At 43.9% G+C, this 72,089-nt stretch overlaps 1 protein-coding gene across 1 annotated transcript; it reads left to right on the forward strand.

Moving 5' to 3' along the window:
* Positions 1–1,938: 1,938 nt before the first annotated feature.
* On the forward strand, positions 1,939–58,163 carry HTR1D (5-hydroxytryptamine receptor 1D). The gene is made up of 3 exons (XM_083173474.1): positions 1,939–2,220; positions 39,034–39,121; positions 56,142–58,163. The coding sequence occupies exon 3, from the start codon at positions 56,829–56,831 to the stop codon at positions 57,951–57,953; it is 1,125 nt and encodes a 374-aa protein (XP_083029600.1). The 5' UTR covers positions 1,939–2,220; positions 39,034–39,121; positions 56,142–56,828; the 3' UTR covers positions 57,954–58,163.
* The last annotated feature ends 13,926 nt before the right edge of the window (positions 58,164–72,089 follow it).

The following is a 72,089-nucleotide window of genomic DNA, read 5'->3' on the forward strand; positions in this document are numbered from 1 at the left end:
ATATATTTCCATTTCAACTTCCCTAATTATATTAGGTTTAGATTTCACACTGAGCCAAATTCAGATGCGGTTACACAGCTGCTATTGCATGCCTCCCAACATTGGTGGCACATGCCGAAAATTTGGGGGGTATTGCCACCAGGTCAGGGGGTTTGGTCTATTCCTGTGGCTTTCCCGTGAGGCCAACCCCCCATTTTTGCAGCTGTTGGGGGCATGGCCAGCGCTGTGAGAGCTGCTGGTCATGCTCCCATCCCCTTTATGGGCATGCGCACAGTGTCTATTCCCCGGTTCTCTGTTGGGTCTTTCCTACAAAAATCTGGACAGTTGGGAGGTATTTTTTGTATGCAAATCATCTGAAAGGAAGGCAGAGTTTGGGGGTGGTAAAGAAGAGTAGTCATATCAATGCAAGCAAGTCATGGCCATTCATTCAGATAGCATTTTATCGGCATGCATAAAATAGTTTTGTAAGAAAAATCAGGAGACAATGTGTGCTTCTCTGATAAATGCTAAATAACACAATATTTAATAGGAATACATACAGATGAATCCTGACAGGGGTCCGGTAAGAATACTTACCTTCCCCTTTACTCCCCCTAACCCTCCATTCCTAAAGCCTAAACCCCCCTCACCTGCATTCTACCCTTGCCCCCTGCAGCCTTACCCAAACACTCCCTGCTAGTGCCTAACCTTAACCCCCTACCCTGCCGTCTAAACCTAACTCTCCCCACCCTTCAGCCAAACCCTAATCATCCCCCTGCGGCAGCCTACACTAACTCAAAGTCCCCCGCTAGTGTCAAACTTTAACCCTCCAACCAGCCTAACGCTAAACCGCCCTGCATACATAAGTTCGGGATGCTGGCACCGGCCTTCTGGCTGCTAGTCAGCATTAATATTATGACTGATGGTATTTCGTCTGCTGGGATCGTCACTGCATCTCTATCCAAGGTGATAGTACGCATTTTTTGCATCTAAAAGCTCTGAAACAATTCAGGGCATTGGGATCACCTTCAATAAGGTGCTACTTTCACCCATTGTAGCTCAATATAATATCATGTTCACAAACCTAAATTTAATTTTAAAAATTCTGTTTTTTAACAAGAGCATGCTAACTAATGATCCTTTCCACCTGTATAAAGTCATCAGAGCAATTATCTAATGATTTATTAAGAACCTCAAAGTACAAAGTACCCCCTTTCCTGAGCCCCATGGTATTGCACACCCTGCACTCATTATAGATACGCCCCTGGTTCTTAATCCTATGCATACAGGTAGCTGTACCTATAGTATGTGGCCAGCCACAAGCTATACCAGTGATGGCTAACCTTGACACGCCAGCTGTTGTTGAACTACACATCCCAGCATTCCCTGCTACAGTTTTGCTATTTGGCCATGCTGAAATTGATGCAGGGCATGCTGGGATGTGTAGTTCAACAACAGCTGGAGGGTCAAGGTTAGCCATCACTGAGCTATACCCTACTCAGCATAGATCTACCATAGAAAAAACAGAGTCCTGTATATTTTACCATGATAATCTGTGAACTGCTGAGTAATAATGGGCAACCACTCAATGGCATTTGCTTGAGTTCAGGATTATGACATCTTTTAAATGATTACATCTGTGTGTTGCAGGCGTTGTGATGTGTGGCTGGTAATAACAAGGGGTTCTGCAGAACTGACTTAAATGTTTCCAATAACTCTATTTTTGGCGTGCTGTTATAGTAAATTGCATTTTATCAGGAATAATAGTTTGTCTCTGACTCCAGCAGCAATTTAACAGAAGCAAACAGTTTATATAGGTAAAAAGCAATGTATTTACACTTTTGCCTGCTCATATTTTGCATGTCTTCATTCACAAGTCGGTGAAGCAGTTAATCTACTCTGTATGTGCTGATGTGAACAATATAACTCCTCCCTTAGCTTACACTGTGAGTCCTACAGTACATCAATACGTGCTAGAGACAGCTGTAAGCTTCCGAAGCAAACACTGCTCTTTTACACTTTACAACAACCTTTCCTGGACGGACTTCAATGCAGCGTTCATCATTTTCTGGGGTACTCAAATCCAGAAAAGAGACACAATTGTCAGGATTAAAAAAGCATAACAATGGGGATGGAAAAGCCAATTTGCACATGCAAACAGCCTGAATGTGGAATACAATTTTTGACATAAATTAGAAGATTTGCCTTTGGATTTATTGCCTAGAGATCCCAATTAATATGGTTAGAGCATTTTTAATTCTCTCTTCTTAATAATGTAATGTGAATCATATGTTTCTGGCACATGCATTTATACAGCAATTATTTCATGTAAGAAATTTCACTTTTTGCTTGAATGAAGCATGAATTCTTACTTTTGAATTTACAGTTTTTTACCTTTTGATGCTGGTAAGTCAAATTTTCATGAACAAATTTCGTGTAAGCTTTGAATTTGTATTTTGTACTTATTTTGGATTACTGTATATTCATAATACCAAACAATTAACAAATATGTAGTATGGAATAGTTGATTTATTTATAGTTGATTAATTTATTTAATACTTATTTAGCATTTGGTCTTTTTTTCCCCAAAATCTGTAATTGGTAAATTCATGGTCTATGGAATGATTGTCTGGACTTTTAAATTAGATTGTGTATAGAAAGATTGTTAATGGAACTTCATAACTGCATTTTATAAGACAATGTATGTGGTTTAGCTAGAGACATTATTAATAAAAAGTTTAAATTTTTTTAACTAAAAACTTTAGGTTGTACTTTTTGCATACATTGTAATTCATTATTTCAAATCACTCCAATTGCATTTCGAAATCATAAATGACTAAACTATCGCTGCAGCGAGTATTACTATAAATTCTGGATACAGATTTATAATATCCTAAATTGTAATCATGATAAAATGCAACTAGGATTTGTTTGCTGAAAACATGCCTATGTTATTTCATGTTCTCATGTACAATGCAAGAAAAAATAATCATCCTGGATAGGTTCACTTTCTTTATGGGTTATGTCCTTTGGATGTAATCAGCCTAGGAAAAGAAAAGTGATATTGGAGATATAGGTAGCAATAATATTCAATGCACAAGTGTGTTGTTTGGAGGATCACGGATGTAATATTATCAAACCAATGTCTGATTTCTGGATATTTTTTAAGACACAAAGATATTTCCCATTTGCTTCTTTTTCCAGTAATCATAAACAAACCACAACAAACAAAAAGATTGGTAAATTGTTGTGACTAATAGAATGGAAGTTAACAAAATCGGAATATGATCGTGTATGTATAACACCTGGTCACTTAATCATTGGAGGCTACATGGTTTTTGAAAAGTTTAGTTGCGTTTCTTTTATTAATGTTTTATATGTAGTACTACAGACTACCAGTGGTGGCGAATGATTGTGCTAAGGGTTTTGCATGTTGTCTATTTGAATTGGTGTCTTTGGAATTAGTTTTTTTCTCTTCATTTTGGATAAAATTAGTTTGGCAGAACAATATTATATTTATTTTAGTTATATGCAAAACTACAGTATCAAATATACTTGCATAATAATAACCATCCTGTTCTGGGGGAGTGATGTTTTTCAGTGCTGTTCTAGAGAGCGGATGGCTGATCATCATTGGCCACTGATTATCAGGACAGTGATATGTTGGGGCCGGTTGGTCGGGGGGGGGATCGGAAGATCAACCCCACTTGTGTATTGGCCACTTATCCCACACTGTGTGTGCCGCACTGTAACCTGCTTAATATTTAACTGTGTGTCCCAAAATATTCTGCACTGTACCTCACAAGTACAGAATGCTGTTTTTATGGTTGGGGATATTTTGGGGCGCTGCTCAACAAAAATTGTGATTGATTGGGACATTACATTGACACAGAGTACCAGTCACCAGTGGCCCAGTGCCCCTAGGAGTGGGGAAGGTACAGATTGGGTACTCAGAATAGGCATGTGTTGGGGGCATGTGCACTTGCTATTTTACACATGGTTTAGTGTATTTTTTTTATTTTCTGTTTGTTAACTACTACTATTACTACTACTACTTTTGAATAATGATATTCCACAAATGATTCTAAGTAAGTTTCTGTGTTGGATCGTTACCTATTAAGTACTTTGCGAGTTGGTTTAATTGGTTATTGTTAATACATACCTCATTTGTAAACAAAAATAACTTCCATAGGTGATATGATGCTGCCACATTTAACAAGTTTTGTAATGCAAAGCAATGCAGATTGATCCCTGAAGTTGACCAGCATCTGACAATGGTGTTAGCTCATTGTAGCCTGTGGGCTACACTTCATATGAATCACAGGAATAGGGTCTCCCAAGAGGCATCTGCGACAATGGCCGCCATACGTGAATGGTTAGCAGACCGCGCATGTTCAGGAGTCCTGGCAATGAAGTGATCGAAGCCCCTGTCATTGCTGATTCATGCATCTGGATGATGAATCCGCACCCTGTAATTTAATCTAACTTCATTCCCAGATTGCACTGCAACATACTTACCTACTCTCCTGGAGTGGCAGGAGACGTAGGATTTTTTTTGAGGAGCCCCTCATAACCTTGAAAGAGTGGGATCTTCTCCTGCTTTCTACCCACTTCCTAGTGAAGATGGAGAATTTTGAGACAATTGCTGGTATTATGGGCTAAGAAGAGGGGACAGGGTTAAAAGATGCACATTTGCCTCATTTAGCCACACCCCTTCACCACTGACTCGAGAATCTCTGCATTTTATCACAAAAGGGCTGAGGCTTAATAAGGACACAGGGTGGACCAGAATGTAACGATTAATAAATGGGCGCATGTGTTACCACGCTCTCAGACAGAGTATATCTAAAAAATAATTAAAATGTGTTCTGCAATATCTGGCAACATACTGTAGATCATTAGTCTGCTACCGTGCAACACTGGGTATGGAAGAGATGGCTGCTATGAACTGCAGAGGTGGAACTAACTTTTACATATCTTCATATTGTTTTCTTTGTTGACCGATTTCTTTAGGCTTAATGATGAATGCACAGTAGGAGTACTCAATTTGGGAATTTTTGTATTGTGAGATCTCTTGTCATGTATTTATTAATATTTAGGTACTTGTTTCCTAGCACGGCGCCAGCGATAAAAATTGTGTCCATCGGAACCCCCGAAATCGCGTCGATCGCATCGCATGCAACTAAATCGCATGCGATGCGATCGACACGATTTTTACATTGGAATCAATGTAAAATGGTCCCTGAGACACGATTTTACATTGGCCCCAATGTTAAATGGCCCCCAGACCACAATTTTTATTATTTCCCAACCCTGATGGGTTAAATGCCCCCCCAGTGTTAACGCCACCCCACGATAAACGCCAACCCGAAGCGTGGCGAGCGCAGCGAGCCCGCGTGGGGTGGCGGTACTCGCCCTCCGACCTTTTCCTACCCCCACTATCCACGTCAGCGTAGAGTTGATGTTATATAGTGTGGCGAGCGCAGCGAGCCACCGAGCCCAAAGCGTGGCGAGCGGACGCCCATTACTTCACAGGTATTACGCATCCCCTCGCGGGGCTCGCTGCGCTCGCCACACTTCGGGCTCAGTGGCTCGCTGCGCTCGCCACACTATATAAAATCAACTCCAGGCCGACGTGGATAGTGGGGGTATGAAAAGGTAGGAGGGTGCGTACCGCCGCCCCTCGCGGGCTCGGGTAAAAGGCTAAAAATAGCCCTGAAATTGCGTCGGTCGCGTCCATCGCATACCTTAACTTAAGGTATGCGATCACCTATGACAGGCGCCATGCTAGGAAACAAGTACCTATATTTATTTGTTAACAGTTTCTTATATAGCGCACACATATTCCGCGATGCTTTTGCAGAGAATATTTCAACATTCACATCAGTCCCTGCCCCAGTGGAGCTTACAATCTATATTCCCTAGCACATGTACAAAGATACACAGACAATCTAGGGTTAATATTGTTGCGAGCCAATTAGCCTACCCATATATTTGGATATTTTGGGAGGAAACCGGAGTACCCGGAGTAAACCCGCGCAAGTACACAGAGAATATACAAGCTTAGTAGCTGCAATATCATCACTAAGCTATTGGTCTCAGCTTAATTTGCAAATCTTTTTGGAATTACAATTCTTCGATGACTGAATCCACCGCTTTTGTCCTGTGTTAGTAATTTAAGTTCCACACTTCTGTTCCCTGTCCATCACTTTGCAGGTTGTTCTTGACTCATAGGAATCTATTCACTTCTTGATGGAGATTTATATATATATTTGCCTTCAATCATAGAGGTATTAGTAAGATAATATTTTGTGTTTAGTGATTCTATGGTGCAATACTTTTATCTGTGGTCAGACTTCATATCACCTGGACCCAAGATTATCTATAGTACAATGGGATATATTTATGCTTCCTTATTGCCATTGCACAGGCTTAAAAAGTTTCTACATAGGCTGGATTTACAGTATACAACAGCATATTCACAGTTTTGTTTATTTTTTTTATTTTATAAAGAGCTTTTATTTACTGAGTATAAAGTGTAAGCAGTTTGTCCAGATTATAGGTGACCCTGCAAAATGCCATATTGCATAGCACAAAAACATTGCAGTAAAGCCCCATACACGCTAGGCAATATTGCTCATTTTGGCACTACTGAGCGATATCATTTGTTATATAGCCCAGTGTGTATGCTCTGCCTGACGGACAATGTGTGCTCCCGTGAGTCTTTACTGACTCCCTCCATTGTCTGTGCATGCACAGATGAGGGACCGGATTATTATCCTCCTACCAGCCATGGCAAATGTTTATGCACTTGCCAATGCCGGCACCCTGGCTCCAATATCAGTGCCACACAGATCAGCCAGAGTGTGCTAGAGATGTGCACCACCGACTTTTCAAGTTTTGTGTTTTGATTTACGATCTATATATCCCTTCATAATTGGATCTAGATTGATTTTGCCAAAACAACCCTTTCAGGTTTTGGTTTTGGTTTTGGATCTGTACTTTTTAAAAATAAAAAATAAAAACAGCTAAAATCACATAATTTTTTTTTTTTTTTTTGGGGGGGGGTTGTTCCTCTTGTTCCTCTTATATTATTAACCTCGATAACATAGCCAGTTTGTGCAATGGCCTCCAAATTGCCTCTTTTTCCTGTTTACATTATACATGCAGACTGTCCAACATGGCTACTTGGATGCTGGCACCAATATAATCCTCCACCATTCTTTGATTGATGACCACATCATATGCAGTGACAGTACACATGTCAGTAATTGTTGGCAGATCCTTCAGTCCAGACCAGATGTCAAAAGTTGCTCCTGACTGCCCTGCATCACTGCCAGAGGGTTTTCAAGAAATTTGAAGGAGGAGCTATTGCCGTGTCATGATCAGCTTCAGCTGACAATTTTCTCATCAGCAGGTCTTTGCACCTCTGTAGACTTGTGTCCATCAGAAAAAGAGATAGTGTAAGCTTTAAACCTAGGGGCGAGCACAGTGGCCAATATGTAGTTTTCTGATTTCAACAGAATGATCACTCATGAATCCAGCTGCTTCTACAAAAGCCTGAGGAGGGTAATGACCTTACTCAAGCTAACAGTGTCTGAACTGACTTGCAGGGCAGTTTAGGAGTGTTTGCTGGTGCTCCAGGCTTCGGCACACAGTGGCTGAATTTTTAAAGTGGTTGAAAACATCTCCTGCATACTCGTCATTTTTCAAAAAATCTTGCACCACCAAATATATTGTGTGCAAAACATGGGATGTGCTTGAATTTGCCCAGATGTAATGCTCGCACAATATTAGTGTTGTCAGATATAACAAATCCCCAGGAGAGTCTAAGTGGGGTAAGCCATTGTGTGATGATATCCTGCAGTTTCTGTTAGAGGTTCTCAGCAGTGGGCCTCTTACGGAAACTGGTGACACACAGCTTAGCCTGCCTAGGAACAAGTTGGCATTTGTGAGACACCACTGCTGGCGCTGCGGCTATTGTTGCTGCAGAAGCCAATACATTGACCCAGTGGACTGTTACAGTCATGTAGTCCTTGGATTGCCCTGGTCCTCTTGTCCACATGTCCTGGTTAATTGGACAGTTGGTACAATGGCACTAAGGACACTTTTCTTAATGTACAGTCTAGGAATCGCTTGCCTAGTGAAGTAGAATCTTGTGAAGTACCTTCATCAACTGCCTAAATCCACAGCACTAATGGTGGATACGGCAATACATCTAACACCAGCAAAGCTTTTATGTTCTCTGTAATTGGCATTGCAACAGGGTGACTGCTGTCATAGTTCATCTTCCTCACAAATGACTGTTGGACAGTCAATTGCTTAGTTAATGTGGCCTTCTGACTCCCCATCTGGTATGATGATTAACAACAGCAGCAACAGTAGGCTTAGCGCTCAACGATCCTCTGGAGGAATCCAGAATGGGAGGGGAGTCAGTCATGCCTATGACATGACCTGCTTAATGACTCCTTGATTTAAGAGGAAAATTACAATGCGAGAGTTAGTAATGTGGATTGCAGGAGCTTGTATGCAAAAGAAAAAAGGATTTAGGTGTCACTAGACTGCTTACATTCTTAGCCAAAGTTTCTGAACTTAACAATGACTAATGCTGGCCATACATCAGACCAACTTTCCTCCAACCATCCAACTAGTTGCTTGGATTGAATAAAAATCTGATACTGGATGGGAGCAAAGGACAATCTGAAATGTGCTCACAAACCCAGGAAAATGGACAAAAACATTCAGTCAAATTGTTTAAATCCAACAGGTTCAACTACATTACTGTGTCTGAGGGACAGTTTTTGTACTATTCCAGATTTTGGGAGCAAATTTCTGATGTAAATATTACATTTGCTCCCATCCAGTACCATATTTTTATTCCATCCAAGCAACTAGTTGGATGGTTGGAGGAAAGTTGGTCTGATGTATGGCCAGCATTAGGATGAATGTGCTGCACGTTACATATAAGGGAGGATGTTCCTAGGTTGTTAGCATCCTTACCCCTACTTATTAAGCTTTTACAAAGACTACAGTTGTTGTCTGGATTTGGGTAGAAATAGTTCCTGACCCAAGAGGTGGATTTTTTGGTTTTCTACTCAGGCATGACAATGGGCTTTTTCATCCCATGGCCAACAACTGTCTCCACTTGTGCCTTATTTAAACAAACCACATCACTATCAGAATCCACCTTCTCAACTTCCTCCTCAATGCCAGCTACACCAATATCCTCATCCTGGTGTACTCCTGCTGATGATACCCTAATCTATCTCTCCTCCCCCGACTTATCCCCATCACTCCTGTCCAAGGTCTCCGAATGCCTCACGGTCATCTCAGCCTGGATGACCCAACGCTTCCTGAAACTAAACATGGCTAAAACTGAACTTCTAATCTTCCATCCCCCGAACATCCCCTCTTCTCCCACTATCTCCATCAGCATTGGTGAAACCGAGATCACGTCCACCGACCAAACGCGCTGCCTCGGTGTCATCATTGACTCCTCCCTCTCTTTCACCCCCCCCCCATAATTCGTGCTCGCTCACAGTCTTGCCGCTTTCACCTACGCAACATCTCACGCATCAGACCATTCCTCTCCACTGACGCGACCAAAATTCTCATTCACTCTCTTGTCATCTCCCGCCTTGACTACTGCAACATCCTTCTCTCTGGGCTACCTCTCACCCGCCTCGCACCTCTCCAATCCATTCTTAACGCTGCTGCTAGGCTCATCTTCCTCTCCCGCCGCTCTACCTCCGCCTCCCCCCTCTGTCTATCTCTTCACTGGCTCCCCATTCCTTTCCGAGTTCTCTTTAAACTCCTCACCACCACCTACAAGGCTCTCTCCTCCTCCACAGCTCCCTACCTCTCTTCACTGATCTCTATCCACACTCCCTCCCGTCCTCTTCGCTCCATCGCTGACCGCCGACTGACCTCTCACCTAATCACCTCCTCCCACTCCCGTGTCCAAGATTTCTCTCGCGCTGCCCCCCTGCACTGGAACAACCTCCCGCCACCCATCAGGCTATCTGATTCCCTTACCTCCTTCAAGCGCTCCCTCAAAACCCACTTTTTTCGACTAGCCTATCCCTCCTCCTAACCTCTTTTGATCCTCCTATCCTGCCTCCGTTCCCCTCCGTTCCTACTTATCCTATTGTATTTCGTTCGTCCACCCACCTATTTTTAGTATGTTAACTCTTATGAGCAGGGCCCTCCTTCCTCACGTACTCACCCTACCTCATTACCTCACCTGTGCTCCTGTCCTGTTCTTCCTTTCCTCTACTTCATCTTCAGTCTCCTTGACAATTTTGACACCTACTTCTGAACTGATGCTGATTTTAGTTCTACCAGCTATACCCCTATTTATACTGTATCTTTCAACACACCCTGTACGTTACCTTGTAATTTATTTTTATTTTTTTTGCTATGTACGGCGCTGCGGACACTTTGCGGCGCCTTATAAATAAACGTACTACTACTACTACTACTCCTAGAGTGACATTCTCAATGTCAGCAACTGGACTGGCAGTGCTCCTCCCAGCACTTGCAGACAATGGTGGAAGGAGCCTCCTCTTTCTGTTCAGTGTTGGGAAGGTCAGACCTTGACATTGCAACCACCGACACACTTGGACTCTCCTTGGGGATTTGTCTATCTCTGTAGAATGCACAGTTGTTTCCTGTGTTTTTGCCACCTTAATCTTCTTAATTTTTTGAGAGAGAGGAGGGCTACCATCTGCATGAGAAGCTGAACCACTAATCATGAACATAACCCTTTCCTTGCCATGTTTTGAATGGTAAATTGCCAATTTTCTGTTTCTCATCAGATAGTTAAAATTTTGGGGGGTTATTCATTTTAGCTGCTTGCATTTTACATGCCCTCTATGACATTGGGCATCGGTCTTAGCAGAAGACGGGGGAAATTTACTAAGATCGAATTGGTACAATGTCAAATTTGGCGGGTAAATTAGCATCAGCTAATTTACTAACAGCCAAATTCGGCTGAATTGCCATATTTATATACAGCAAGCTCAGCTGAGTTCTGGTCTATGAATGAATACACCATCGATAGAACACACCCGTATATGGCCATGATTTCTATGGTGGTTTGCTCATTTACTATCATTCATATTACTGAATTCATCCTGTAATTCAGCAGAAAATATGCTTGGAAAATTCTCATTTTCTTGGTGTCTTTGGCTGAAGCCTGCACTGATCAATCAGATCCATGCAGGCTTCTCTGTGTAAAAAAGTGCACTCAATGGGGTCACCTTATGGTCAGGCTGAGTTGAGATCCCACCATAGAAGCCCATAGTCCTGTTTTCCGAAATATGGGAGACTCCAACTTCTTTTATCTCTTATATTTCCTGGCTCAATGAGACCGTACAGTGCGGACTGAGAAGACTGCTGCTAACTCCACCACCAATGCATGAGGAGTAACAGATGCAGAGGCACAGGGGAGGGATGGGATGGAGAGCTGCTGCAGATGTGCTGGGGAGGGGGGATTTAGCAGAGAAGAGGCTGCTGCACAGGCACAATGGGGTGAAGTGAGGGTTGAAACTGTTGCAGAGGCACAGGGTGAAGAAAGTCTGCTTCCTTAGCAGGAATGCTAAGGAACCCATGCTGCTTCTTCATAGAGGAGTGGAATGAGGAGGCACACAAAAAGCACAGCAAGGAAGAAAAGCTGAGGGCCCCAGTCTAAAATACAAAGGGTCTCCTGAAGGAGAGAAGCTGCGCTGTCCTGGGCTCTGTACCATTATTATTTCTTAAAGCTAAATGTATTATGCAGTTCTGGAATGCTGTGCCTCATCACCGTTTGCATTCAATACAGCATAAATTCTTCTAAGTTTACTTACACAAATGTTTTGAGGGAACTTGGCACAAAAGTTGTTCTAAACAGGATGTTGTTCTAAACAGGATAGCCACAATACTAACATGCTGTTAGCCACAATACCAACACCGGAATCCCGTTGCCAGAATTCCAACAGCGATGAGAATGCCAGCACCCGAATTCTGACTACCTGCATCCTAAATGTAAGCAGGGAGCCATGGTGTAGGAGAGTTAGGTATGTACAAGGGGAGGTTAAGGTTAGGAGGGTGCAGGGGGAAGGGATATACTCATATAATACCCCTGTCAAGATTAATACCTTCAGGAGATGGGAGAGGGAAAGAGGAGGAATAATGGTATAAAGAGGAGGAGAAACATGAGGCGGAAGTTGGAAAGAATAGTAGTAGCATAAGAATGGAGATGGCAAAGGAAGGCGTTGTGTTAGATGGGAAAGAGGAGGAATAGTCTGAGATGGGAGAGATGAGGAATAGCTGAAAATGGCAGAGACAGAGGGAGAGAGCTGTAACTTATCCACAATATACCCAGCTTAAGCAGGAGAAAGCAGTATGGTATTTACCTGGTTGTAGTATATTACTGGGTGCTGCTGCTGCTGCCATGTTTTCCTGTGGCAACTAGGCCAAAGTCATGGATGATGATAAGGCTGACACTTTAAGGGTTCTGGTTCCCATGTACACTGTGAACACTGCAGAGGGGGTATGATGTTGCTGAGAGTATCTGGTACTTAAGTTTGGCTGCCTCTGTGATCCCCAAACTCCTATTGCAGATTGGGGGATGGCGAGGAGCAAAGATGGGGTATGTACCACTGGGTAGACTAAAATATGCGGTTCTGCAGCTCCACTGCTCCAGGTCACTGGGGTCTCAGAGTGTAGAACAGACATTCCGTCTCCCAGTGCTTTCCCATGTGGTCAATGTTGCCTTGGTTGCTGAGCCAGGGGCAGACCAGGAGTTGTAGTCTTTCTGTAGGTATGGGAGTAGGAGCCACGGATAATTAGAGAAGAGGGAAGGAGAGTGGAGGACCTTTTTCAAACCTCCCAACTTGACCCTCTCCAGGAGGGGCACAATGTTTCAGGACTTCCCTCTTAATGTATGATTGCCATCACATGTTTTAAACAGGTTAATAGATAAAAAGGTGATGGTAATTATAAATTAAGGGGGAAGTCCAGAAACAGCATTTTGTCGCTCCTGTAGAGGGTCATGTTGGGAGTTATGCCTTTGTTGTGGCTTCACATAGTGGAGGATGCTCTTGTTATCTACATAGTTGCGTTAAGTGTTGTCTTCATGCTGGCTGTGCTCATAACCAGCAGGGATAGCTTCTGGAAGAAGCTTCCTCGAAATACACTGTGCTGACAGGCAGTTCCGGAATGCCTTTCCTGACTATTTCATTTTTCAAAAGACCTTTAGGAATGGCGTTTCAGTGGGTTCCACCTCAAAAATAGCCCTGCCCATAGAACAAATATTTTCATTTACTTCTGAGTTAGCCTTTTCAGACTGAATTTTTCTAATTTTAACACTTAGATCCAGATGTATCAAGCTTCAAAAATTGATAAAATGGAGACTGAGAAACAATTAGCCAATCAGCTCTGACCTGTCATTTTTAAAACCCAGCCTGTAACATGACAGGTAGGGGCTGACTGGCTGGTTGTTTATCACTCTCCACTTAATCACTTTTGAAGCTTGATACATCTGGCCCTTAGTATAAAAGTTGGAAAAGCACCCTGGACACAAAGGCTCACTGCATCATGGCACGTGTCAGCATGTGTTGCATCTATAACCTTTTGCCAGCGATTTCCCACCATAAACCTAATTCCACGGGGTGTCTATGACATGGCCATGTGCTTCAGGGGCAGTGGCAGCAGCAGCAAAGAATATAAAAGGCTTTGTAAGGAAGGAGTTGCAACAACATGCCACATTACCATTAATAGTGGCAGCATAGGTGTGCGTACATTGAGTCTTATGGGTGCACAGGCACCCCCTAATGCTGTGCCCACCCTTATGAACATCTCCCTACCAGCAATACATTTTATCAAATACTTTTGCTTTTTAGAACTGTATTCCATTGAAAGAAGCGCCCATTAATCAATTATGTGTATTTTGCATTGTTACTTGTACCAGACCATTGTCATATCACTAAATATCATCCATATATGTTTTTTTACTATATTTGCATGTATTATTATACTGAAAGCCATTTTATATTGTAGCAAGTACCAATAGATGATGGTAGACACGTCTGATTGGCCCTGTTAGACACACCCAATGGGCGGTGTTATACATGCCCAAAATGTGGTGCTAGGTGCATCCCCCAATAAAATGTGCTGTGCACGCCTATGAGTGGCAGCATGACATTTGTCTCAGATCTGAGAGCTAGCATTGCTGTGTACCTGTATAAAGTCCTAAACCACAGCATAGACTTTCTTTCTGGTCTTCCTCTGACATTGATCAATAGAGTCAGTTTTATAAATGCTTTAAAATCCAACTGATTATTGACATTGAATACAGCCCTGCATTTACACATATAGAGAAATAGGGGTTTGTGCTGAGCTCTGTCCTAGTGTCTAAATGGTTAATGAATAAATCATGTGTGACACAGTAGTATAATGTAACAATACTTTACTGAGTAAATAAAATTGACAAGATACAGTAGTTACACAAATGGTTACAGTCTGCAATGGTAACCTGCCTGAATGGTGTTTGACAAGTGTGGACCCCTCTCTCCCCAGAGAAATTGCGCACCAGGCTCGCAACCCGTCTTGCCAAGGTGAATGGGGGTATGGGGTAGTCCCCTTGTTTCTTAAAGAAAATGTCCCAAATCTTATTTTTGGGTAAGATAGATGGAAATAAAAGTGCAAATAGTCTCTATCTGAGTGCGGCGTCCCGCAAATCAGATCAATGTGAAGAATTTGGGTACCCCTTTGTGTTGCCGGCGTGTGGGTGCGGGCTTTCGGGAGAGTGACTGAGGGTGCAGAGTAAGGTGTGCCAGTGTGCGGTCAGCCTGTCACCGTTCGAGCGCCGCGCGCGTGTGGTGCCCACAGCTTGTAGCGGTCACGATGTATGGAGGTGTCTGCGGTGTATGGAGGTGTCGGAAGCACTTTGCCTTATCCGATGGTGTCGGCGTGTGCGCAGTGTCCCGCCGCCTGACTGGGAGCCCTCCTGCCTCACGTACCGTCCCTGCTTCCTACTTACCCTTCTCCTCACATCCGGTCTCTCTGTTCTGCGTCTTCCTATTAGTTTCTTTTGCCTCGAGATCTTCCGGGATTGCACAGCAGTGGAGCCGGGCAGTGCCGGTGGGGGGTCCTGATTTGTGGATGGTGTCTGTATTTCCTCACGAGTGGGAGGAAAGGAGGGGGGAGAGCAGACGGGAACCGAGCGGGAGCCGGGGGGAGAGGCAGCTGGGGCGATCCACGGGAAGGGCCCGGCGCGCATTCAGATTCACCGCCCGCCCCGCCGGCATTTTTAGTTTAGAGAATCTCCCCCTCTATGTTCTAAGGAAGTTAATAACAGTCCATCAAGTGTACTATTAGAGACCAACTGCTCTACATAGCCACTCATTTTCATTTTGCCCATGCATCATATACAATAAGTTGTCAACCTAGTCACTGTTGAACATTAGTGGGTCGACCTAGTGACTGTCGACCTAGACATTGTCTATTGGCAGCCAATTGGTTGGTTGACTATTGGTCGACAGGCCGTAGGCCGACACATGAAAAAAGTCAGCATACCTTATGTCAAAATGGACAAAATGGCGACATAAGCAAATGGGTCGAAATGGAAAAGGTTGACATGAGTTATTTGCAGGGTTTTTTGGTGTCTATGTGGACATACTGTAGGTCGACATGGACACCGTATAAGTGTACCACGTCCCCTTGCATGGTGAGCTTTGCTCACCATGCACTATTTTAGTCTTAAACTGGGTACACACGGTACATTCTACAGGTGAGATAGTCAAGATAGACTGCTTTCTGTTTTTGTATGCAATACCAACCAAAAAGGGGAGCGCATCACTATCGCATCAAATGTGGCTGAATACTGTACGATTCTGAGCAGGAGCGTAACTAGAGCATTGGGGGCCCCATAGCAAAATCTTGAAAGCCCCTCCCCCACATTTGACAATAGAGAGGGGTGGTCAAGGTGAGAAAGAGGGCTTCATGGATAAATAGGGAAATAAAATGACAGAGAGAAATGGAGGGGTGTGAGCAGAATCAAGAGATTGCTAGGTAGAGAGGGGGTGATACTGTAAGAAAGAGGGAGGGGGAGCATGGGGAAAGAGGTGGGGAGGAGAGAGGGAGCAGAAAGATATTAGGGCAGAGAGAGAGTGGGGTGAGACTGAGGGAGTGTGAGTGAGTGTTGAGATAAAGAGTGGTCAAAGAGAATGGGGGCAGGGGAGAGAGATAAAGAGGAGAGATAGCAGCAAAGAGAGTGTGATGGGGCAGGGGGTGAGAGAGTGGGGGATAGGGGAGAAAAAGAAGAGAGATAGCAGGTGAGAGGGGTGGTGGGGGGGAGAACACAGAGGGAGAAAAAGAGGAGAGAGAGAAGGGGATGGAGAAAGAGATTAATAGGGGAGGGAGAGAAGAAGAGTTTGTGGGGGAGAATGTGGGGTGATAGAGTGTGGGTGGGGGAGAGGAGGGAGAGCATGGTTTGAAAGGGTTCTGACAGTAACCATTTTGAACTTCCGACCCCTTGCCTCCACACCCGCAAGAGAGATGGCTCTGTGTACCTTGCTCTGTATCCTGTAATCCCAACCACCACCACTCTAGTGCAAGCAGCCCTGTGTAAGGGGGTGAGGGGTTGGACAGTAAAAGGTTTTAAAGGTTTCTGATAGGAACAACCCCCACCTCCCCTCCATTGCACTCACCAAGGCCAACTTTTTTTAATCAGTGCCGAGATATCTGCTGAGTGGTCCCAGGCGCCAGATCTCCTGCTCAATGCCCTTGGCGCTGGGTCACCCGCATCTCTTGCTGCCGCGGGTCTCCTACTCAGTACTCCTGACAGCTGATGCTGGGTCTTCTTAGCAGCGCCTATCTCCTTTCACCAAGAAGCAGGTAGTCCATCAGGATAATGCCCCAGTCCACCCAACTTTCTGAGAAGCAGTTTCTGTATGAGAAACGTTACAGTGCTAGAACAACCTCCATACTCACCAGGCCTAGCAATGTGTGACTTTTTTTTCCCCTAAAGTCAATTCTGTGCTAAAGCCAACCTGATTTGAAACAATTACTGAGATAAAAAAAAAAAAAATTATGGGGCTGCTGAGAGCTGGCAGATAGGGGCAGATGTACTAAGCCGTAGAAAGTGATTTTTTTACTTGTAAAAAGTGTCCCCCAGCTGTGGCATGACACCACAGGCTGTTGGAGCACGGTGCTGGTTCCAAAATACGGGGGACCCCCAGTTTTTTTGTCCCCCGTATTTTTGGAACCAGGAGTGGCCCAAGAGTCCGGGGCTGGTTTCAGAAATATGGGGGACCCATACACTTTTTATTCCCCGAATATTTGGAATTTTTTTTAACATAAAAATACACATTACCATGTCTCTCAGAGTGCACATGTCCTCAAATTTGCACATTTTCATGACTAAAATTTGCACGTTTTCATGACTAAAAATCACAAATTTTCATGACTAAAAATCGCAACATATTACATTTTGTTTGCCACAAATTTGCATCTCATTAAATAGTCGAATTCTACCCAAAAATGCGATTTTGAAAAATGCAATAAGGTGCGATTTCGGAACCTTACTAAACATCGCATCCCATTAAATCTCTCCCTATATATCTATGAATAATTTTTTTCCCCCAAAAAAGGTAACAGCTACTGTACATAAGGTGGGTTAGGAGAAATCAGGGAGATTTCTAGACTCTTCAGGGAGAGATTGCTCCTAATTCAGAGAGCAACTATGCCTTTATTTCTCTCCGCTTTATCACTATACAAAGCTTAGTACTGTACATATAATAATAATAGTGTTATTTATATAGCGCTTTTCTCCCAATACGACTCAAAGAGCTTTACATTTGCTTTTACAGCACAAAGAAATAAACACAAGCTTATGGATATTAGTGAAATACTTGAGAGAACAGAAATGTATTGAGCCTTTTTTTGAAGGAACCCTGAGTGGGGGCCTCTCGCACTGTGGGCCTTATTCTAGTTCACTCATTCGGATGTGCGTTCAGACGTATCGGACCAAATACACCGCACACCAACACGGTGAGCGAAGACACACTTGCAAGGCCACCGCATCCGTTCGGACGGATTACCACATAAGAGGGAGTGGAGTGGTTCTGCATCAACACCAGAGGCGTAGCTACGGTGGAGCCGGCGGAGCATGTGCTCCAGGTGCAGCAATGTCACCTGGCGCCGGAGCCATGCACTCTGCCGCCGGCTCCCCCGCCCTGCTCGCCCGCTCCCCCGCTCCCCCGCTCCCCGCTGTGTAAAAGAGAAAATCCGGCGAGCGCTCTTACTGCGCATGCGCCGGATTTTGACGCCAGTGCCATGGGTTGCGGCGCCATGACGTCACAACGGCGCTCCCTCCTTCCCCTGCTCAGTGGCGGCTGGGCCGGCCCCGGCTGTTTCGGGAGGCCCGCGAATCACCAGGACAGAACTAACTGTCACCGCACATTTTCCTGTGCGCACTCCACGGTCCGGGTTCCTGTGTGCAGTCAGTGCTGCAGCTGTACACGAAGACGCAGCAGCAGCAGCAGTGCCACAAGACATACATACATGCAGGCTTCCAGCGGTAAGGGGAATTAGTGCTTTCTGTCAACTGAGTCCCCGAAGTAGTGGATTGAAGTCACCACCCAGGGGAGGTGGTGTCATTGTGAATGTGGTGGCCGGTGGGGGGAGGGATTACTATATTCATATGGAGCCACACTACACTATATGTTTGCATATATGTATGGTGAGAGTGGAGGTGGGTGCCATCATTGTATGTATATATGTATGAATGAGAGAAGCAGTGTATGTATGTATAAAAGTGGTGGTGTGAGTGACAGGGTTTATGTATGTATGTATAAAAGTGGTGGGGTAAGTGACAGGGTTTATGTATGTATGAGCGCGACAGGGTTTATGTATGTATGAGCGCGACAGGGTTTATGTATGTATGTCTGAGAGCGACAGGGTTTATGTATGTATGAGAGCGACAGGGTTTATGTATGTATGTATGAGAGCGACAGGGTTTATGTATGTATGTATGTATGTATGAGAGCGACAGGGTTTATGTATGTATGTATGAGAGCGACAGGGTTTATGTATGTATGTATGTATGTATGAGAGCGACAGGGTTTATGTATGTATGTATGTATGAGAGCGACAGGGTTTATGTATGTATATATGAGAGCGACAGGGTTTATGTATGTATGTATGAGAGCGACAGGGTTTATGTATGTATGAGAGCGACAGGGTTTATGTATGTATGTATGTATGAGAGCGACAGGGTTTATGTATGTATGTATGTATGTATGTATGAGAGCGGAAGGATGTATGTATGTATGAGAGCGGCAGGGTTTATGTATGTATGTATGAGAGCGACAGGGTTTATGTATGTATGTATGTATGTATGTATGAGAGCGACAGGGTTTATGTATGTATGTATGAGAGCGACAGGGTTTATGTATGTATGTATGTATGAGAGCGACAGGGTTTATGTATGTATGTATGAGAGCGACAGGGTTTATGTATGTATGTATGTATGAGAGCGACAGGGTTTATGTATGTATGTATGTATGAGAGCGACAGGGTTTATGTATGTATGTATGTATGTATGTATGTATGTATGAGAGTGGCAAGGTGTATCTGTGTATGAATGAGTATGTACGAGATTTATGGTGTATGTATGTATTAGAGTGATGGTGTATGTATGTATGAGAGTGCAAGGGGGGGGGGCGCGAAACATGCCCTTGCTCCGGGCACCATGGCACCTAGCTACAGCACTGATCAACACTACCGTGTGCGGACGGAACTCACCAAGTTCGCACAGTCTTTCAACTTCCAATCGGCCGGACAGCCGACCAAACGCCCTCTGTTGGAGATTTTCACAGCACGAATCCTCACGAACTCATGCTTCAAACCCATTAAACAATTAGCCAAACTCTATGGTCTCTATTTCTTTCAATTAAATGCTTGTACACCCAAATTGCACTTTACATTAACCCTTACAACATTGCAATGTATTCGTTAGAATATGGCAGCTTCAAAACTATACCTGCGTTCAGGGGCGGATTGGGAAATAAAACCAGCCCGGGAAATATCTCGCAGCAGCCCTAAAAGGGGGGGGGGGTTTGATGTTGCGCGCCGTAGGCCTATCGGTGTGGGCGTGGCCTATTTCACCATGCCCCATTTTTGCAGCTGTGGGGGCATGACTAGTGGCTCTCTGAGCTGCTGCCTATGTCCCCAGCTCCTCAGGCTGCAGAATAGGCTCATGCGTACAGCGTCTATTCTGCAGCCTGTGTGGCTGGGGAGATAGAGATGGGGGGGGGGGGGGGTGAAAGAGGGTCTCCCAACTGTCGCCCCCCCCGCGCCATGGGACACTGAGTATGGGCCACCTCCCTTGAACATATTATGCACCATAACAAGAGGGCCCTTTTTTCTATTGAAAAACCTGCACACCTTATGCCACACAGTATAAGCCAATATTCACATTATGACACATGGAATTATCCAAAATTCACAAAATGCCACACAGAATGAGTTAAAAAAAAAACATTATGCAGCACCCTACATTACATTATGCATCATAACAGTATGAGCTAAAGTTCACATTATGCAACGGAATGAGAAGACACAGGGTGAGGTTGGTGCAGGGTGAGAGGGGGTGGTGATGAAGAGTGAGAGGGGGTGGTGATGAAGGGTGAGAGTAGAGTGGCAGGGTGGAAGAGGATGCAGGGAGGGAGGGGGGACGGAGGATGGCATAGAATGCTGTGAGGGGAGATGCAGGGTGGCTTAGGACGTAGGGAGGGAGGACGTACGCAGGGTGGCACAGGACGCAGAGTGTGAGGGCGGCATGGTGGCACAGGATGCAGGGTAGGAGGGGGAATGCAGAGGATGCAGGGAGGGGAGTCACAAAGTGGTGGAGGATGCAGGGAGGGGAGACTGATGCCCATTATACATATGCCACACAACGTGATGTCCATTATACATATGCCACACACCGTGATGCTCCATTATACATATGCCACACACCGTGATGCTCCATTATACATATGCCGCACACCGTGATGCCCATTATACATATGCCGCACACCGTGATGCCCATTATACATATGCCACACACCGTGATGCCCATTATACATATGCCGCACACCGTGATGCCCATTATACATATGCCGCACACCGTGATGCCCATTATACATATGCCACACACCGTGATGCCCATTATACATATGCCGCACACCGTGATGCCCATTATACATATGCTGCACACCGTGATGCCCATTATACATATGCCCCACCCCATGATGCCCATTATACATATGCCGCTCACCGTGATGCCCATTATACATATGCCGCACACCGTGATGCCCATTATACATATGCCGCACACCGTGATGCCCATTATACATATGCCACACACCGTGATGCCCATTATACATATGCCGCACACCGTGATGCCCATTATACATATGCCGCACACCGTGATGCCCATTATACATATGCCGCACACCCTGATTCCCATTATACATATGCCGCACACCGTGATGCCCATTATACATATGCCACACACCGTGATGGGTTGCCAGCCAATAGCAGCACACATTTACATGACAGCCCCCCTCCCTGCACATATGAACATGTCACCCCCCCACCACACACACACACACACACACATATTAACATGTTACACAGTACACACACCCCTCCCTAGCACATTAACATATAATGCCCATCCCCAGCCCACATTACATACCTGGCTGGCTTGCTGTAGAACTGCTCCTGGCTCTGCCCATGCCTGGCTGGCTCTTCCAGTGTATGGCTGTGGCTGCCACGCTGCTGCTGCTGCTGCTATAGGGTGGATAGTAGAAGGGTGGGCGGCGCTGCACACTACTCATTAATTCTGCCGCCCATCCTGTTTTGAAAAAAACTTGCGCTGCCTGCTGGGGAGGGATCAATTCAACAGCATCACAGATGCTCAGAGGGGCCGCGGGAGCTGCTGCGTGCAGCCGCGCATGCGCACCAGCGCTCCCGCGGCCTGTATTACTGCTGCACGGGATGAGGCTGGCCGCGGCCATCTTAGTTGTGGGCAAAAGTGCTGTGGCCGCGGCCGCTAACCGTGGGGATAGCGGTCGGGTGGCCCAGCCAGGGGGGACGAGCGGCCGCTACATGGCTGAAATGGGCCGGCCCACCGGGAAATAGCCCGGTTTCCCGGTGGGCCAATCCGCCCATGCCTGCGTTTATGTGACCCACAATTTTGCATACTGCAATTACCTTTCCACCACTACAATATAATGCTTAACCAACACCCCTTTAATTTCTATGACTGCCACAGTTGTGTACCCATTATTTAATCTGCATCTAATATTTCTCATAAGCATTACACATAATAAATAAATTAATATCATTTGTGAGTATTCAAATATTGTGACATGCAGTGCTGTCACTTCCATACTTATGTGGCCCAGTACGTGTCTGTACTTGATCACTTATCTACAGGGTTAAAGTGAGCAGGAACAGGGCGGAACTGCATTCCGTCAGTTCCATATTGGAGGCGGAACGGTTCCACCTCCGTCCAGTCACCTTACCCCGCTGTTTCTGTCCCTGCGTGCAGCTTATAAATGAGACAGCCGGGCAGAGCATTGTAAACCCGGCTGTCTATCTTGTCTATTCCCAGCACCCGCGACTCTGCAGCACGGCTATTTAAAATGAAGCGCCAGGCCCGGTTCACAGCCCGGCAGCCAATCAGGCAGCTTGTGACTTGCGAGCCAATTGGAGCTGCTTGATTGGCTGCCGCACTGCGAGCCGTGCCCGGCGCGTCATTTTAAATAGCCGTGCTGTGCTGCAGAGTCGCGGGTGTAGGGAATAGACAAGATAGACAGCCGGGTTTACAGCACTCTGTCCGGCTGTCTCTTTTATAAGCTGCAGGAAGGGACAGAAACAGCAGCAGTGGCAGACTGGGCTGGGCTGGGCCGGGCCGGGGGGCAGGGTGCAATCTGCTCCCCAGGCCACTACAATACTGCACAGTGTGTGTCAGGCTCTGACAGGCAACAAGCATGAGAAGGGGCTGCCGCTGGCCTGCTGTGCACACTGTCTATGCACACTGTCTATGAGTACAGTAGCATGTTGCCCCTGGCATGGAACATGTTACCCCAGGCACCATGTATGTAACCCCTGGTACTGTGCAAGAAACCCCTAGCACTGAGCATGTAACCCTGGCATCAAGCAAGAAAACCCTAGCAATGAGCACGTAGGTAAGCAGCACTTATGTGGCATAATATGTAAGGGGCATTACTTTGTGTGACATATTGTGTGGCATTACGGTGTGCATAATCCCCTGTCCCACAAAGCCATGCCCTAAATTTTTGCGGCGCGCACATGTTCCTATTGTTAGCCTGTTAAATTGTTTTGCACTGGGGGGTATAATTTGCATTAAGGGTGGTATTATATGGCCCGCATTATTCTTTTCATGTGTATGTGAGATAGGCCATTAATTTAACTCTTGCAGGGGGGCGCCGAACACCCTAGCACCCACCCTGGCTGTGACATATGGCGGGGGGGGGGGGGAGACCTGGAAGACCTCAACCTGGAAATGTACAGCATGGTCCTACACAGCCCGAGGGGAATATTGGGGTACAGCTGCCTAATGCCATTCTGCAGCAGGGAGTGGAAGCGGCAGAGCAGCAGCATAGGAACCAGGAGGTCATGAAGGCGATGGCTGCAAGTCAGCAGGTCATAGCGACCAAGTCATCTGGCAAAATGACTTCCTTAGCCGCCAGAATGACCTCCTCCTCTGGCGGAGATGATCAACTCCAACAGGGCCCTACTCGCTGCTGTTTCTGCCGCTAATCCACCTGCACCACTCCGTGCTGGCCTAAGGGGACCAACATCACCCCCTTCCACAGCAGCTGCCCCCCCCCCCCCCCCAACCCATAAGACCAGAAGAGCTGCAGGCACAGCAAAGGGGCCAACCAAGGCCAAAAGTGCACGTAAAAAATAATGTGGTGCCATCCGTATTGATCTCCTCCATTATTTTGTCCCTACTTTTGTCCTTTGTTGTGTGGCCCAGCTTCTTGTGGCCAATCTCTATCTAATTCTGTGCAAAGGGTACCAAAATTGCAGGTACTTTCTCTTGAAGTGCTATTTTTTTGTTTGTTCATGTTGACCCTGGCTGCCAGGATTCTTGGCTGATGCCCATTCAGTGATGGTGTGGTGTATCACTTGGGCAAACACCTGTTGTGTGAGAGATGATTCTGCTGATGCTATACTGTATTTTGTCCGCCTGTGTTTTGATTTCAGTTATGTTTTACTTTCACATTATGATGTTTCCTGTGAAACTGAACAGGAAAAAAAAAATCCGGATTTAAAGTGACCTTTGTGCTGTTTGTGAAATGATATATCTGCAGATTAGCAGCTAAATCATGGGTCTTCAAACTGTGGCCCTCCAGATGTTGTGAAACTACAAATCCCAGCATGCCTTGCCACAGTTTTGCTATAAGGGAGTGTTAAAACTGTGGCAAGGCATGCTGGGATTTGTAGTTTCACATCTGGAGGGCCACAGTTTGAAGACCCATGAGCTAAATGTATGTGCAATGTGGGTCCCCACACCCATATTGTGTTGCGTTTGGAGAGTGATGAACTCATACTACAGTATTTTTCATTCTTGAATGCACACTTGTGGGCATTGGAGGAAATTGAGTAAGATGGATGTTCTATTTCACATGTGAGGTTGCTATGGGCAACCAATCTGAGTCTTCTTGGTATTGATTTAGCACCCTGTATAAGATAGTAGAGAGGGTGTGATTGTTTGGACCGAGCAACATCACATGTGAAGTACAAGACACATCTTAACAATTTTGGCTCAATGGCCCTAAACAGCATTGATGGATGTTAAGGGAGAAATGGGCAGGACAGGCCAAACTGAATTTATTCAAAACCAGGGCACCAATCATGTTTGTTAACACATCAGTGAGCTTACAGTACATGATTGTATAGATGCATAATTACATATTGGTTGTTTTAGCATACAAGTATGAGAGTTGACACATGTCGACTTCTGTTAAATGTGACCAGTACTGTGTTAACAGGATAAACACACTTATGTTTTAAGGGTGTACATGTAGTAATGGGGCAAAAAAACGCACATGGGCATCAATCATAGATATTCATTTATTTAATGCCACTTTTCAAATAAATGTTTGGTTTCCATGTGCGGGCTGCAATGACTGAATGGGTTAATGCATGAAATTTCTGCAGAGGAATGGAGTAATTAAAATAAGTTGACCAGGGGACTGGGTTAGTATTTTGTCCAGCTGAGAGTAATTTTGGTGCGGTGCGTACTGATTGTCTGACCGAACGCGGTGCACATGAACTACTGCCCTCGAGACATGAAAGCTACCTGTTTGCACCGAAGATGTTGGGAGTGGGTAAACGGTCCGAGTGCACTCCTACAACTTATCGAGCACACCCATGTTGACGCCCCAATTTACGCCTAGTTTTGCCCACTTTTAAACCGTGCCCATAGCTATGCCCACATTATGCCCATATTGTCCGACAGTGTTCGCGGGACATTTTGTATGTGTAGCGATCCATCCGAGTGCGGAGAGCCGCCTGTGCACATGCGCAATGCGTAGGCTATGCACACGCACTCAGCAGGAATACGCAATCCGAACGAGTCAATCAGAATAAGTCCACAGTCGGAAAAGCAACAAAGCTGAAAGTTCAACCCCCCAGATGAGTTCAGGCAGATTCTAAGTACAGTTAATAACCCATCATCTGCAGATCCCAATAATCAAGATGTGCAGTACGGAATCCAAAGCTGCTTCAAGTACTTTGGGATCTGGTCATGAAGAGCTTTATAGATACAGGATACCACCGCACTCGCCATTCCTACGAATGGAGTGCAAACAGCTCTCACCTTTCTCAGGTTGGAATGCAGTGGCCTATGACCACAAGCTCTAATACAGGGGTCCTCAAACTATTTTGCTCTGGGACCCCATCCATACCTCCCAACATGACCCTCTCCAGGAGGGACACAATGCTCTGCTCCTGGACTTTCTTCTTAATGCATGAATACCTTCATCTGTGTTGAACAGTTTCATTGATAAGAAAGGTGCTTGAACACAGGTGATGGCAATCATGCATTAAGAGGGAAGTGCAGGAGCAGAGCAATGTGTCCCTCCTGGAGAGGGTCATGTTGGGAGGTATGCCCATCAGACAATAAAAATAATGACAGGACCCCAGCAAGTTACTGCAGAAGGTCATCACATCACATGTGTAGTCAGCAGACAGCACAACAGATTTCTCAGACTCTTTGAGTCACTCACTGAGATTAGAAAAGTCAACAGCCTGATGGTCAGCAACATGGAGTCGTGACCCCATGCTGAGTAGGTCGGGACCCACAGTTTGAGAACCACTGCTCTAATAAATACAGATACAGGAGGGGACTCAATACTCTCCATAATAAACGAACGCACCTTAACATACAAATAATCAAATAAATAATGAGGTTTTAGTTCATGAATTGATCCATGCATTTAAGCTTGCAGCCCATCGGCAAGGGACCCCATTTCACTGTCCTACGCTAACAAATGGTCTCTTAAGAACCTGGCAACTGCTGACACATTGGGGGAAATTTACTAAAGGTGCCCACAGACGCATCAATTATCGAATGCGTTTTGTACTTTTTAAGTACAAAACGCATCTTATGTACAATCATCGGGTGGTGTTTATGGGCTTGTGCGATGTGATGCGCGTTCACGGGAGCCCGATATTGTATGTCTAAAAAAGTACGTGCTGCACGTACTTTTTAGACTACATCTGTAAATTAACATTACAAACATGGGTTAATCGCATCGCATGCATCCAAGTGCACATTGCATTGCAAGCTGGAAGAAAAATTGTATAGAACCATTGTACAGTCAAAAACGCATAGCACAGTAAAATTGATGCGTCTGTGGGCACCTTTAGATGTAAAATACACTTCACAGGTCAGGTTGCTATGGGCAACCAATCAGAAGCTACTTCTTATTTATTTACCACCCTCTAGAAGATAGTAGACAGGATGTGATTGGTTGCCCATAGCAACCTGACCTGTGAAGTGTATTTTACATCTAAAGGTGCCCACAGACGCATCAATTTTACTGTGCTATGCGTTTTTGAGGTAGTCCTTTATTAAGGTGCCCAACGGCGTTTCGGGGCGTACCACCGTCTTCAGGGACAAGCAGACAATAAAAGCATATACAAACACCAGCTATATACCATATGAAGAGAAATCATTAAAACTGCTACTCACAACACCTGTGTAGCACAGTCGCAGCCATCCTTCCCCGTCCGCGCGGCTTCCCCGTGTCCCACATTAGGTGACGTCATAGCCAATCGCCATAGCCAATTAATGATTTATCTTCACTGATTGGCTTGTATATGGTATATAGCTGGTGTTTGTATATGCTTTTATTGTCGCCCCGAAACGCCGTTGGGAACCTTAATAAAGGACTACGTTTTACTTTTCCAAGAAGTCTGAGGAGTGCTACTTTCTGCCAAAATACTACATTGGATTGTTGCTTCAATCCTAAGGAGGCACCCCAGCAGGATTTATAAGTGGAGGTAGCGAGTGCCGGTTATTGTCCTCTCTCTCTCTCTCTCTCTCTCTCTCTCTCTATATATATATATATATATATATATATACGATTGTGCGGTCCGGCACACACTCCAATAGGTCAGCTGCATTAGGCAGCTGAAACCGCTCTGCCGCCGGCGGCTACGCTACACAGGAATCGGTCACCATGACTACCCCTGCAGCTTGCGTTCCAAACGCTGACTAGTGACATATCCTGTTGCGCCAGCAGTCACTACGTCATTTCCGCCCCTACACCCAGCAGTCGGCGTCCAGCGTGTCACGCTGTCCCAATCTCACCTTCTCCTATTTAAAGGTAAGCACTTGCACTTGTTGTTTGTTACCACACACACCTTGACAAAGGGGCATCGCCCCGAAACGTTGGTTGTTTATCACCTGCTGTGAATACACTGCTTTTTTACCAAGACCCTGGAGTGCCAATCATTTCTTCCCAAATATATATATATATATATATATATATATATATATATATATATATATATATATAACCTTTAAAAGCCCATTGTTCACCCCTGAGAACTGTGATCGAACTTGTGTTGAGGATTATAGTAAATTAGGGCCTGATTCAGACCCCGTCGCTGATCTCCGAAAATCACTCCTGGTGATCCAGAGTGCATGCGTGAGCACTAGACTTGCTGTGACTGCAATGTAAGTAGAAATTGCACACAGACTCTGCAACCAAAAAAAACATGGTCAGCTTGCGTCTGGCTTCGCAGTTATTAATAATAATAATTATAATAATAATAATGCATTATTTTACAAAAATGTCTATGTTTCTGACATTTCTATACATAAAAGCTAATGGGCTGCATCGTTATAAAAAAAATAATAAAAAAAAAACAGGAGAAACTACAGAAGTTGACAAAAGCAATAGGCTTGGATGAATTTTCATTTTATTATGTTCCAACTTCCAACACAGAGGTATAGACAGGTATTAATTATTAAAACATGTTATGCTTTCATTGATTTTAGTAAGAAACTTAGTGCATTTTAAATGAAGCTCTTAAAGGAGATGGTTCCCTTTAGATAGTATGTATTATTTATTGTAGCCTGCTGGTTACTCAGCACCTAGCCAAAGACATTGACATATGAGTGGAAGTATGCAGATCACATGATGCTCACATTGGGCCTTATTCTAGTTCACTCTTTCTGACAAAATCCTTCTTAGATGGACAAAACCATGTGCACTGCAGGGGGTCAGATGTAACTTGTGCAGAGAGAATTAGATTTGGGTGGGGTTTTACTTCAAAGTGAGATCTATATTGCAGTGTAAAAATAAAGCAGCCAGTATTTACCCTGCACAGAAACTAAATATCTCACCCAAATCTAATTCTCTCTGCACAAGTTACATCTGACCCCCTGCAGTGCACAAGTTACATCTGACCCCCTGAGTGAACTAGAATAAGGCCCATTCTCTCTTGCAGCACGCCATCTACACAGGTGCACCGACTGTTGGAGAGTCTCCAAAAAGATCATAATTATTAATGGAATTTGACAACCACTTTAACTAGAAAAATAATAAGAATTTAATTTTAGGTGTATAACTTTGAAAAATACCCCAAGGGGCACAGTATAATAAACAGCTATAAAATTGGTCAATTAAATCAAGTACAGTAGACAGTGGCGTAACTAGAAATTTTGCGCCCCCCTGCCAAAAAAAGTTTCTGGCACCCCCCCTGCCCCCATACATTAGACAGATAATAACACACTGGCACACGCTAACATGCAGACAGACACTGGCAGATGCTGATACACAATGAAACACGGTTTCTGACACACAGAATGACTCAGACACATAAAAGCTGACACACAAATGCTGACCCAGACAGATGGACTCTGACATATGGATGCTGACACAAATGCGGACACAGAGACAGAAGGATAGATGCTGACCCACAGACGCTGATACACAGAGCCGGCCTTAGGCATCGGCAAACTAGGCAATTGCCTACCGGCATCAGCAGATTCTGCTGATTAAAATGATATGCAGCATGCCTATATTCTCTGTGTGAATGAGGCTGTATCTGCATATGAAATAGTGTATTCATGGAAATCACTGTAACATAGCATTCTGTATGCAGGTACAGCCACAGTCGCACACAGATTATATTTATGGCACATATAATTTTAATCATCGGAAGCTCCTTGTGTGTGCTGGTCATAACAATGCAAATAAGACGAATTTTCAGCAAAAAATACACCCAATGTTAGCAGAACTGGCCAGGAGCTGCATGGCTTATTGAGTCAAGATGTATGAGGAAACATCTGTATCCAAGCAGAGGCAGATGTGTAACAGGCATTATGTGTGTCATGTGTATAAGGGCATTAATAATGTGCAACATATGTGTAATGGGCACTATGTGTGTCATGTGTATAAGGGCATTAATAATGTGCAACATATGTGTAAGGGGCATTATGTGTGTCATTATGTGTATGAAGGGCATTAATAAAGGTTGGCATAATGTGTAAGGGGCAATGGGGCAGATGTATTAAGCTTTAACAAGAGATAAATGCAAGGATGATAAGGAGAGATAAATACCCAGCCAATCACCTGCTAACTGCCATGTTACAGGCTATGTTTGAAAAAAGTCAGTAAGGAGCTGATTGGCTGGACGTTTATCTCTCCTTATCACCCTTGCATTTATCTCTTGTTAAGGCTTAATACATCTGCCCCATTATGGTTATAAGGACATTAATAATGTGTGTCATGTGTAAGGGGCATTAATGTGTGGTATTATCAGGGGTGCCGAGAGAAAGAGGTAGGGGGTAAAAATTACCCAGGCCAAAGTCTGATGGAAGGGCCTAGTGGGGGCCCCGGGCCCCCTCCCCTTAAGTGACAGCAGCAGCTGCAGTTCTTCTCCTCTGCCCAGCACACACTGCTTTGTGCTGGGTTGCAGTGTGGCCATGGAAGTGCTTAAAATACAATATTTTCTCAGGATTTTTTTCTAAGGGTATAATGTGAATAATGTGAGGAGTAATGTATATAAGGTAAAGTGGTACTACTGTGTGATGTAGCATGAATAAGGGACACCATCGCATGATATAATGTGAATAAAGTTGCACTACTGTGTGGCATAATTTGAATTGGGGGTGCTATTGTGTGGCCATGCCCCTTCCCACACCCCTGTTTGGGCTGCTCACCGAATGTGTGCACTGTTTCTATTTAAAATATTGAGGGTAGGAGCACCAAAATGATGACTGCTATGATGAGGGTTGATGGTGCTGGGAAAGGGGAGCAGGGTCATAGGCGGAACTAGTGGCGGTGCTAGGGGGCACCAGCCAAAATCTTGCCTAGGGCGTCATTTAGGCTAGGGCTGGCTCTGCTGATACATACAAACACAAGGACAAATGAAGACACACGGAAAGATGTTGACACACAGACAGGCAGTGACATACAGACACATGCTGACACATGGCAAACTCAGACACTTACCATTTTTCATCTCAATATATATATATATATATATATATATATATATATATATATATACACATACAGAGTACCACAACACTCGCCATCCCTGCGAATGGGGTGCAAGCAGCACTCGCCATTCCCAGGTTGGGGTGAAGTGGCCTGTGACCACATGCTCTAATAAATACAAATACAGGGACTCAACACTCTCCATAATGAACTAACTCACCTTAGTATACAATTAATTAAATAAATAATGGGGTTTTAGTTCATGAATTGATCAATGCATTTAAACTTGCAGCCCATCGCCAAGGGACCCCATTTCACTGCAAGTCCTACACTAACAATTGTCTCTCAAGAGCCTGCCAACTGCTGACACACATAGCTAAAGCGGACATGTGTTTTTTCCCTGTATTTGTATATATATATATATATATATATATATATATATGTGTATATATATATATATATATATATACATATATATATATATATATATATATATATACACATAGAAACATAGAATTTGACCGCAGATGAGAACCATTTGGCCCATCTAGTCTGCCCCTTTTTTTACCCTTCAGGTAATCTCAACCCTTTTTAATCCTTATTTCTTTGTAAGGATATTCATATGCCTATCCCTGGGCGATAGGCACACACACAAATCCCCCTCTTCTCCCCAGCCAGGGCCCAATGTGACAACAACAGTACCACTAGTTCAGAGAGAGACTGCAGACAGCCACTACCTTGGTGTTGCACCACCACAAAAAGCAAAGTGCAACTCACCACAGGTAGGTGTGTGTGTGTGTGGAGGAGGAGGAGTGGGCATTTGGAGGTTAGTTACACAAACATACTTTTCCCAGGAGCTGCTTCAGTTTCCAGGTCATATTACCACCAGCCTGGCCAGGTTGCCTCTGCTGCAGGAGAGGCTGTAGCACTCCCCACTGCTGCTGGTGATAGGCAGGTGGGCGAGTGGGCAGATGTGACTAGTGTTGTATCTGCCTGATTGCTCCTTATGCCCCCTTCCTCCAACTCAGTGTCAGTGAGCCAGATGCAGTTTGTGAATGTACTGCTTTCGTTGTGACTGGCAGTGACATCCTATTGGAAGACCTACCTGTCAGTCACAGGCAATACAGACAGTTCCATTGGGTTTCCTCCATCTGAGACTGCTAGAGTAAGCTGTGATGAGCAGAGAGCAAGCTTCCTGTGGGACCTATTTGCCTACCCCCCTCTGAAGTAGGAGTCTACCGATCTCGCCATCTGCCAGATCCATTCCGTGGGCTAGCTGGCTCCACTTCAGGCATGGGGCAGTGGCGGCTCCTCTAATACAAGTAATTAGGAGCTATCGCTAGTCACAAGTGTCTCTAAACGTATAACTGTTAGCTTGCTAGCAGGGCCTGCCTACCTTTATGTCGGTATGTTACTACCCAGTTTGTTTTATCACTGTTTCCTACTGTAAAGCACAACAGAATTTGTTGCGCTATATAAGAAACTGTAAATAAATAAATAAATATGATCATAAGTGCAATATTTCCCCTAGACACCTCCAACCCACCACTGATGTTTCCATACTTTCAAACTGTCCCCCCTCTCACCCACAGCCAGTAGTGTCCCATGGTGGGAGGTCAGTTTGGAGTCCCCCTTGTCAGTGCTGGGAATAGAGGCTGTACGCATGCACACAGCTTCTATTCAGAAAGACAGTGGGGCTGGGGGTATAGGCCCCACCAGTGGCAGAACTGCAGGAGGCAATAGAGTCAGATGCCGCTGGGTTTTTGGTCTTCAGGGGGAGCTTCTCCATTGTCTCCTGCTGCCCACCAATTCATCCCCACAGTTGTACATTTTATTAGCCAACGAAGGAGCTGAGGCACGGAAGCTGTCTTCTCTTCTCACACAGAGATTGAGCTGGCGCCCAGCTCCTCCCAGGCTGTACATTACAGTAGCTGGCTGAAGCACTCTCCTGCACCGTGCGTGGGGGACATACAGATGGAGCGGGTCTCTTCTTTGCTGGCACTGCGCCCGCGCCAGAATCTGGCGGAGAGGCGCCCCATCTGACTGAGACACACGCGCGTCTCAGTTTTCTGTCGGCGGGGGGAAGGGGAACCCTGTCCGTCTCCGCTTCAGAGAGACGGTCAGGGTTGGGGGGGGGGGCGGCAAAGCGGCGGGGACCCGGGGTGACCCTCGGCGAGGCGGCGGGGACCCGGGGGGAGCCCCGTTGTAAGGCGATGCGCGCGCGTCCCCATACGGTGGCTGGCGGGGGATGGCGGATGGCGAATCTTCCGCCATCCCCTGCAAAGAAGAGACCCACTCCATCTGTAGCCACAGGTAGGCACTGACAGCACCTGCTTCATGTTGCATTGTGTGTGGGGGTGGGGGGGACACACAATGATTTTATATGTTTATAGATTTTTAAGTGAGGTGTCTGTATGTTTTCCTAGGGAAAGTTGTGTTTATTTAGTTGAAATAGGAGTGTGTATGTTTTTTTTTAGTAAAACAGGTGTGTGCATCTGAGTGAGAGGTGTGTGTGTGTGTCTGAGTGAAAGAGGTGTGCGTCTGTGTGAAAGGTGTGTGTGTGTGTGTGTGTTTGCGTGAGAGGTCTGTGTGTCTGAGTGAAAGGAGTGTGTGTGTCCAAGTGAGAGATTGAAATATAAAATGTGTGTGTGTAGGGGGGCACCAACATTGATTATGCCTCCAGACAACTGGTTCAAACTTACGCCACTGGGCTCCACAGTGACAGAAAATGGGTATAGCTCACAGCTTTGGTCTCCAGCATTGACCATGCCCCTTTTTTCAGGCACACCCACTGCATGAGTCCCCCAATTGAAATGTTGGAAGGTATGATGTTTCTATGGGGATGATTCTAGTTGACTCGGTAGGCTTCGAAGCTCGCAGCTTACCAAGTCCTTGTGACTTCGTCCTCCCACCCCGGCGAATACACGCCCCCCCTTGCCACCGTTTCCCCTCAGAACCATGCGAGGGGATATGTTATGAAGACACATCCCCCCGCATGTGCTCGCAGCAGGAGAAATCATTCTATGGTTGCCAACCATCAAATTAATTCTCCTGCCTTCGTAAATATAAATGGAAAGTGACTTATACTTGCGGGCAGCTGTCATGTGACGTCAGCCGCACACCCCCGGCAGACTTCCTCCCACCCGCATTCCCATTGGAACGTCCAGCATTTCCATGGCCCAGCGCCACCACCACCCACGTCAGCACCCTGCCCTCCTGCGGGCTGTGGACAGCCCGGCGACATTGTAAAAGCAGAGGCCGTTCGCAGTCAGGGTTTGCCTTTTCATGCGTAAATCCTGACCATTGGGGCAGGGGCCAAATTCAGTTCACAGCGAGTGAACCAGAATCAGCCCCTATATTCTGATGTCAGAGAATGACAATGTCTGAATTGGTCGCTATGCTTGAGAGAAGACCGCAGCTAAATGTCATACCCTCCAACATATATAGTTTAGAAATCGGAAGACATTTTTAAAGGGGCATGTCCAATGGTAATCAGGGCCTGTCCATGGGTTAAGGGGGTGTGTCCACACCCCCTTTTTGGATGTGTACGCTACTGGCCATTTTTTTATATATATTATATTATATATGTATATATATATATGTAGACGAAAGAGACGCACAACACGGGACTTATTCTCCGCTTACAGTAAATCAATAGGCAGAAGCCAGCTGTCTTGCAACGTTTCGGGAAATTTTATTATCCCGTCCTCAGGCTAGGTAATACATAGCCTGAGGACGGGATAATAAAATTTCCCGAAACGTTGCAAGACAGCTGGCTTCTGCCTATTGATTTACTGTAAACGGAGAATAAGTCCCGTGTTGTGCGGCTCTTTCGTCCACATATGTGTCACTTCAATTGCCGGCACCCGGGCGGACGCAATAAGAGGGGAGTGTGCCAGCCTATCGTGCAGTGTATATATATATATATATATATATATATATGCACTCCCCTTACATACTGTATATAGAAATTAATGCTCCCCTCACCTCCCGCCATTGATGCTGCTCAGTGTATCACAAAAATTCAGCTCAGGCTGCATCTGCCTTTGCCTTCAGCATCTCCAGCCCCTAAGTGCTGGAGGGGTAGCGGGACGTGTGATGTTATGGCGCACGATGCCGGGACCCGACGCAATGCACTACTGGAAACGGAGATTACCGGAGAGGGGCAGAATTAATTCTTCTTTCCTCCTTGCCAGGACCAATCAAGGAGAGAAGGAGGAGCCGCCTGATCCCATCAGAAAACCGGTACATTCGGTACACTCTGATTTAGCCGATACGGACTGTTAAAAGACGGTACTGTACCGGCTAAATCGGTACAGTTGGAGGGTATGAAATGTATTCTTAGTAATTGAGTAAAACTGGGTTTCACATCCACAATACTTACAAAAGTCTATGCTGAGCATTTGAAATGCAGGAACATTAGTAATATCATGCTGCAGTGACACAGTGGCAGGGCAGTCTGTATGCAGTACACACGGGTTTTCATCTATCATAAGAAAAAGAATAACAGCAGGTACCTGACAGTAAGATACAGTTTATTAAAGATTGTATGTCAAAATGAAAGCAGCAATTATTTCACAAACATTTCATAGTATAGAGTGCACTTAAAGGGGATTTATCATGTAACCTAGAAACGTGTAGAAAAAGTTCCTCTGCAGTTTTGCTTTTATACCAGTCAGGTATCCTTCATAAGCAATTCATACACTCCATAAACCACAAATAGGTGCCTGCAAACGCTTTTCTCACTGGGGCTTCTGAGCAATGGAATATGCTGGAGGACAAGCACACAATAACTGAGCAGGATATGAGGTTCTAAAAATATGCTTTATTAAAACCTCTGCAAAACATAAAATGATTGTACTGACTCAGCTTGCGCCTTCTTCACAGTTAATGTTTATAGGTCTACTTTTCCTGCAATTAAAATGTGGGTTACCAAATTAAACTTCTGTTGGAAAATCTGGGTGAAATTTAATAGGACGAGAGATTCAGAAAGTGAGAGATTTGGTGAGAAATCTCCAGTTTTTAATGTGGCAATCATTTACACTGCACAATCAGTTGGATTTTGAAGTGTACATGATTGCCGCTTTAAAAAAAACCTGGAGATTTCTTACCAAATTTCTTACTTTCTGATTCTCTCATCCTATTAAATTTCACCGATTATTCTGCTGAATGCTATTTACAGCACCGCATACGTAAGGCATTTCTTACCTAGTATGAACCGAGATATGCTTCTAAGTAAATAATTATTGCCCAGTTCCTATTAAACATAAAACAAAAGCTCCCTCTAGTGGCCAAATGCTGAATACTTTACACCACGTGTTTTTTTTTTCCTTCTTTTTTTTTATTAGCATTAGATGTTTTAAAAGAGCAATTTATTGAATTTCCTTTATCATGGAATTTAAGCTGATTACACAACTAAAGATTTATATGTCCAATCTGTGTGGTGAAAACAAAAATCTGGAATAGTTATTGAGTAAATGACAATCAACCATTTGCTCCCAAATGCTGGTAAATGGAGAAGACGATTTTTCTTATAACTTTATTAAATCAAACAGATTTAACTAATTCACAAAAACAGATAGATTAGGTGACAAAGTGTGCTGATATTTAAACAGAACAGGTCATAAGTGGTCTTCCTCCTGCAAAACCTCCACATCCTCTGAGTGATTCACAATCGATACAAAGATTAATAATACAGAACTTCCCTTATACTGGTGTCTTCACTTAATTTAGGCACTCTACATTTATGAATGGTGGAAGCATATGAAAGACTAAGGGATTGAACCAAAAATGGTGTAGTACATACAAACAGGGTTGTTTATTAAACAAAAAACTTTTAAAACATTAAAATACAATACCTAGGAGGACATTTACTAAGATGTATTTTAATGTTTTCAAAGTTTTTCTGTGTAATAAACAACTTAGTTTATTGTACTACTCCATTTTTGGTTCAATCGCTTGTCTTTCATATGGTTTCACCATTCATAAATGTGGAGTGCCTAAATTATTAAGTCCCGTATTATTAATCTTTGTATAGATTATGAATCACTCAGAGGGTGTGGAGGTTTTGCAGGATGAACACCACTTATGACCTGTTCTGTAAATATATCAGCGCACTTTGTCACCTAATCTATCTGTTTTTGTATTAATGTGTTATTAATTGCCTAAGGGTGTAACTATTAGGTTAAAGGTGCTGCAGATACTCTAGAAACACCAAATAGTGAAAACCGAACACCCTTTTGAAGATTTAACTAATTTGTCTGAGTGACCAATGACGTTTTTCCAGCATTTGGGAGCAAGTGGATGCTCCTGTACATTGCCAGATGTTTGTTTCCATAAGACAGATTGGACAGATAAATCTTTAAGTGTGTACCCAGCTTAACTCTCAATAGTACGATTTCACTCAGTTTGAACATATAAAGCTTATTTTGTAAGTAATGTACATTGGTTTTAAAATATTTCACTTTTAGATGTAGTAATACAAAACAGTACAATATATTACATTTTTTATTTTGTTTTTATTACAATAAATATATGGTACAGAAAAATATACATTCATTATTTAACTGTAGTACTACCTCCGCCTCTTGACAGACAATGTTTAAGAGTAGGAATCTCTTCCAGCTGCCATGCATGTTCCTCTTCTCTGTTCCCAAATTGAAGATTGAGGCGTCTATTTTATATGTCTTGGAGTGAGATAAAGGGTGACATTCTATGGATTGAGATAAATACGCATGTTTTTATATCGCACCACATCGCACTTTTGAAAATCGCAAGATTGGCCCGTTTTTCGCATTATTTAATGAGATGCGAAAAACGGGTCAAATAGTGCGAATAGGTGCGAGTTGGTGCGATTTATTTAGTCCTGAAAATGTGCGATTTTCATGTCTGAAAATTGCACGTTTGCAGGAAATCGCATTTTAAAATAAAAAAAAACAGCACGGGGTCCCCCGTCAGAGCATAACCAGCCCCGGGCTCAATGAGCCGGTGCTGGTGACATAAAATCAGGGTCCCCGACAAATAGGGGTCCCCTTGATTTAATGAAACCAGCACCAGGCTCAAGGTCCGGCGCTGGTTCCCGAAATACGGGGGACAAAATGACTAGGGGTCCCCTGTATTTTAAGAACCTGCACCAGACCCAACCAGCCAGCAGGGTAATGACACAGCCGGGGGACACTTATTATATAAGGTCCCGCGGCCAAAGCATTATCCCCCTGGCTGGTCAGCATGGGCAGGGGTCCTGGGGAAGTGGGGACCCCCCAATGAAGGGGTCCCCCCCCTCCAGGACTTACCAGCCCATGCTGAAAGTCCGGGGCTGTCCCCGATGCCCCTGGGCGGTGGGCATCGGGCTCCTTTTTTTAGTAGCATTGAAAGGAATACCTGAGAATAATGAAGATGAAGAACTTGAGAAATGGATAGGTGACTGATGTCTTTTGAGTAAAGTCATGGAAGATAAAGTGCCCTTAAATTACTATTTGAAATAAATATTAAATATTTCAAGAAGTGATAGGGACAAAAGTTGTAAATGAAAAACATCCATGTTTATATCTGTATACTGTAGTTGCATGACAACTAAAGATTCACTTGATCAGATGCCCTCTCTAAATGTATTTAACAGAGTACCAGTCCTGGAGTTTCATAGGCCTAATGAAATTACATATTTTTAAAATTGAATCTCCCAAATTGCTTTAACATCTAGAACCTAATGAAGTCATGAGACAAGTACAGCATCCCTAATTATACATTTATTTCTAGAATTTTTGTTGTTTTTCTTGACAATAAAATTATTTTTTTGTATATCAGGATATTAATTATAACTATTGTGAAAATTTCCCAGGGTGTATTATGTTACTCACAGTTAATTTTTGCATTCAATATTTATACATACAGATCCACTTAATCAATATTTACTTACTTTGATAGTCCTTGTGAATTACGTAGCACAGCTTACACCAACTGACAGTTGGGACTTGATGTGCAAATTATCAGTGTTTAACAAGTGCTTATTTTTCTCAATCTTATGCAGGGGTATCTAACAGACAAGAAGAAGCGAGACTTATCCCAGCATAGGTGATCAGGGCCAATGAAGGAAAAATCAAGATGCAGACAATTTGGTAATTAACATATCTAAATGTTGATCCAGACTGATCCAGAAATGACAATATTGTTGGAGTAGTTGGTGCCTGTTCTATGGACTGTACGGATTTACCAGTAAAAATAATCATCATCATCATCTTTATTATTATTATTATTATTATTATTATTATTATTATTATTATGTTGACCTACATAGTATGTATGATATGTGGAATATGTGTATGAAATATGAAACACATAAAATCTGGAACTGTGGAAGAAAATATACATACAGTATGAACAACAAACAGGAACAGTGAAGCCTACTGCATGTCTTCTAACTGTTCAGGTGTTCACAAATTATTATTATTTTTTTTTATTCAATCATCTTTATTTAATTTTTTTCCCATAGAAAGGTTACAAATAATTACATCACATATACATCCAATTACATCACATTGGGGTTTATTCTAGTTCATTCTTTCTGACAAAATCCTTCTTAGATGGACAAAACCATGTGCACTGCAGGGGGGCAGATGTAACATTGCAGATAGAATTAGATTTGGGTGAGTTATTTTGTTTCTGTGCAGGGAAAATACTGACTGCTTTATTTTACACTGCAATATAGATCTCACTTTGAAGTAAAACCCCACCCAAATCTAATTCTCTCTGCACAAGTTACATCTGCCCCACCCGCAGTGCACATGGTTTTGTCCATCTAAGAAGGATTTTGTCAGAAAGAATGAACTAGAATAACCCCCACTGCGAGACAAATCCTTTACAATTCACAAGACCACATAAATATACACACTTAAAAAAAGAAAAAGAGAAAAAAAAGTAGACAAAAAGAAACATACAAGTCGTTAGTGATTTTATGCACTTATCCCTGTCTTAATTTAGGTTATATTATTATCTGTTCATCGCCGAACCTTGTTAAATGCGAGTTCCTCCATCTATCCCACTTATCGTGAAATTTATTTTGTGTATTCCTTGAATAAAACATATATTTTTCATGTTTCATCACATCATTTCATCAGGTGTTCACAAATTTAGTACAATGTTCAACTGAAAAAACAATGTGAATTCATATTCTTAATATTTTTAAAAAATATTAAAGCATTACATGATTTAGCCCAGAATAAAGAATATACAAAAAATAATATAATACCCCGTTCTCACTGCTGCAAAAACCTGCGTTTTTGCCAGGGCAAGCAGTAATTTCTCATGTCCTGTCTCAGTGTGAACGGGTGTGAGTGAAATTCCCGGGTGTAATGCCCTGGGAATTACACAAGAGTTTTTTTTCAGGGTTATTCCTGGGTAATACATGGGTGTAAGGCAGTGTGAACAGGCTAGACCCAGGTTTTTCTCACAAGATGAAAAAAGCAAGCTCAATGCATTGTTCAAAACTGCTTTTTAAACAGCCAATCAAAGCCGCTCTTAGATTCCACACACTTGTTGGCAGGCAGACCAGGGGAAGGAGTGTGAATGGGGCAGACACGGGAATTTCCCAGGTCTAAGGTGCAGTATGAATGGGGTCTGTAGAGCTGAGATGCTCTGTGCCCTGCCAAAAACCTTGCAACACAGACCCGGTTTTTGCAGGGGCGGCAATGAGAATGTGGTAATATTAGTAACTAGCGACCCGGCCCTGCTTCGCAAGGGTTCATGGCGAGCACCGCCTTCCTCCTCGCTTTATATTATGTCATTTGAGCTGAGCCAGGAGCACGTGGCATGCGTCGATGATAACCTTGACTCACTCACTCAGCTCCCATATGAGATACTGTAGGTCGATGGTTAATATACCGAAACGTTCCTTGTGAACTGCACTACATAATAGTGAAAACGGCACAAAACTGTGTTCAGCGGTATTTGAGATAAGCGCTTTCAGCAGTGGCGTAACAATACAGCAGCAGACCCAGCGGCAGCTTGGGGGAGCAAACGACATTGAGGTCTGCAGGGAGCGCCTTGTGTAATCTCGGTGCTGCTGCAGTGATATGCAATGCAGCGCCCATCAGGTGGCAGAGGCTGGGAGATTGGCTTCGGCGGAGCATGAGCTCCAGGAGCCAAAGGGTCACAAGGCGCACCATGCGCCACCCCGCAGACATTCTCCCGTGGCTCGCACACCTGACTCATTCAGCCTTCAGGCCAGCAGCTTCACCCAGGAGGGAGCAGGAGTGCCAAGTGGGCCACTGGTGAGCTCTCCTTTTTTGTTTATTCTTTTGGTGGGAGTATTGGCTGCAGAGGGTGATGTCTTCCCTGCAGCACAGATAAAGTGACAATGCAGTGCCAGTGGATTTCCCCATTGCATGAGTGGTCACTTGTCAGACCCTGTGTTTGCATCTCTCTACCCCCTCCCTAAGTCTATGTGTCCCCTCCCTACCACCCTGCATCTCTCTACCCCCTCCGTGCCAATCCACATCTCTCTACCCCCTCTGTGCCACCCTGTGTCTCTCTACCCCTGTCCTTCATCTCTCTACCCCCCCCCTTCGTCTATGTGTCCCCTCCCTGCCACCCTGCATCTCTCTACCACCTCCATGCCGCCCTGCATCTCACAATCTCCTACCCACCACCCTGAGTCTCACTACGACATTCCTACTGCCCTATGTCTCTCTACACCCTCTCTACCCCCCTCTCTACCACCCCGGAATCTCTCCACCCCCTCCCTGCATCTCACTATCATCCCTCTACCTTCCTGCATCTCTCTCTTTGCTCCCTACCACCCTGCATCTCTCTCTCTCTCTGCTCCCTATTGCCTCATTTTTCTCTATCCATTCCCCACCACCCTGTGTCTCTCTATCCATTCCCTACTGGATAGGGATGGAATGGATAGGTGTGTGTGTCATATAGTGTAAGTGGCATTAAGTTTCATAATGTGTAAGGGGCATTACAGGGGGGGGGGCGGCACCAGAGAATATTTTGGCTGGGGGGAGCATAATTTATAGTTATGCCATTGGCATTCAGACAGACAGATGTGCTTTAGGGACTTTCTTTTATACTATGTAAGCATACTTTTATTCATATAGCACTTTTCTCCAGCAGGGATCGAAATCACTAAATACAAACATCAAACACATAGCACAGGGGATTAATATCACAGCGCAAAGAAAACAAGATAAAAAATAATTAACATAACCGACACAACAGGGATGGTATAGCCATTATGGTTAGCAAATTCCACAGGTTACATAACCCACAACCTCTGAAAGATACTAGGCAAGGCAGCCATTTTGGGGTCACTACACAGGAGATTCAGGGTGGAATAAGCAAAGCCTACAAGATATTGCAGAAAGTGTTGAAGTTGCAGTGTACTATTGCTAGAAGAAGAGCCCATACATAAAAATAAGGTCCAAGTATTTTTCATCCCACATTCGGGTGTACCAGGTGAGGCCAGCGGCGTTACTCATGGGGTGCATCCTCTCACCTCCGCTGCCCACACCTGCAACCCCACTGTCTGCGATTGCACCCCCCACCCACTGCCGAGAGCCCACCGAACACCCTGGAATCCGACAGCCCAATGTGAAATCTGAACTGTGCATGCCTGAGTTCGGATACAATGGGGGCGGGGCAAAGTATTAGTCCTTGCCCCTGCCCAAACCATTGCACATTGGCAGCTGGGCAAAGTAGTAGTCCTTGACCAAGGAGAAATGACAGTGCCTGATAAACAGGGCTGTAAAGCTGTACTTTATAACTACCCCAATGCTTCCTCCCTTTCCCTTGGTTATTAGTAGGAGTCTATAGCTAGGAATCAGGCTAGCCAATGGTATAAGTGACACCACAGGGGACACTATGAGTATAAGTGGCACCACAAGGACATTATGGGTATACACTACATGGGTATACACTACACCACAGGGGGCATTATTTATATAAGCGGGACCACAGGGGGCATGATTAGTTTAAGCGGCACCACAGAGGCATTATGGGTGTAAGTGGCACAACAGGGGGAAAAATATGTACAAGCGGCATCACAGGGGGCTTTGTATGTATAAGCGGCAACAGGGGGCATTAGGAGTTTATGCAGCATCATGGAGGCATTATGGGTATAAGTGGCATAACAGGGGGCTTTATATGTACATGCAGCACATTTAAAAGTAATTAGAAGCCTTACTGTGGGGCATGAATTGTAAGGGGCATTTTTGCATGTGGGACATAAAATGTTGTTAGTGGCATAACTGTGTATGGCATAATATTTAGTAGGCATTACAGTGTGTAGCATAAAGTGAAATAAGCATCACTGTGCTTGGCATAATGTGTAATGGGCATTATGGTGTGTGGCATAATTTGTAAGGGGCATTACTGTGTGTGGCATAATGTGTAAGGGGCATTATGGTGTGTCGACCTAACCCATTTCGACCAAACGCATTTGTCGACCTAAAACCATGTCGACCTAGACACCTGTCGACCTTCACCAATGTTGACCTAGAACCCTGTCGACCTTGTTTCCTGTCGACCCAACGGTGTTGACCTAATGACTGTCAACCTATGTCTGGTCGACAATACGACCGTATCCCAATTTGCAAATAAGTCTAGTACACAAACAATACTAAGGTATTGTATTCTGTGTGGTGTGATATGGAGAAGTTCCTTGTAGGTGGTAGGAGGTGGGGGACACCATGAGTTACTACCCCGGGTGTCACCAACCCTAGTGGCGCCTCTGAGTGAGGCAGCCATTTTTAGTGCACCATAAAGTTTACAATGTGTGAGATAAAAACTGCAAGGAAATAAGGCAACATATATGGGTGACTGAAAATATCCAACATCCTATCTGGGACCAACTGCCCAGGTAAATCTGGAATATGGAATGGTGTGCAATTAGTGGAATACAGTACAACATACAGGCAGCGGAAAGAGAAAATAAAATAGAGAGAGATAAGCTGAATGCAAAGGCTTAATACGTCGGTGTTAAAACAATGGTGACAGCACTATAAGTTAAAAAGAGACATAATAAAAACATAACAGTTACAAAAAATGGAGAAAACTGCATTGTGGCCCTTATTCTGATCGGTGCGGCCGGAGCCGATTATGCGGCCAGGACCGTGCGTGCGAAACCCCGCCTTCCATACGGATCGCCAACTCCGTCCGTATACGGTAAGAAGCTGGCCGAACGGACCGCACGTGTATTTTTCACGGAATACGCCTCCTCCATCTAAGGGAATCTCCCCCATCATTCGATGGTCGCAGACCATCGAATGCAGGACCGAGTGCTCCACCAGCACCCGCAACCTCAGACCACACAGACATTTTTCCGTGCAAAAGCAGGGATCTGGGCGGGCAGCTGACATCCGGCGATGTCATATGTCCTCCCCCTACACGTGCGTCACGGCCGCATTACCATACGTACGGCCAGCTTTTTTATGGGAACTCCCATGAAACGCGGGGCGTATGCATATGGTAATGAGCCCAAATAGCCTTTCACGCCCCTCTCCACCCCCTGTTCGGAGTGTTCACATATCATGCGGGATTTGGCCGTACGCCCCGCTCGCACATGCGCAGAGACGCCTCTGCACATGCGCAGACACAAAACATCGGCGGGCCGAACGTACGCGGATATATCCGCACCGATCAGAATAAGGGCCAAAGTCTCACAACACGACCAATTCTACCACTTTTACACCAAAACTGCAGGGTCGCACCTGGGTTTTTGGACTCGGCTCCAACCTGGATGCAAAGTTGTCCCCTTCTACACTGGTTTTATGCCGGGTGGGTGATGCCAGCGAATGCGGACCCTGAGCCGATGCTTGGAGATGACATCATCTCCAAGTGCCGGGATCCCCGCGACTCCAACCCACATGCTGGGGGCATGCCCACCACCCGGGAAAACTGCTGTGCTGCCCCCAGGCTCCGTGCACCCCCCAGCATTGTTCTGGGAGCTGAATGAATGGCGCACACAGGCATCCATTCACCTCCTCCCAGCCTCCCCTGCTGTATGCATAGTACAGCAGACAGAAGTGGAGGCTGTACATGGCCCCTGCCCAACCTCTAGACTGACCGTAGGATGCTGCGGTCCGGAGGTATGGGATCTCCGATTGGTGGAAATGGGTCCCCGGGTCAGATGACCCGGGTTGCCCATTTACACGTTTTTTTTTTCCCCCAGCCCGGAGTGGAGCGGCAATAACCCTAGTCGATACTCTGGTGTAAAAGGGGTATGAGTGTCTGCCTTGCTTGAGTTGAGTTTGTCATATGCAGGGATATGGGTCATAGGGTTGACACAGTTAAGGTCTACAGTCAATAGGTTGACTACTATTGGTCTGTTGACCAATAGTAATTGACCTTTTGACTGTCAACACATGAAAAGGTCAACATGGTCAAAAGGTTGACTTAAGAAAAATGACGACATGGAAAAGGTCAACATTAAAAAGTCAACATGAGTTTTTCTTGTTTTTTTGGGTGCCTGTGTCCAAATTCAAATTCAGTCGAGCTCCAATTCTAACTTCATGCTTCAGATTACATGTTTGTTTTTTTAAATGTAATATGTTTATTCAGGTTCAGATTGTATCAAGCAGTAATAGAAAAAGCCTTTAAGTTATTAACAGCAGGAGTTAGCCATGACATATAAATGAATATATAACATAAAGAATACATATATGACATAGGCATTGGAATAAGTGGCATAAATAATTTTACTCATAATGAACCATCAATTTTCTATTTCTAAAATATTAGAATAGAGAGAGTATACAGACATCAGTAAGAGTGGTATGATCATAAATTTAAGAACATCAATACACAGTATTATCACTTGTGCAATGGGAATAATATCAGAGGCATCAAATTCAAAAACCTCAAACAATGTGGTCATCAACGTGTATATCAAAAAGTCTACACATTAAATGTTTCAAGGCCACTGGATTACTTTTGATAAACAGCCTCCAAACATATAAGAAGCGGGATGAGGGGGTAACAGAGTGCAGCAGGATATCATATCTATCATAATACATGTACTTAAGTAGTAGTTAATCCATTTCCATTATAGTTGGCACATGTGTCATTATCCATGAGTTAAGATTAATTTTCTTTGCTACAGAGACAATTATAGTAATGACTGTTATCAGGTGGGTATGGGCGGGAGGTAACAGTAGCGGTAGGGGGTCAAGAGAAACATTCATTGAAAGTTTAGAGTTATAATAATAAGTACGTTTGTACCAGAACCTTGTAATGCATCTACAGGTCCAACAATTATGAAAGAAGGAGGCTGAATAAAATTTGCAATTGGGACAGAAGCCAAACTCCTCAGGAACATAGGCCCTTATTCTGATTGAGTCAGATGGCTCCGAATGCAGATGGATGGCCGATGGTTGGTGTTTGCGCTTGTCCAAAGGTGTATCTGCGCATGTGCGAATGCCTCACACGTACGAACACAGCGTGAGATCCGTGCAGAAAATGATTGTACGGAACCATCCGAGCAGGGGATGGAGAGCGGCGTGAAGGGCTGTTTGGGCTCATTACCATATGCGTACGCCCCACGTTTCATGGGCGTTCCCATGAAAATGCTGGGCATACGTATGGTAATTCCGGAAGTGACACACGTGTGGGGGGGCGAACATATGACATAGCCGGATGCCAGCTGCCCGCCCATATCCCTGCTTTTGCACAGAGAAATGCCTGAGTGGTCTGGAGCACTCGGTGCTGCCAGACCACTCGGTCCAGCATTCGATGGTCGGCGACCATCGAATGATGGGGGAGATTCCCACAGATGGAGGAGGTGTTCACATAAAAAATCCACTTGCGGTCCGTTCGGTCGGCGTCTTACCGCATTCGGACGGTGTGAGCGATCCGTATGGAAGGCGGGGCTAAGAACACTCGGTTCCTGTCCCAAATTCGCATCCGTCTGACTCAACTAGAATAAGGGCCATAGTGACTACATTGGCATTGAGAAGTATAAGCCCTATAAAGGGTATTCACATGTATCTCTTGAAGGATTGAGGAGCGTAAAGAGGACAGAGCTTCATATATAAGTTTAGTTTTGAATTTGCCAGCTGGGAATTTAGACGCTAAACTATTAAAAATGGAAATGTAGGTAGAGGTGTATTAGCAAAATAAACAAAAGAATGTCCCAAGGTGCACTTAGAGTGTTTGCTGCTTCGCCACAGACAAGGAGCACAGGAAATCCTCAAGCAGGTAAACAGCAAACAGCAGATTGCGCTGGGCTCCGTTTTGATAACATCCAATTCTCATGGTGGCAGAGGTGTATTAGCAGTAGGTAGAGAAGCAATAAAATGCCTCAATGAAAAAGCGGGAAAGAGCCGTTGGTAGGAAGGCCAAATTAACACTGATTGTCAGATATCAAGCTTATATTTCCTCCGGGGTCGAATACTTGGGAGATAGCCTTCCGTTCTTTGAATTTGGAGTTGGAAAGCTGGATTCTCCATCCATGAAGTAAACATTGGATTAGCCCTGACAGGAAGCCATGGGGAGTTATGGGGGGGGTCACGGTTGAGAGCAGCAGAAATGAACCACCATGCCGCACAAGTGTTACTAATCAGTCTACTGTGAAGAATGTGTGCAGGAATATGTGATTTGTGATTTTGGGGTGGAAGAGCACTGGGGGTGTATGGAGCTAGATTACATGTTTAAGATGAAGGCTTTTAGTTGGCAGGCAAATCTGTTTAGCAAGTTTTCAAAAAAGCATACAGATAGGCCCAACTGTCATTAAAAAGCAGGTCATTTTTATCTATTTTAGTAAGCCTAGGAACACAGCATTATAAACACAGAGAATATATATTTTTGCTAAGGATTTCTCAAGACATAAAAGCTTAATGTTTCCTCCTAAGCAGCCAGTTGTCTCAGATTTAGACTTTTACAATCCCTGTGGCTGTTTACTGAAAGACGTTTACAGATGCTGTATAAGCAAATTCCAAAATGCACTTTGGACAGATTTATTGGATGGATTAGCAACATTGACTGGTAACTATTGATATGGTAGCGTTTCATACAAATATATTACATGAGTAAAGGATTCAGAACATTATTGAAACATTGAATTATACAATGTTATTCAATATCACTATGCAAACATCAAGAGTGTTTACTATAAATAACATTTTTAAAGGTTTTATTTTAATTTTGTAATTCATGTGTCGTTCCTTTATTGCATGCAGTGTAGGAATCAGAGCCACATGGGCCTGCAGCTCAAAATGATCAGAAGCCTATTATGAGAAGCCGCAATGTCATCCTAAGTAAAAGTAGAACATTTGGATTATTTCATTTTCATAGATATACCATTTTAATATTTATGATATGTAGTGGTCCATGTTGCTAGCTGGTCGCTGGTCTTTAGCTTGCTGTTTTGATGGTGGGACTGTTTTTATGCAGAGACATGGGGTTGTATCTTATCCATCCAATTGCTTATCAGGCTCTGATTGCAAGTGATAGATCTATGGTTGATAGATCTACAATTATCAATAGATCTACCCCAGAAGGCCAATATGCAGTAGGTCGACATGAAAAAGGTAAATCTCGGTCGACAGGGTCAAAATGTCACCATGATTAAGGTAGACATGACAAGGTCGACATGATTTGTTTTTAAATCGGCTTGTTCTTACTTTTCTATCCATGATGGCATAGAAGGATAATATAATAGTGTGTGGTGCATACCAAGACGCCAAGCCCAAAGCCCATGCGAGGGAACGTGCAACAGTAATTTGGGGTCTATGTTAATAGTTGTCGACATTAGCACCAAAAAATTTGAAAAATTCATGTCAACCTTTTCATGTGTCTTCCGTTTATTTTATTGACATTTTGACCCTGTGTGTCCTCCCCATCTATGGAAAACATATATTTTCATAGCCTCAGGTCATATTGTCTAGTAACTGTACATATTAAGTGGCCTCATCATTTGAGTGGTCTCTTGTATCGGAACTCTATATCCTCATTTTTTTCCCCCCAGACAACTTAGTTGCCCTCAACATGATGATATGCAAGCCTCAGCAGTAAATGTTCAATTACAGTGTACATTTGTTGCAGTGGCGTAACAATAGCCTCGCAGCCCCTGCGGTAGCGGGGAGGCGCTGTGTAAGTGCAGGCGCCAGGGGGCTGCGGGGCTATTATAACGCCGCCACAGACCCGGATTTATTTACTAAGATGGGAGTTCTATTGAAGATGGGATACTGCCCATAGGAACCAATCAGAATCTATTTCTTATTTATTTAGCACCTTCTAGAAGATAAGAGATAGAATCTGATTGGTTGTCCATAGAAACATCCCATCTTTAATAGAACTTCCATCGTAGTAAATAAACCCTAGAGAGATTAACAGTCTGTGGACATAGTGGTTACGCAGATGGGATTGGTATGAAACCCGGTGGTTGGTATCCCGGCTGTCAAAATCCCGATGCCGGAATCCCGACAACAGGAGGACGTGGATCGCCCCCTCTTGCGGGCTCACTGCGCTCGCCACACAATGGGCCCGTTGCCTCACTACGCTCGGCACACTAATTTATTTTCCCTCTATGGATGTCGTGGACACCCATAGAGGGACAAAGTTCCGGGATTTCGGCGGTCGGGATTCCGGTGTTTTGATATTTCGACCGCCGGGATTCTGACTGCCAGGATATTAACTGCATCCCACACAGACATTAGCATCTCATGAGCTTGTCCCAGCCAGCGACTGGGTTGCAATGGTTTCAGTGGCTTCGTTTTGATATATTCTGAGCAACCATAGGATTGGTTGAAAAAAAGGAAAAGTGCTCTCTTTTGCAGGGGCACGTTTATTTGATATTATCTCCTGTATCCAAAAGAAGATACTTGATTGAGATACAGTATAGATGATTATACACAAAGGCATACAACAAAACTAGGCAAGTTCCAGAGTACATAGGGGGAGGGGCAATAAACTGCACAACCTGGACATATAAGGTGCTACCTGCTGAAACCTGTAGTGCAGCAAGCAGAAGGAGGAGTTTGCAGGTGCACCCTAAATATAAATGCTAGACCTTTTAATATCATTGCTATATTGCATTTCTGAGGTTATTAGCATAATGAGGGCCATCATTACCGGATTGTCCACCACGTCCAGGTTACCTCAATAGGACAAGTCCCTAACACTACTCTGAGACAGGTCCAGGGCACAGGACTCCCCAGGCCAGCCCAGCAGAACCACCCCATGGCACCACATTAGTGTGAAATTGAAGTGATAGTAAAAGCGATAGGGGAAATTATATGTGATAAGACTTACCTAGGTAAGAGGTAATAATAAATGTGATGGGTGCTACAGTTCCAGAGTATGCAATAGTTATAAGTAAGGTAAAGGGGGAAATTCTCATCCATCGATGGTAGTGCTCAAACGTATCTTTTAATATCATGTATTAAATACATAAATACACCACACATACACACACATATAACTGACACACAGATAAACAATAACATCAATAGTTAAACATTCTTACTGGTTTCACATTGCAAACCTGCTTTTAACCCATTTTTGTAAACGTATCTTAAAACGGGTCAAAAGCCACCTAACCCCTTTCATATTGCATGTTGTAAATGGTATATTGCAGTTTCCATACCGTTTTTGTACCTTTCAGATTCAACCCGTTTCACTCATAGAAAGCCATACAATGTAATTTTAAATGTTTATTTCCTGCTTGTGGGCGGGGATCATGCAGGGAGATAACCTATGACCCTTGTGTGGTTATCATTTGTAGCCAATACCGTTTCTGAGCTGTTCAGACTGCAGGGAAAACTGCTCAGAAACGTGTAGGATCCTGCTTTTAACACGTTTCAAAATACCGGTATTCTGTAACCGGCGGTAAATTGACAATGGAGCTTTCACACTGCAGCTGTTCCCATTTTAAAATGGTAAAAAAATGGCAGTATACCGTGTTAAAGCTGCAATGTGAAAGGGGTATCAATTTTTGAGGGATAGTTACAAATTTGTGTATCCCAGAGAGGTAAAATGAAACACACTGTACAATGTCTTTTTCTTACTGATACTATGTATTATTCAGTTTTCACAAATAGTACAAAGATGAATTGCTTCAATACCAACAGTAACAATCTAATTAAACATAAACAGTGTGTCAGCAATGCGTTACATTCGGGCAGGTGGCCAAAGACAGTACTAGAAACACTTCAGCAGTAGTAATAGTCTCAATTGACATCTATAATGATTGCCCTCAGCTCGAGAGTAGTCACTTATTTTGAAATGAGAGCACACAATTAATAGTTCAATTAAACAATTACTCTCTTGAAGGTGCCTGTAGAAGGGAACATTGAGTTTCAAGTGCAGAACAAAATAGTGTCAAATTATCTTGTCTGCATTTAATATTCTTGTTCCCCAAAGTTACCAACAAGAGACTTGTCAAATTAAGAGAATAATTTCACATCATTTTCATGGACAATTTGTATGTTACATATCCATCAAAGCAGGTAGCCAGCGAAAATATTAACAGGTAATGTAACGATAGTGATGTCATCAATATGTGCCTAAAAATGCATTGGTTTTTTAGAGCAGGTAAACATCCATAGACTTTTGTATTTTGTTAGATTGAGGTATAAATAACTGTCTCCCCTTAGGATATTAGAGAGAGAAATAAAATAACAGTCTCCCCAATGTGTCCCCATCGGACTGCTGCTGCCCACTTTATATACCAAATATGCGGTGTATGGGATTAGGTGTCTTCAGAAGGGTCACCCTCTCTGTTACTGACCAGAACCAATTGTTTCCAGCTGCCACTGCAGATAAGAGTGGGCTTTAGAGGTATGGTGAGTGAGCAGGTCCTAATTGCAGGGACACCAGGAATATAAATGAACTGAATATCTGCTATACCACTTACCTGGGGGGTACCCTGAGGAGAGATACTCAAGTGCAGAGTAATAACCTTCAGTGTTTACAATGAGAGTATTCAGTGGAAAGCGTGGTATAGGTAGAGGAGACACAGAACAGCCTTAGAAGTTTTCCCAGTGTGCTGCTGCCTTCCACATACAGATAGATTGTATTGGTGGATGGTGAGCGACAATAAATCAGCGGAGGGGCTGTTAAGATAAGATAGGGTAAGAGGCATGCATCAATGTCTGTTTGCACGTGCTAGACTATGAGACTTCTCTTTTCTTATTGAGTTCAATTGTGGATTTTCATACTAACCTATACACTTGCTGATAATATTCACACCTGTGCACCCGGCTCTCCCCATTCCCTTTTTCCTTTCTCTTCCAACCAGAGTGTGGCCAATGGTGCGTCTTTTGTGTGCAAGTGTGCAAGTGACGGATTAGAGATACAGACGATAACCATCTCTGTACAGATTCATCGGCTGCAGCTTTGGCACATATTTTAGTACAGCTACATTCAAGGATGCAGTCACAAATGAAATAGCGCCCAGCAATCCCAACTGATACCAGCCCAAATGGAGTGTGTTTGACATCCCCTCTTACCAAATGCGTGGTCCCATGCACATCAGATCTGAGTCGAGAGGTCGGACAGGATGCACATAAAATCTATTGGATCGGACCCATCAGTGGCACATCATGGGTGCTTTTTAGCACCCGCGATGTGTTGGGTCCAATCCGTAGGTGTGTGCCAGCAGTGACGCACTGCTGGCACACACCTACAGGAGGGGCTGTTGTAATCTGAGCGGCTCCCATCAAGATTACCACTGTCTGCCATCATGTGCCCTCTGCCAGAATGGGGCGTGCGCACAGCGAGATGCTTAGGTACCCCATTCTCAGCAATGGACGTGTGAGCATGTGAGATGCTTGCGCGTCCACAACCTGTGCCGTCCGCTGAGTATTCGATCAGCCAATCATATTGGAGGTCGCTGATTGGCTGATAGAATTCTATCAGCCAATAACCAGCCCGGGAGTATTTTACATGCAATAAATTGCATGCAATGGTATATCAAGTGCGCCTCCCGGGGAGCTGCCGAAGGAGCTTTAAGGGAAAACTGGTCCAACTTGTCTTTAGGACAAGTCGTATGAGGACCTTAAGAGGCTTTTCCAAAGAAACCTAAAGTGCTTGTTTGCATTTGTTTAATGAATGACACTCGACTAGTCATGTACACAGATATATAACTCTATAGGTGCAACTCTGTGACCTTTGGAGACATGCCATGTAAATCTAATAAAGATGTTTTCATAATTATAATATGACACTAAAATTATAAGAACACTCTTCATGCCATGCTTTTTACGGTTATGGTATAAATCATAGACAGACTCATGATAGACAGTCATATGGTCGACCACTAATGGTCAACAGTCACAAGGTCGACACGGTCAAAAGGTCGACAGGAAAAAGGTCGACATGGTTGAAAGGTCGAAATGAAAAACATCGACATGGTTAAAAGGTCAACATATAAAAGGTCTACATGGGAAAAGGTCGACATGAGTTTTTAATGTTTTTAGGGTGTCTATGTCGGCATAGGTCGACATGGACACTGTCTAAGTGTACCGCGTTCCCTCGCATGGCTCACTGCGCTTGCCATTCTGGCTCAGTGCCTCGCTGCGCTCGGCACACTATTTTATTCTCCCTCCACACCCTAGTGGATGGTAGGGCATGAAATACTGCCTGTCGGTACATGTCAGCTGAAAATGTTGTTAAAAAATGCACGTCGATCTTTTTTATGTCGACCTTTTGACCATATCGACCTATTGCCTGTCGACCTTTGAACCCTGTCGACCTTTTCCATGTCAACATATTGTGTGTCAACATTTTAACCCTGTCGACCTTTAAACCCTGTCAACCTTTTGGCCCTGTCGACCTTTTGATTGTCGACCATTAGTGGTTGACCATTTGACTGTCTATAATGAGTCAGTCTATGATCAGTCCGGATATCCATTTTACTGGCATACCAATGAAGGTCAGTCCATAAGATAAATAACTTAGGGGGAGATTCTCTAAACAAGAAATGCGGTAAAAAGCCCGTTATCGGGGTTCTAAGCTCTAAGCATCCCCCGCTGGGTTAACGCGGCGGGGGGCATCACCAGAAAAATCTGGCGATGCCCCATAGAAGCCAATGGGCTTCTACCGCATCCCACCGCCGCCCCGCAACGACCCCCCGCCGCCCCCTCCCCCCTCACCTGTGTCCGGGCAGCACAGAGCTGTGCTGCCCGGACCTGTGACCTCCTCCCTGCACTGATCCTCTTCAGGGTGCAGGGAGGAGGAGAGCCCGCGCAGCAGCAGCAGCGCCAGGTGTGTGAGGGAGGGGGTAGCCGCCGGGACCTGCTGGGACCTGGCGACTCTCACCGCAAAGGACAGCTCTTAACGCAAGAGCTGTCCTTTTGCTATAATGATCGCATATGTTAGAACATATGCGATAATTATAAATGCGATGGGCGGCGAAGGGGGGCGGAGATTCTTAGAGAATCTCCCCCTTAACCAGGTCTTTAGTTTATCAACCAGGCAGAACAAGTTTGCAGGATGACACAGGGATAATGCAGCAGGTATATACACGAGACACAAATTTACTAAGATGGGAGTTCTATTGAAGAGGGGGTGTTGCCCATAGCAACCAATGAGATTCTATCTGTTATCTTCTAGAACCTGCTAAATAAGACGTAGAATCTGATTAGCTGCTATAGGCAACATCCCATCTTCAATAGAACTCTCATCTTAGAAAATGTACCCCAAAGTGCACATATACTATGCATGTACCAGATCTAACCATGAACATATGCAGTGGCAGTGGAGAATACACACACTTGCATACTGTATACATGCAGAGGTGTAGTGTTGCTGCTATAATAGAATGTGCAGAGTCACTGGCCTTTTTAATGCCATCTCTCTCTCTCTCTCTCTCTCTCTCTCTCAGGGCCGGCAACAGAAATCTTGTGGCCCCATAAATTGATATTTCTGGGGGCCCCCGCACCCCCTGCAGTCAGCCGCCTGGCACTCGATTGCTGTGGGTGGCTGACATATAACACCCCCCCCCCCCCCCCAACAAGAATACTTGCACTGCAGACTCAGGAGAGGAAGCTTCCTGGGGATGCCTGTTTAAACATGCAGCTCCCGGTCGCCGAGCGCTTACACACACTGACATGAGCCCGTGCTGCTGTGGCGCTCATGTCAGTGTGTGTAAGCGGTAAGCTGGCGCCGTGAAAGTAAAGAAGTACCGTTATGTGTCAGCCGCCCACAGCAATCGGGTACCGGGTGGCTGATTGCAGGGATGAGTGGCTGATTCTGGGGCCCCTCTGATGGTCGGGGCCCGGGTCAGATGTCCCCTTTGACCCCCGCTGTCGCCGGGCCTGCTCTGTCTCTCTCTCTCTCTCTCTTTCTGTTATGGAGAATCCTAAGGACATCTCTTCTTTCTATTGAGGAAAGAGCAGCAGTCCAGGGTCCTAGTGCTTCTGGATAAAGATAGCACAGGGGACTGTCTCTAACTTTACTGTATTTTGTTGTCTAGTTTAACTCTTCTTCATTATAGATAAGCTGCACTGATATAAAATGATTTACAGTTAATATAACTATTATTTATAAGCAGGGTCACCTGGCATTGTGCATGTTCGATTTGTAATGTGTAGCAGATTTTATTTATTAGCATACTGTATATTGGTATATAGTCCAAAAGGCTATTTAGAATACATACAAAAGCTCTGATTAGATAAATAATCAAACAATGATGTTTTCCATATATAGTGTTCTGTTGCACTGACTCATTGTCATGTTGTCGCTATGTGGTCTAATAATTTAATTATTTGATAGTAAATAATGGTGTAAGGTTTGGCAGCTGCACCTTGAGACCTATGGAAGTAATTTGTATACAAACAAAATTATTCATTTACAGTATGTATGCAATAATCTGTACTTTTGCCTGCAAGTTTTTGAAGCAAAAGGGTGTATGGCATCTTTTGAATCACCCTGTGCATATATATTATTTGCATTATTACATTTAAAGGATGAAGTTGCTTTCATAATGTATGACATTTCTCATTAGCTTTGCTGCTAGATTTTGCTGACGCTTCAAAACATCTTTCAGTTACTGGTAAAAGGATTTTGCGGTGGAGATCACCTTTAATAATTTATTCATTTTACAGTTGATATTTTTTTTCTTCAGGTTACATTTTAAAATTAAATTTATTAGCCCAAGATTTTGCTTTGACTACAGTATAATAATTGTTTATTTTTTAGGACTCGGCACTGGATTTCTGCAAGGAACTTCAACTTCCAGAGGAATTATTTGAAAACATTTTTGGATTCTGAGTGCATTACATTGGCAGACCCTCGGCGATGTCATGCTTTGAAGTCACCCTGGATGAACATGAACACAACAGGAGGATTCTTAAACTAGATCAAGCAACATTTGCTGAGAAAGTTTTTCAAAAGCATATTTTAGAAGAGCATTGTCATTCCCCTCAATCAATTCTCTGATGAAATATTTGAACTAAATAATAAATGAAATAAATGAATAAATGAAAATACCAAATCATATCAAATAACTATTAAAATAATGATTCATTTAGTAAAATCTCAAAGTAAATGTTTGTTTCATAGAACAAAATTAACACTTATTAGATATTATAGTTTAGTCCAAAACCTGAAAAAAAATGCTATATCATTTATAACATAATGTTAATATGATATAAAGTTGGGGATAGTATTTTATGATAGGTAGAACAATATTTTTTACATAAAAGCACTTTAACAAAAATATTTATTATTTTACAGTATTTACCTAAGTAACCAACTAAATGAAAGAATAATACCCAAATGTAATTTATTATGAAACAATAATTAAAGAAAATTAATTCACATATTATCATAGGTATATCTAAGTTCCAGCAGAAAAACGAAAGTATTTAAAATTGTAAAAGTAAAATGAATTTTTATAACCAATCCTTGGCCCCAAAGCAAGTCATTATGCCAAGTAATTCTTCAGGGACCATGATAGATTGGGATGAATCAACCGTATTGGGAGTAAAGATCACACTGGCAATCCTTTTATCATTACTAACTTTAGCAACACTCCTTTCAAATATTTTTGTTATTATTACAATATATATGACCCGCAAGCTACATACTCCTGCTAATTATTTAATTGGTTCATTGGCTTTTACAGATTTATTAGTGTCAATCTTAGTGATGCCTATTAGTATTGTTTATACAGTAAATCGCTCATGGACATTTGGTCAGATCATTTGTGACATATGGTTGTCATCGGATATCACCTGTTGCACGGCTTCAATACTTCATCTCTGTGTTATCGCACTGGATAGATATTGGGCCATCACAGATGCATTGGAATACACTAAACATCGCACCGCAGGAAGGGCTGCTGCTATGATCTCGGTAGTATGGGTAATATCTATATGCATCTCCATACCACCACTATTTTGGAGACAAGCCAAAGCTCAAGAAGAACTTACAGACTGCTTTGTAAACACGGATCAACTGTTCTATACCATATACTCTACCTTTGGTGCATTCTACATACCAACAATATTGCTGGTCATATTATATGGGAGAATATATATAGCAGCACGAACAAGAATTCTCAAACCACCGTCCATTTATGGAAAGAGGTTTACCACTGCTCAGTTAGTCACCGGTGCAACTGGCTCTTCCTTTTGTTCAGTCAATGTAAATTCACACATGGGTCACCACCACACTGGAGGAACTCCAGTCTGTATCAATCACATCAATATAAAACTTACAGACAGTGTTCTAGAAAGGAAGAGGTTGTCTGTTGCCAGGGAAAGGAAGGCAACCAAAACTCTAGGAATTATTCTTGGTGCCTTCATCGTATGCTGGCTCCCTTTCTTTGTAGTTTCTCTGGTTTTGCCAATATGTCAAGATGATTGCTGGTTTCATCCTTTATTATTTGATTTCTTCACTTGGCTGGGATATTTTAACTCTCTCATTAACCCTGTGATATATACAGCCTTCAATGAGGATTTCAAACAAGCTTTCCAAAAGCTGATAAGATTTAAAAAACTTTCCTAGGACTAAGCAAAACTTTATATACAGATATATAATAAACAGATATTTTATGAATTAGCAATGATGTTAATTAGAAAACTTTTTGGGACTAATGCTAAAAATTGAGCTGCAGAAATATCTGATGACAGACTTTCCCTACAGAGTATGGACATGAAAAAGCCATCACATACATCAGGAGAATGCCATTATAAAAAGCCTAAAACTGAAAGAAAACATTTATTAAAGTTAATATTTGTGAACATAAGTATGTAAATGATACACTTTGAATGTATATTGCCATCTGTAATCGGTATGTTTCAAGATAAATGACATTTATTTTATCACAAACAAGATCAGGAAAATCAATCATTTGTATGAACTATACTTATCTTGGTGATTGGTAAATAAATGTGAAACAATGCTGTTTATATGGTTAATCTGTAAGTAACAAATATAAGCATTTGATAGATTATAATTTATGTGTCTTTTGGGTACTTATGTAATATCTGGACTCCCGTTTTTCTTATGAGACCGCGTCCCCTCGCGGGGCTCGCTGCGCTCACCACGCTTCGGGCACGGTGGCTCGCTGCGCTCGCCACACTATATAAAATCAACTCCATGCGTAGTTGGATAGTAGGGGTATGAAAAAATGGGGTGCATTTAACATGGGAGTCCAGATAATACATAAGTACCGTCTTTTGTAATAATAGTCTATTTTCAGATGTACGGTATCACTTTTTACACCGGAGTATTTTTTATATAGAAATCATCCCAATGCATGTCTACTAAAATTATGGATAAGCCAATTGCAACATGATTACATTTTATTAAACAAATGCATAATAAAACATACATGTTAATAAAATGTAACTTCATGCTCTACAGTAAAATAAAAATAGTAACTAGACATGTCATTACTAATATCTAAACTTCAACTTTGATTAAATGTTATTGGTTATATGGCACAGGCCATACAGATTTCTTACATATTTGTAAGAAAATGTGAATCTTACGGTTCTTATGCAGCGCTAATAGAATTCATGAAAATTATCTAAAATGATTGGATGATCTTTACAACATTTCATATAATGAAAATAACATTACTGTAGAAATTGTAAACCTGATAGGGTTCCGCACACGAATAAACATACAAGGCCTGCACACAATGGGTCTGCTCCTATATGCCCCAGTACATAAAATTTCCAAGATACCAATTGCTGAGTGTTTTAATAGTTACCACTCCATAAGGTGGCAGATTGTCCGCTTCTGTTGTGGTTGTCCTTCAATTGGTGGGCAGCTGATTTGGGTGAGGGACATTGCAGGTTCCAGGGTGCTAAAACAGTTTTGTATCCAATTGGGTGTATGAGTCTGCACTGATGGTAGGAGGAGATGACAGTTGGTGGTGTCTGTTGGTCACTGGAGGCGACTCAAGAAGGTTCTTTTGCGCAGCAGTAAATGGAGTGGGGGGAAAGAGGCAGCAATGGTAAAGGAACACATTTTCTGGAACAAATGGGGCTGGTACATACTATTAAATCATATGCTGTTCAGGCTGGCACGTTTCGCTGCTTACCCTATTGCAGCTTTATCAAGGAATGTATGTAACTGTAGTGAAAGCAAAGGGGCTTAGGGGTACCTAGATCCAGGCTATAAAGTTCCAAACCAGGGAATAAGGCTGTAACATAACAAAATGTGGAAAAATTTAATCGCTGTGAATACTTTCTGGATGCACTGTAATTTGAACTGGAGGCCACTGTAATGTGGGACAATATTAGCTGGAAGGCACTGTGATGTGTCATAATCTGATCTGTTTATTGTAATGTGGGGGGGGCACTATAATGTTAAATAATATGAACTGGGGCACTTTAGTGCTACACAATATGAAATGGAAGCAGCATAGTATGGCATAATATGAACTGCGTTACTGCGGCATTCTTTAAATTGGAATGGTAGTCTAATGCGGCACAGAATGAACTGTCATGGCAGAATATGAATTTCAGACACTTTAGTATAACGTTAATATGGGATGCTGTGTGTCATAATGTGTAATGCCAGTTGCAATTAGCCATGTCGCTGTTTTGGTGGCCGCACATGCTGTTTCCAACTTGCTTTAAAAACTCAGCAAGGTGGAAATGGCAGGTACACGGGGGTCAGTTGAAAACTGACCCGTGTGCTGTGACGGTGAGCAATCAGCACTGCTCGCCATCACACAGAGCCGGCCTTAGGCATAGGCAAACTAGGCAATTGCCTAGGGCATTATGAATGCACCAGCAGCTTCTGCTGATTAAAATGATATGCAGCATGCCTATATTCTGTGTGTGAGTGAGGCTGTATCTGCATATGAAATAGTGTATTCATGGAAATCACTGTAACATAGCATTCCGTATGCAGGTACAGCCGCAGTCGTACACAGAATATAGGCATGCCGCATATCATTTTAATCATTGGAAGCTCCTTGCGTGCTGGTCATAACAATGCAAATAAGATAAATTTTCAGCAAAAAAGGTACCCAACGTTAGCAGAACTGGCCTGGAACTGCATGGTCTATTGAGTCAAGATGTATGAGGAAACATCTGTATCCAAGAAGAGGCAGAGGTCACAGTGTTAGCGGCTGTGCGAGTGCTGTCTGCGGGTGGGTTGGTTGTGCAATAGTGTTTGGCATATGTGTAAGGGGCATTATGTGTGTCATGTATAAATGCATTAATAATGTGCGACATATGTGTAAGGGGCATTATGTGTGTCATGTGTATAAGTACATTAATAATGTGCAACATATGTGTAAGGGGCATTATGTGTGTCATTATGTGTATGAAGGGCATTAATAAAGGTTGGCATAATGTGTAAGGGGCATTATGGTTGTAAGGACATTAATAATGTGTGTCATGTGTAAGGAGCATTACTGTTTGGTATTATCAGGGGTGCCGAGAGAAAGGGGTAGGGGGTACAAATTACCCAGGCCAAAGTCTGATGGAAGGGCCCAGTGGGGGCCCCGGGCCCCCTCCCCTTAAATGACAGCAGCAGCTGCAGCTCTTCTCCTCTGCCCAACACACACTGCTTTGTGCTGGGTTGCAGTGTGGCCATGGAAGTGCTTAAAATACAATATTTTCTCAGGATTTTTTTCTAAGGGTATAATGTGAATAATGTGAGGAGTAATGTATATAAGGTAAAGTGGTACAACTGTGTGATGTAACGTGAATAAGGGACACCATCGCATGATATAATTTGAATAAAGTTGCACTACTGTGTGGCATAATTTGAAATGGGGGTACTATTGTGTAGCCATGCCCCTTCTCAGCAAGAACACACCCCTGTTTGGGCTGCGCACCGAATGTGTGCACTGTTTCTATTTAAAATATTGCGGGTAGGAGCACCAAAATGATGACTGCTTTGATGAGGGTTGTTGGTGCTGGGAAAGGGGAGCAGGGTCAGAGGTGGAACTAGTGGCGGTGCTAGGGGGCACCAGACAAAATCTTGCCTAGGGCATAATTTAGGCTAGGGCCGGCTCTGCCATCACAGCTCGCTAAAAAAACATTGAATATACCCCAGTATATATGCATTCAGTGAACTTTAATTTTTTTCATTGTTTCAAAACATTTTAATTAAATTAGACAACTTTGATCTAGTGATTCAGAAATACCTTACAAATAGAATCTTGGATGTCGGTCTTTTCAGGTACAAAAACTTGGCACAAACACAAATCTTGGGAAAAAAGCAAGAGCTCCTTTTGAACATATTTATTTATATTATTTATTAACAGTTTCTTATATAGTGCAGCAAATTCCATTGTGCTTTACAATAGGAAACAGTGATAAAACAAACTGGGTATTACCAAATCAACATGGAGGTAGGAGGGCCCTGCTTGCAAGCTTACAATCTACATATGTGCCCACATCTCTGAGATGCACAAAATATCCGCTAAAAATGCCAGCGTCGCTCACATTTGTTATATAAATTAAAATTAATAATTGTTGTGTAAAAAAAGATTATGGGTGAAATGTAGGGTGAGAGAATCAGAAAGTGAGAGATTTGGTAAGAAAACTCCAGTTTTTTTAAAGTGGCAAACATTTACACTGCAAAATCAAATTGGTTTTGCAGTGTAAATGATTGCTGCTTTAAAAAAAACCTGGAGATATCTTACCAAATCTCTCACTTTCTGATTCTCACCCTATTACATTTTACCCTTTTACTTCCTATATAAGGTAATCATTACAGGTCATTGTGATGAATACAAATGATTGCTTGACAATTTTCACACCTATTTGACAAATTCCCTTGGTTCTCAAAGGGTTAAACATTTGATAAAAAAAAAAAAAGATTATTTGAGTGGCGAACCATTTTAAATATCTATGCCTTTCACATATTGGCATAACAGCAGACATACAGGATAATTGGAAACAAGATTGTGCCATAAAGTATATTGAGAATTAACTTAAATATATTTTAATATCATGTATGCAATTAGTAATTCAGATAACTGTGTTAATTATAACTGGATGGGATATATAAATAGGAAACTGTTCTACAGTAGGGGGACAGTCTCAAAAGCACTAACAAATATCTCACCCATGGATTACATTACATTTCACTTTTCCTAAGGTGTGAATTTGTTATAGTTGTGTATCAAAGGGCAGTATGTTCTAATATCCGTCGCCCGTTTTCACTCCACTCCACCGGCTACTGCATTGATACTATTCGCATATGCTCTAACATATGCAATTAGTAAAGCAAAGGACAGCTCTTGCATTAAGATTCGGCAGTCTGCGACCTGGGAGCCCTCTGCGCATGTGGAGAGTGACGGCGCCGGCCATGGGTCCTGCTGGGAGGGATCCCTGACATAGCACTGTGGACAGAAACTTATAGGCTTCTACAGGGCATTGCCAGCAAAAGCTGGCAATTCCCACCGCCACACTAACCCAAAGTGTGGGCTTTTAAGCATGCTGAAATGTGGTAAAAACCTAAAAACTGGGTTTTTACTGCATTTTCGCTTTAGAGTATCTCCGCGCAGATGGTACGTTGACATTCAAAAGGTTATCACTATATAGTGGACAGGCATATAGTCAACATAGACAAGGGTCAACATGTTCAAATAGTCAACAAGACCCATCTAGGACACATCCAGCTCCGATAGCGCTGCCAGGCCCTGGTAAAAAAAAGGGGGGCGTAGCCAGCAGTAGGGCTGTGGCACCCCCTGTTAAATAAAAAAAATAGCATGGGCATGGGTGAGCGGCGGGTGGGACACCCGCTCTGGGAGAGGATAGGTTGCAGCTGAAGCCCCCTGTCTCCCCAGCTCAGCACACAGCACTGAGCAGCGTGTGCTGAGCTGGGGAGAGAGACTGTGCTGAGGTGGCAGCCTGTCCTCTACCTCCCACTGCCCGGTTCCCTGCAACAGGGGATGGGGGAGAAGGACCCGGGAACCTCCATCAAACTCGGGCCCAGGGAAAAGTACCCTCTCCCCCCCTTCTCGGAACCATTGCACACATCACAAATAGTTGAAGCATCATATGGTTGACACAAGAACTTTTTGCATTTTTTTACATTTTTTTATACTTTAACATCCACATAGACTACCATTGGGAACGGTAGTCTGATACTAATGGGGGTTTGATGTTCCGAAACCTACATATTGACTCCAATAAATCCCATGATGAACGCATGACAACCTCTTTATGCGTTGACCATTTCTATGTTGACTTTTTTCACATGTTAACTTGGACACTGTCAACTGTTTAAACTACACCTGTGTACAGTATATTCAGAGAATAGCTATTTTGCAATGTATGGTCACAGACAGGGCATGGTAGCATCTTAACCAATAGAATATACGTAGTGTATATGTTGTAAAAGAAAAAGACTAAAGCTTTATTTAAGCAAGTCATGTTTCCCTGATAATATAATGTATGTGAAGAACTCTGTTGCAGCCCTCATAAAGTTACTTGTTTTACGGCTATAGACAGGAAAAACACTCCTGGGGAGGTACAGTATATTGTACACCAGTGGTAGCCCACTCCAGTCCTCGGGAGCTACCAACAGTTCACATTTTCCAGACAACCTAGCTGCTGCACAGGTGTGATCGTAACTCACGGACACATTTTAAAAGATCCTCAGGTGGAGCTAATTACTTCATTTGTGATTCTGTGAGGAGATCTGGAAAACATGCACCGTTGGTAGCTCTCGAGGACTGGAGTTGGCTACCCCAGGTGTACACAGTAGCACTTCTCCTCACCTCAGTCTTTAAGTCAAAACAACATCAATCGGGCGCAACAACACTACCTAAGCTCCGCTAATCAGTCTCCACAACTATCTGCGTTGGCCATATATAAAAGAATGTGCTATGGCTGCTCCCAAAGGCAATTCTGGAGATTACCACTTAAAAATGGAAATTTAATTAGGAGTTAACAATCAATTAGTTATATGTATATAAAAATATATACTGAAGTATATCTAACTCAAAAGAGAGCGCCACACATCTGAATAGTATTTCAAAAACTTCATATAAAAATTTATTATATAAAAAAGAAAAACAATAAAATTACATATAAAATCACAGTACACAGTATCTTAATAAAGATTATCCTCAATAGGATGCAAATAAAGGCATGGGCCAATGATAACACTTGTTACTTTGTTGATACAACCCAACTCTGGATGATAGTTCTGCACAAATGTGGAATATTTAATTGGTATGCATAAAAAGTCAGTTGGTGTTAAACCTGTAAGCTCCAAAGGGTGAAACCGATTTTGGTTTTATAGTTTTTGATTTTTGATTTATAGTTGAAGGGTAAATGCAACCAATATAATAGAGTGTTCCTTGTTTTATGAAGGGCTCACAGGAGATATTTTTTGCACCAATAAATGTAATAGGAGCAGTACCTCTTATGTTGTTAAGGGCAGTTTACACGATTCCTGCAGTGGACCTCTGTGTGGGTTCGCTACCACCCGCCTGGCTCCAGCTGATGACAGCGAGCCTAGATGTTTGTAGCGTGGCGGGGAGCAACCTCACTGACCTGTGTGGTTTGAGCAGGTCTTCCGTGTCCGGCTGTCTGAGTAAGCAGGTTCTGCCGTCGGCTGTGTGCCGCTTTCAAGGAAGGAGATGTTTTAGCTCATTAGCGTGCAGTTTCCAGGAGTAGCTGGGGGTTTCTGCAAATGAGAGCTGGGTTGACAAGTGTCCAAATACGGGATCCTTGACGCGTTTCTCCGCAAGATACAGATTCTTCAGAAGGAGTATGAGTCTTTAAGTGACTTTATTCACTGCCACTGAAAAATACTTACTGAAAAAATGGGTGATAATTACTGTATGAGGTAGATATGGAGCATTCTATAGAAATAAAAATGATCAGATGAACCTGGCGGTTTTCTGTCAGGAAAAACACAGGTGTGCCCAAGCCTTTTCAGGGAGGGGGTGTGACGTCAGATCTGGCCTCAATCATCCAGTTTCTACTGCACAGGCACAAACTGACACACTGGGTACAGTAAATCATTTGGTGATGAGTTGCTAATGGATTTGCAGCTGCCCAGCCGATCGGCGTGATTTTCGCAAGATATTTGCAGCCTGCACAGGTTTTGGAACAGTACACAAAACCCAAGTAATTCACACTGTGATTGTGTTAACACGTTTTTTTTTCTTTTAATCTTTTCTTCTTTTTTTTATCTTTTACATGATTGTGTGAGAATGTGTACATTTTAATACTATTTTTTTTTACTTCACTGAATATAGCCAACCCTGAGAGTCAGATCAGAAGTTGCTATATACTACAATGACGCATAAAGTAAGACCGGTTTCCAGTGCTATACTGTGTTATCATTAGTTTGTTCTACCATAGCTTCCTTTCTGTTTGACTCTTAATGCTCCACTTGATAATTGTCACAATCAAATCCTAAATTTTAAGTCTGGGGTTGGAGAAATATGAGCCCCCAGTGGTGGCAGTTTTTATGACTCATTCGACTCATTTCATTCCTAAAAAATACCTCCTTATTTTTACTCATAGTGTAGATATATTACTTCAATAGCAGAGCTTTTAGAAAGTTTCAAACTTTTTCCAAGCCTTTGTGCGCTGTCTGCCAGCTCTCAATAAACGCCTACTATTGTGCAGGAAGAACAATTTCAACTGTTATCCGTGGTTCATCTTAAAAAGTATACACAGTAATTGCTTCGGCATGACCGTAGTTCCCTACAATAAATTGTAAAAATGAAGATCAAAGCCTGCATTACAAGCACACATACAGTACAGAGTACCATAAATAGTTGGTGCATACACAGTGGGCAAACTTTTAAACAATGTCTTTCAGTGTGTATGTGTGGCATCCCAGAATTGGGGGTACCCTTGTCTTTATGCCACAGACTTACTGGTGGCCAGCACTAACTATGTTTGTACATAACTGCAGCCCATGCTGCTCCCAGGAACTGTTACAACTTGTGCTTCAGGTGTTAGCTCCCTGTACTATGTTGCTAGGCAACCACCCTGCAGTCTACACAGGAGGAACGTTAGGACCCAGCAAGGTGCTGGGAGAAAGCAGGAAGTTGAGCCCTGCCTGTTGCTGGGCAGATTGGAGTGTAACCAGTTTGCTGTGAGCAGTGAGAGGAACCAGGAAGGCAGTCAGGAGAAGTGTGCCTGAGAGTAAGGAGTAAGCAGCATGTTACGCTGGGCGTGCTGAGGAGGGTGGTGAAGAGTGGAGCAGAGGCAGGACAGAGCAGCCAGAGAGAGACTTCTGCAGCAGCTTCCCAGTGGTGATTGATGGTTGGGAGAGAGGGAGAGAGAGCCTGCAGCCCACACTTGTGTAGAGACGCCATTCACACAGCAGCAGTGATTGACAGCAGGCAGACCGGCCTGCAGGGAGACGTGACTGACAGGAGTCAGCAACAGCACCCGGTGTGCAGGTACCATACTACCACTCCACACTGACACTGTCCTCCATTTCACGCCACAAGTTAACCCAGCACAACGCCATTTTTAGCCTGAGGCACAGTCCACCTTGCAGTGACTGCCTTTACCATCACCCTTTCAGTTATTGGAAACCTTTTGAGAAGTAACCCCAGTGTTGGCATTGTGCCAGAGCTCAGGACATAACTTGCCTTGGATTACAACTCCTTGTATTAGCTGTTACTTCAATTTACGGTGCACCTAGGCCAAAAGGTACCTAGGACCAACAATAGAACTGCGCAGTTCAGGGACTTACTCTTTCGCCACTGGACAATTATTGTTAGTGATATATGGTTTAATATGCTGCATATTATTGTCAGTCATTTAAATGTCATTACAAATCTTTTGATTGAGGGTTGGAATTGTTTGCACTGTAGTCTTATGACATTGGTGACGCAGTATACCGTGCGAGTTGCGGTCCACAGAGGTTACCTGTGGCCCCATTGCGCACGATATCTTCTTGACGGAGTATCTTTATTCTTCCATCTTTACCTGAATTCATTGTGAATAACAGTGCATTGCATTTGTTGCAGCGTATTGTGTGAAGTGTGGCCTACCTGTGCCACAGTGGCCCCATCGCACACAATATCATAGAAGGGAAACTGTCCTCATTCGTAAACTGTTAATTGTCATTATTGTATTGTTTAATTATTTCATAGCGGTGATCCACGGTCCTTTTGCTACTAAAATAAATCCTTTTGATCACCGTCCTCACGTGTGGTGACCATTCTGTGTGGTTGTGTTGGGGTATTGTCTTCCCGTGGTGCCTTTGTCCCTCCGCCCTCTGAATTGCAGGCGAGTGAAGCAGTCAGGTAGCCACCAAGCAGTGCCGAGAGGAGAACAGGAACATCAGGTAACGGTCACACACCTGCACGCAGTCTGACAACATCACACTTGGCGTCCGCGAACAGGATTCAATGATGTCGGACTCGGACCAATCGGAGGCGCCCACATCAACCAGAAGGAGGAGACGACTTCCTGCATCACCTGGGGAAGGAAATCCAGCGGCACCAATCACCATGCCATACTACTTTGGCGCACCCTGGGTACCGACGTACTCGGGAAACAACACCCCAGGGACGCACACGCTGAAGGAATTAAAAAATCGGATACTTTCCATGACGCAGCTGTACCGGCTCGGCAACAAACAAGCGGTAGAAATACTGGTGGGGCAACTGAGAGGCCCAGCACTACGTGAAGTAAGAACGTGGGAGGCCGATGAAAAAGAAACGGCAGAGCAAATCTTTGAAAAGCTGCGGGAGATCTTTGAATCAAAGACAATAGCAGATTTGAAGAGCCGCCTGTACTCAAGAAAACAGCGACCGAATGAACCTCTGCGGGAATATGCGCTAAGCTTACAGGAAGCCATGAAGGCCATACAGCTGAGGGAAAAGACACCAAAGGAACATGTGGATGAAACATTAACCAACCTCTTCATTGAAGGAGCGTGGGAGGAGGCGGTCAAGTCCCAATTGCGCATGTGGAGGCGACAACAACCTGACAGCTCCTTCGCCAAATTTAAGGAGACTGTCCTACAAATCCTGGGCATGAACCAGAGTGGTCGGGATGAAGATGAGGACTCAATAGAAGGGGAAGCCTGCTACCAGGCCCCAAAAGGGCAAATCACAGACGCCCTATACCCGAACAGAGCAGTTACCCAACAGGCACAAGCCCCCGCAGAACCGAGCCCACTCGAAGTGCTGACCCGCCAGATGTCCGAATTAACGCGTAATGTGACGCGCATGTCGCAAAAGCTAGAAGACTTGGACAGAAATCAAGAAAGAAACCGACGCAGAAAATGGCGTCAAGATCGTGACACAAGGAACCGTCCGTGGCGGGAGGTGACCCGAGAATCGAACCGACAATCCACCAACAAGTATGATCTACAAGGCCGACCAATTTGCAGAAGGTGCCACGAGAGTGGGCACATTGTGAGGTACTGCCCAAACGCCACCTCCAGACAAGAGGATCCCGAGGCAAGAGACAGACTTTCAAGAGAAGCCCCAAAAACAATAGGGCAGAACCAAGTCCGAGTGAATGTGCCATCCGACGCTGTGGATTGGCGAATCAGAACGAGAAAGTTAACAGGCCAAGTGATGTGGTTTAACGTAGCACGTGGCTATGGAATTATCCGAAGAACAGATAATGGGAGAACCGTATATGTCCACTATACGGGCATCCAGGAGACCCATCGGAATGAATGCTTCCGGACCCTAGCAAATGGAGAGTGGGTCGAATTTGAAATGGCAAGTGGAAGGAGAGGCGTCAAGGCCATTAACGTGACAGGCCCCGGTGGTGCTGCGGTAAGAGGCGACAGAGACACAGGTCAGAGTGAACGCCAGCGCTTCACGCATCACTGTGATGACCCACACAGCCACCGGCCATATGGTCAGCAGAACCAAAGGGAAAGAAGACTACAGGAAGGTCTTGGCGAGACAGACAGGCCTAACATGAATTCTCCGCAACCTGAGCAGATGCCCAGACCACCAGAACCTAAAGTCCCCAGGAAGAGGGAATGGCTGGAAACGAGCCAGAGACCAGTCGTGATGACTCAGAGTGAAACAGAGCAGCAGTGCATGGAAGGTGTGGTTAGGCCACAATTTTCTCCAGAGCAGAAGCGTGCTGCTACACAGGGAATGGAAGATGCAGATAACGGAGAAGCCAATCCTCGACTGACAGATGTTGAAGCAACAGACCGAGGAAAGGGCAGTGAAACCGTGCATCACGTAGCAGCGGAAGAGAGGATGGACCGCATGGAACCGAAGGGCTCAGAACCCATTATGCCACTGTCTAAACCCAATGTCCCTACAGAGAACCTAAAGGAAGCTGAGAAGGCCGAAGCCCAGCCTAAGGAAGAGAGGCCCGGTAGCGAGTATGAGTATACAACGATTTCGAGTGAAAAATTCCTATTCTTGATGCAACAGGCCATCAACAGGTCCAAGAAAAGGCAGAGAGAGGAAGCACGTGCTCAATGCCGACCGCATGCAGTGATTTAAGGTGCAGTCGAAGAATACTGTTGAAGGGGAGAGAAGACTTGACTGAGGCGGAGGAGCAGGGAACCCGGGGGGACATGCCTCTGCACAAACCCAGGCCCCATAGTTGACAGGCTTTTACCAGGCTTAGGTAACCCGCCCTGAATGTAATTGTAAATGCTTTAATGTATGGATGTAAGGCAGAAATGTAGAAATGTTTTACAGTTTATAGGTAATGTTATCTTGGAATGCTTTGTTTCTAAATGAGAGACTGTAACAGGACATTTGTTACTTCAGCCGCAATGCCCGCGGACGGGCATTCTTCCAGCAGGGAAGCATGTGGCATCCCAGAATTGGGGGTACCCTTGTCTTTATGCCACAGACTTACTGGTGGCCAGCACTAACTATGTTTGTACATAACTGCAGCCCATGCTGCTCCCAGGAACTGTTACAACTTGTGCTTCAGGTGTTAGCTCCCTGTACTATGTTGCTAGGCAACCACCCTGCAGTCTACACAGGAGGAACGTTAGGACCCAGCAAGGTGCTGGGAGAAAGCAGGAAGTTGAGCCCTGCCTGTTGCTGGGCAGATTGGAGTGTAACCAGTTTGCTGTGAGCAGTGAGAGGAACCAGGAAGGCAGTCAGGAGAAGTGTGCCTGAGAGTAAGGAGTAAGCAGCATGTTACGCTGGGCGTGCTGAGGAGGGTGGTGAAGAGTGGAGCAGAGGCAGGACAGAGCAGCCAGAGAGAGACTTCTGCAGCAGCTTCCCAGTGGTGATTGATGGTTGGGAGAGAGGGAGAGAGAGCCTGCAGCCCACACTTGTGTAGAGACGCCATTCACACAGCAGCAGTGATTGACAGCAGGCAGACCGGCCTGCAGGGAGACGTGACTGACAGGAGTCAGCAACAGCACCCGGTGTGCAGGTACCATACTACCACTCCACACTGACACTGTCCTCCATTTCACGCCACAAGTTAACCCAGCACAACGCCATTTTTAGCCTGAGGCACAGTCCACCTTGCAGTGACTGCCTTTACCATCACCCTTTCAGTTATTGGAAACCTTTTGAGAAGTAACCCCAGTGTTGGCATTGTGCCAGAGCTCAGGACATAACTTGCCTTGGATTACAACTCCTTGTATTAGCTGTTACTTCAATTTACGGTGCACCTAGGCCAAAAGGTACCTAGGACCAACAATAGAACTGCGCAGTTCAGGGACTTACTCTTTCGCCACTGGACAATTATTGTTAGTGATATATGGTTTAATATGCTGCATATTATTGTCAGTCATTTAAATGTCATTACAAATCTTTTGATTGAGGGTTGGAATTGTTTGCACTGTAGTCTTATGACATTGGTGACGCAGTATACCGTGCGAGTTGCGGTCCACAGAGGTTACCTGTGGCCCCATTGCGCACGATATCTTCTTGACGGAGTATCTTTATTCTTCCATCTTTACCTGAATTCATTGTGAATAACAGTGCATTGCATTTGTTGCAGCGTATTGTGTGAAGTGTGGCCTACCTGTGCCACAGTGGCCCCATCGCACACAATATCATAGAAGGGAAACTGTCCTCATTCGTAAACTGTTAATTGTCATTATTGTATTGTTTAATTATTTCATAGCGGTGATCCACGGTCCTTTTGCTACTAAAATAAATCCTTTTGATCACCGTCCTCACGTGTGGTGACCATTCTGTGTGGTTGTGTTGGGGTATTGTCTTCCCGTGGTGCCTTTGTCCCTCCGCCCTCTGAATTGCAGGCGAGTGAAGCAGTCAGGTAGCCACCAAGCAGTGCCGAGAGGAGAACAGGAACATCAGGTAACGGTCACACACCTGCACGCAGTCTGACAACATCACATATGCCTATATTGTTCACCAGGCACAACTGTGAATCACCCAGTGTGTACACACCTTAACAGACAAAGAGCCTGATGCACTAAGCTTCAAAAGTGATAAAATGAAGAGTGATAAACAACCAACCAATCAGCTCCTGTCTGACATTTTCAAACACAGCCTGTGACATGGAAGGTAGGAGCTGGTTGGCTGGCAGTTTATCACTCTCCATTTTTTCACTTTTGAAGTTTAGGTCATCTGGCCCAAAATTAATACTGTGTAAACCCTCTCTATATTATATCATAGGTATTTATTAACACCACCACACAAAATGTCAGCTACTCTAGGTCCGAGGAATACTGATTGGAATTGCCACTCCAGAGACTGATGTTTTCTGAAATGGAGTAATACTGTATATTGCTAGGTATACTATTTTGTGTTTA

The sequence above is a fragment of the Crinia signifera genome, chromosome 2 (genome assembly GCF_055691185.1).
Source record: "Crinia signifera chromosome 2, ASM5569118v1, whole genome shotgun sequence".
Lineage (NCBI taxonomy): Eukaryota > Metazoa > Chordata > Amphibia > Anura > Myobatrachidae > Crinia > Crinia signifera.

Excerpts from the sequence above, each read along its gene's own strand:
- HTR1D (XM_083173474.1), top strand. The coding sequence starts at position 56,829 with ATGAATTTTTATAACCAATCCTTGGCCCCAAAGCAAGTCATTATGCCA.